The sequence below is a fragment of the Lathyrus oleraceus genome, chromosome 1, assembly GCF_024323335.1.
Source record: "Lathyrus oleraceus cultivar Zhongwan6 chromosome 1, CAAS_Psat_ZW6_1.0, whole genome shotgun sequence".
Taxonomy (NCBI): domain Eukaryota; kingdom Viridiplantae; phylum Streptophyta; class Magnoliopsida; order Fabales; family Fabaceae; genus Lathyrus; species Lathyrus oleraceus.
The window spans coordinates 250,002,383-250,074,471 of NC_066579.1; the positions used below are offsets into that span (position 1 = coordinate 250,002,383).

General features: G+C 38.3%; 1 protein-coding gene across 1 annotated transcript; it reads left to right on the forward strand.

Annotated features, from left to right (window-relative positions):
• The first annotated feature begins 26,416 nt into the window (after positions 1 to 26,416).
• Positions 26,417 to 59,084, forward strand: LOC127101892 (uncharacterized). The gene is made up of 5 exons (XM_051039324.1): positions 26,417 to 26,838; positions 57,238 to 57,399; positions 57,492 to 58,449; positions 58,698 to 58,793; positions 58,932 to 59,084. Exons 1-5 carry the CDS (start codon positions 26,417 to 26,419, stop codon positions 59,082 to 59,084), a joined length of 1,791 nt encoding a protein of 596 aa, XP_050895281.1.
• Positions 59,085 to 72,089: the final 13,005 nt, after the last annotated feature.

The window sequence follows — 72,089 nt, forward strand, 5'->3', positions numbered from 1 at the left end:
AACGTAAAGAAGTTAAAATCAATAGAACGAAAGTTTGAGTTTTTAACTGGACAGTGTAAATTGGACATTAATTCTAAATCAGGGCGAAAGCAATTTTTAGAGTTAATTAAATTCTAACCTTTTTCAAAAAATATTTTTAAAGGTTAAATGTGAGGACGAGAGTTAAGCATTTAAGTTTAATTATATAATCTAAGTCAATAGAGCGAGAGTTTGAGACGAGGGTGTTTAAACGGTTAGTGTTTTCTTAAAAAAGGTTTCTATAGATTCTGTTGTTTTCAAAAAGTGATTTTGGACTTAACTAATAAGTGACAACTATGTTAATATAAAGTCATGGTCTATTCAACAGAACGAGAGTTTGAGAAAAGGCTTTTAATCAAAAGTGTCTACTGAAAAGATTTATTTTAAAACCAAGAAACCAACGAAGATTTGATTCCCTAATTACGACGAACTACATACCGATATCCGCTTAATTGATATTTAATTTAGATCTAATTTTAGTTTTACTTTTCCCCCAAACAATCAAAGTATCATCCGCCTTAGCTTTACGAAGTAACCTTAGAAAACGGTACATTGATTCATAAGTCCCTGTGGGATCGATATCTTTTAAAACTACGCGATAGAACTGTGCACTTGCAGTTAGTACCCCAAATCGACTCATAAAGTCACGATCATGGGGCACTCCCGGAAGAATCTGTTAAGAAGGGGTTGATTGAGTTGCTACGAGAATACGTCGACGTCTTTGCCTGGTCATATGAAGACATGCCTGGTTTAGATACTGATATCGTGCAACATTTCCTGCCTTTGAAGCCTGAGTGCGTTCTTGTGAAGCAGAAGCTCAGAAGAACTCATCCTGATATGGCAGTAAAGATTAAAGAAGAAGTTCAGAAGCAAATTGGTGCGGGGTTTCTGGTGACTTCTAAATATCCTCAATGAGTGGCCAATATTGTGCCCGTGCCTAAGAAAGATGGAAAAGTCTGAATATGTGTGGACTATAGAGACTTGAATAAAGCTAGTCCGAAGGATGACTTTCCTCTACCACATATTGACATGTTGGTAGATAATACAGCTAAATTCAATGTCTTCTCGTTTATGGACGGATTTTCCAGATATAACCAGATTAAGATGGCACCCGAGGATATGGAGAAGACAACATTCATCACACCTTGGGGAACATTTTGTTATCGAGTGATGCCCTTCGGTTTGAAGAACGCCGGAGCCACGTATCAACGAGCTATGACTACCTTGTTTCACGATATGATGCACAATGAGATCGAGGTGTATGTTGATGATATGATTGCAAAGTCGAGAAGGGAAGTTGAACATGTTGAGCACTTGTTGAAGCTTTTTCAGTGTTTGAGGAAGTATAAGCTTCGTCTGAATCCTAACAAGTGTACATTTGGGGTCCGTTCCGGCAAGTTATTGGGCTTTATTGTCAGCGAGAGAGATATTGAGGTTGATCCTGCCAAGGTCAAAGCAATACAAGAGATGCCTGCGCCCAAAACTGAGAAGCAAGTCCGAGGTTTTCTTGGCCGCTTGAATTATATCTTCAGATTTATATCCCACATGACTGTCATATGTGCGCCGATATTCAAGCTCCTCCGGAAAGATCAGCGTCATGATTGGACCGAGGATTGCCAAAAAGCCTTTGATAGTATTAAAGAGTATCTGTCGGAGCCTCCGATTCTGTCTCCACCTGTGGAAGGGAGACCCTTGATTATGTATCTGACAGTTCTTGAAGACTCAATGGGTTGTGTCCTTGGTCAGCAAGACGAATCAGGGAAGAAAGAATATGCCATATACTACCTGAGTAAGAAGTTCATCGATTGTGAGTCTCGATACTCGATGCTTGAGAAGACATGTTGTGCTTTAGCTTGGGCTGCTAAGCGCTTACGCCAGTATATGTTGAATCATACCACTTCGTTGATATCCAAAATGGATCCAATCAAGTATATCTTTGAGAAGCCTGCTTTAACTGGGAGGATTGCCCGATGGCAGATGCTGTTGTCTGAGTATGATATTGAGTATCGAGCTCCGAACGCTATTAAAGGTAATATCTTGGCTGACCACTTGGCACATCAACCAATTGAGGATTATCAGTCAGTTCAGTATGACTTCCCGGATGAGGAGATTCTATATTTGAAAATGAAAGATTGCGGTGAGCCTACACTCGATGAAGGGCCAGAGCCTGGTTCCTGATGGAGCATGGTGTTTAATGGTGCTGTAAATCAATATGGAAATGGTATTGGGGCAGTGATTATTACTCCTCAGGGCACACATTTTCCTTTTACAGCAAGGCTAACTTTCAAATGCACGAATAATATGGCGGAATATGAGGCTTGTATCATGGGATTGGAAGAGTGTATTGATCTTAGGATCAAGCATCTTGATGTTTATGGCGATTCGGCCCTTGTTGTTAATCAGATCAAGGGTGAATAGGAGACGAATCAGCCTGGCCTCATCCCATATAGAGATTATGCGAGGATGATTTCAACATTCTTTACTGAGGTTGACTTCCATCATATTCCTCGAGATGAGAATCGGATGGCAGATACGCTTGCTACACTTGCTTCGATGATCGCGGTGAGACTCTGGAATGAGGTTCCCAATATCACTGTGATGCGCTTGGATAGACCAGCTCATGTATTTGCAGTTGAAGAAGTGAAGGATGATAAGCCATGGTATTATGATATCAAGTGTTTTCTTCAGAGTCAGATTAACCCGTCTGGGGCATCTGTGAAAGATAGAAAGACTTTGAGGAGATTATCAGACAGTTTCTACCTCAATGGCAATGTGCATTATAAAAGGAATTTTGACATGGTTTTGCTCAGATGCGTGGATAGACACGAAGCAGGCCTATTAATGACTGAGGTCCATGAGGGTTCATTTGGTACTCATTCCAATGGACATGCCATGGCTAGGAAGATGTTGAGAGCGGGCTACTATTGGCTGACAATGGAGTCTGATTGCTGTAAATATGTGAAGAAATGCCACAAGTGTCAGATTTATGCGGATAAGATTCATATTCCCCCGACACTTCTGAATGTGATTTCATCACCATGGCCTTTCTCCATGTGGGGAATTGACATGATTGGCATGATAGAGCCGAAAGCGTCCAACGGTCACAGGTTTATTCTCGTAGCAATTGATTATTTCACCAAGTGGGTTGAAGTGGCATCATATGTAAACGTGACCAGGCAGGTGGTGGTGAAGTTTATCAAGAATTAACTCATATGTAGATATGGTGTGTCAGACAAGATCATTACTGATAATGGATCTAACTTAAACAACAAGATGATGAAAGAGATGTGTAGCGAGTTCAAGATAGCACGTCATAATTCTTCTCCTTATAGACCCAAGATGAATGGGGTTGTTGAAGCTGCTAATAAGAATATCAAGAAGATTATCCAGAAGATGGTTGTTACGTACAAAGATTAGCATGAAATGCTGCCATTTGCTTTGCATGGTTATCGTACATCTGTCCGCACTTCAACAGGGGCAACCCCTTTCTCCCTTGTGTATGGCATGGAGGTTGTGCTCCCAGTAGAGGTGGAGATCCCATCAATGAGAGTCTTGATGGAAGCCAAGTTGACTGATGCCGAATGGGTTCAGAGTCGTTACGACCAGCTGAATTTGATTGAAGAGAAGAGATTGACTTCCATGTGCCATGGCCAGTTATATCAGCAGAGGATGAAGAAAGCCTTTGATAAGAAGGTCAAGCCTCGTGTGTTCCGAGAAGGCGACCTCGTGCTCAAGAAAGTCTTGTCTTTCGCGCCCGATTCCGGGGGCAAGTGGACTTCAAACTATGAAGGTCCATATGTTGTTAAGAGAGCCTTTTCAGGCGGTGCTTTGATACTTACAACTATGGATGGGGAGGATTTCACTCGTCCTGTGAATTCAGATGCAGTCAAGAAATACTTCGCCTAAAACAAAAACAGAATAGCTCGCTAAGTTGAAAACCCGACAAGGTGGCTTAGGCAAAAATGAGTGTCTCGGTGGATTGAAAACCTGAAAGGGCAATCCAGGCAAAAGTTATAGACATAAATAATGAATATATATCCCGCTAGATTGAGTACCTCACCCTGGGGCAATTTAGGCAAAAATTAGGGATTTGGCAAGTAACTGCATCCCGACAAGACTTTGTTCTACAACTGTCATCTATCAAAGATTCTCGCTCAGTCATCATCATTTGAAGCTTCAAATACATTGGATTCAGAGTTGGTGGAGAAATGGTCATTGTGTTCAATGTAGCACTTTTCCAATATATATCACCAATTTCAAATTTGTAAAGATCCATGGAGTCTTGCCATTTGCAGATTACCATTCCATCGAATAAATTTGAGCCTTTATCCAATTATTTGCACTCTTATTTGTTTCTGTTCAACAAATGTTTTGCATGTCTTAATTGAAAAATATCATTGTTTTAAATAAATAAAATTTTCATAAATTGTTTTTAAACAAAGTGAACATTCACAATGACAAAAAGGATACTTGGGACGTCTTCAGTGCTCTCCCAAGGATGGTATGATCTCCAAAAGGGTAAGACATTTGTTCATATTCCCAGCATACTTGTATCCTCTTCATTATCTTTCAGGTTATCTCCTCCGCGAGTGCAGAAGAAGATTATGCATCACCAAATCCCTAGAGAGTTTGGGAGTCTGGTCTTAATCTTCTAGCTCCCCAGTGAGGCTGAATTTGGCATTTGTGTTATCAATTATATGGTTATCATCCCTTGCATGGATTGACCTAAAATCCCTTATAGATTGATAAATTGAATATGCTTAATCTTTTCGAAGAAGTTGGTTTTCCCTCACTTCAAGTTAGCAATCTCTCCGCCAGGGTGAACAGGAAATCCCCAGCATAAGCGGAATTATCATCAAGTTTAGTTTTTAGTTTTTCCCCTTTGCGGACTTGTCTACTTTGATCTCCAGCAGATTTGCTCCTCGACCATCCTCGGTAGGGTTGATCCCACTTTTACTCCCCAGTATGGTCACCGGCAGGTAATCCCCGGTTCAGTCATCAGCAGTGTTTCCCTAGTGGGATTGTCTGATTAGAGCCCGTTTGTTGTTTCTTCTCGAGCAGAGTGGTTGATGGAGATGTTTATCTTTCCAGCGGAGTAGTGTTCCCTTCTCCTCAGCAAATATGATTTCTCTAGCAATGCAAGGAATTCGTAGGTTTTGGAACTTTTGATTGGTGGTTATTCCCCACAGAGTTTCATTTCTCTCTTTGATAATTTCCCCAATAGAGTTGCTTCTACGGCGGATTTTATCCGTGTTTAGATTCCAAAGACAAGACTTTGCCTGATTGCAGTTAGGCGTTGGAACTTCTGAGGAAGATGTGTTGATTCCTTCCCACTGGAGTAACTGTTTCTCCTTTCCCTGTAAAGATCTTTGTTCCCGGTATTTGTTGCCCCCATTAGATCGGATATTCTCTAGTGGGCCTGGCTTTCTCTTTTGAGATGTAGTACCGACGTTTGTACATCGATTCTTGGACCTGGTTGTGTTAGATATGTCTGTTTGTTAGCATTCATCATACATAAACCACGCATATACGTGCATAATTTTGACATTCAGATATTCATGTTGCATTTTTTGCCATAGATATCTTTGATTGTTGTCTCCTGCTATTTGGTGATACATATTTCCCCAAGCAGATGTTTGTGTCTGATCTCTCCATATAGAAGTCAGCCCCATAGGCAGAAAGTGTCTATCCTTTCTTCCATGTTCCCCACTGAGTTGTGACCTCGTGGATGACTGTTATTTCAGTTTCCTCCCAAAATATGTATTGGGATGGAATTACTCCCCTAAGTTATATCCTCATTGGGTTGAGTCTTGTTTCTTTGTGTCTCTCTAGCTTATTCCTAGATTGACTCCTTTTATTTGTCCCCTGCACTTCCCCGCAGTTTAGATGAATGATTGCTCAGTAACCAGTAATTGTCCATCTTTTCCCCGGCGGAGTTTATGGCCTCCTACCCGGTAACTGGTATTTGTAAGTCCTATTTCTATGGTTTTCTACCCTCACACCGGTAGTTATAAACCCCTTTTTATCCCCTTGCAGAGTTAACCTTATTTTGTTCATCCTAACCGATGGCGATTACTCTTCTGTGGTTTTCTACCTAGTATCTGGTAGATGTAATCCCCCCATTGTTGATTATCTTTATCCAATATTCGGCATTGATATTCCTTCACTTTTTAAGTATATATCCCAGTAACCGTTGATATATCTCTTGGATAATTGCTCGGATCAAGTAATTTATCCCCATCGAGTTATCTTTCATTTACCCTTGTTTGGTAATGATTGTTTCCCCCTGTGATTGGTCATCATTTTATACCCAGTAGCTAGTATCCCGATGTCCTTTCTTTTCGGTCGATTTATCCTTTATTAACCCAGTAACCGGTTGTGGATAATCTTCCATGCGAGTATGTTATCTACGTTCTGACGGTAATAGATAATATATCTCATGTGCTCTTCAGTCGAAGTCTTTTCTTCCCCAATCGAGTAAGATTCGTATTTCCTTATGGAATCGAATATCCATCCTGTAATCGAGTTTGCTTTTTCAGCCCTCCTTTCGGATGATGAGTGTCTTGGAAATATTCCCCAATTCACGTTTGGTTGGTCACCTATTATAGGCCCAGTACCCGGTATCCTTGGTGTTCCTTCCTTCTGCTCCCTATTATGACTTTTTATCCCCTGTGGAGTCAGATTTCCTGAGTCGAAATATACCTTCTTAGGTCTTCCTCAGATGATTTTGGATGTTTGATATCTCTCACCCTTATACCGGTCTTAGATTTCATTTTCCCCGAGCGCGTTGTTCTCTCACCCTCATAACAGTGTTTTGATCACATGTCTCCTTGAGCTTATTACCCAGTAATCGGTAATACCTCATTCTGTTGTTTCCTCAGAGGAGTCCCTTTCGACATTCCCTAGTGAAGTCCCGTAGTGGATCTTCACCATCTGAGTCCGGATTTTTATCTGAGTATCCTTTATGGATAGTTTTGCATGTATTGGCATATTCCCCAATACATGCATCTCTGAGTCAACTCGAGTCTTTCCATTGATTTATTTTCATGGAAATCCTTTCGTGCCCCAGCAAGTTCTAAGTCGTGACCTACTCACACATTTTATTCCCATTTTTACTCCCTAGTGAGTTCCCAGAGTCTCTGTCCCATTGAGTGTATTACTCATATGGATTGTCAATTTCTCCTGATTTCTTTTTCTTTGTGGACACATATCTCCACAGAGTATTACCTTTTGCATACATACATTTGCATCATGAGGTCTCTTAGGGACCAAAATTCGTCTCTTTGTTATTATTTAAGCCCATTCTACCTCATCGAGACGAAGATTTTAACCTTTATATCTCCGGCTAGAATGACCTTAAATAGGGGCATCTGTAAGACCCCAATTTTGACCCTAAGATCCCTCATGGCATCATATTATTTCACATTGCATCTTGCCTCAAGGATCATAGCATCTTGGCTCCTTACCTTTGGGAGGGATCTGTTGAGAGTTGGTTTGATATCACCAAGCATGCTTGAATTGTATATTATTGCTTTTCTTATTTTGTTTACTAACCAAAAGCACAAAAATATGTCACTAACATCTTTTATTTGTAGCTTGAGCAGTCACAAGACCCAAGGTTCATAGAAGCTTCTATGCTCATTGATGTGGCTAGGTGAAGATGAAAGCAAGCATGGAAATGGTTCCCAAAGCTCTCATCCATCAAATATGCTTCCCTAGCATTTGAATTCATCATTTTGATCAAAACAAGTCAAAGGGTTTGAGGTTTGTTCCCCAAAGAAACCCTAATTCATCTGTGCACCATAATGCCTTGCTCTTGAAGCAACCTCAGCCCATGATCAAATACAATCAAGGGAAGTTATTTAACTCATAATTTCATGCATATTTGAACTTATTTGAGTGTCCTCAATCATCAATTCATCAAGATATGAGATTTGGACTTGAGAAGTTGATCAATCAATTCATCTGACTATTTTGAGGTACACTGAGACCTAACTTTTAATGTGTTTGTCAAATGAAGATAACCCAAAGAGAAAAAATGTTCTTAAGAACCATATGAACAACTTTCATGTTCATCAAAAATTTATTTGAAGCTTGTAAGGTCATCATCCATTTCAAAACATTATAGGTTATTTTGACTGAAACCCTAATTTTGGGTCAACTTCCCAAGGACATAACTAATTCATTTTTCATGATTTTGAGGTGGGACAAAATCCATTTGAAATTTTAAGATGTCTACTTCAATTTTTATGTTTAACAAATTTTCAAAATCCTAAAATAAATACATGTGATAATGCAAAACATTATAGGTCACTTTGGACCAAAGGCATTGAAATGTGAAAAAGTCCAACTTCAAGTGCCCATAACTTCTTCGTCAAAAATCCAATTGATGCAAAATTTAAGTCCAAATTGATTCTATTGGAAATATATACAACTTTTATGTTGAAGATTGTGTCATTTAGAGCTTGCATCATTGAAACAGAAGGGCTTGAAGTTTGGCCATTTTTGAAATTTTCACATGTACATGTTTTGCACCTTAAACTTCATGATCAATTTTCACCAATTTCCAAATGTCAAATGAAGTTTTGGTAAACATAACAAATGATCCTCATGCAAAAAGCTTTCCAACCATTACCCATAAGGCTATGCTTCACTTTTGGAAATACCATTTTTGAAGGGATGAACAATTTGGTACAATTTTGGAAACTCATTAAAATTGCATTGCATGAGTTGATTACACACCATCTGCACGTCCAAATTATATCTGTTGATGTTAAGCTTGCAAATCCAAGTGGAATTGGGCCCTCCATGCGCCTGTACAGGCCCATGCATGGAGGCCATTTCCATCCATGCAATGCTTTGTTCATGCATATCAGCCATCAGTTGCTATAAATAAAGGGCCAATGCTTCTCATTTAAACAACCTAAGGGCACCTGTTATGCTGCACGAATCACACCTTAACCATATTCAAAGGAACTCACCATTTATTTCAAAAAAATTCAGATCTAAACTTCAATTTCCTTGATTGATTTTTAGATCTACATTTCTGAAGCCTTGCTCACCTTGATCCATAGAACACACTGCAAGCATAAGCATCAAGAGATCATGCTCTCAAGCTCTCCATTTCAGAGGTTTACTTCAGAATTTGTTTTCTTCGAATCTACTTGTATATTGCATATTTCTTGTTGTTGCTGGGTTGTCTGAAGTCCTCTTCATAGAGGCAATCATTTTGTACTTTGAATTGTTGAAATCCAACAAGTTTCAGTTGAACACCATAAAATTCAAGCCCTGATTCCTCTTTCTATGGAAGCCTAGAGTGAATTTGGTTGGTACAGGGGTGACGTACATCACCCCAGCTTTCATTTGGTACCTGAACCGTGTCATTTGGTAGAGTTTGGATCTCTGCAACTTTTGGCCGGCGCCGGAGGACTGGCCGGAGAAGACGGTGGTGTACACCACCGTCTGGTTTCCAGATTGAATAATAGCCACACGGTTTGTTTTCCATATTTAATCATGGCCACTCAATGTTATGACTCAATTAAAGGGTGTGTGTGATTCATTGACTCACGTGTTTGGTAGGCGCGCGCTCAGGAACCATGTGATGTGCCAGCTCAATTAATGAGCTCCATCCAACGCTCCACGTTTTTTTGCCATTTTTATTTCTGATTTCATTTTCTTTTTATTTATTTAATTCTATTTCATTTCAAAAAATCATATCTCCCTCATTATTGGTCCAAAAAATGTGAGACCAATTGCATTCTTCTTCTTTTAATTTCTGGTTTCTGAAAATGATTTTTAATATTTTTTATTTTATCATTTGATATTTTTTATGAATTTTCTCTTTTCTGGTTATTTTTAATTCATTTTAAATAGTTTTTGATATTCAAAAAATACAAAAATATTTTCCCAACCTCTTTGAATGATGATGGATCTATGAAAAATATTCTCATCAATTTATTAATTGATTTGAGATTTATTTGAGATTTTAATTCAATTAGGTTATTTTTATGCATTTTTAATTGATTAAAAATAGTTTCTGACTTCTAAAAATGCTGAAATTTTTTGTCAAACTTTGTTTGACCTTGTTGAACTTGGGATAATTCACTTGGACTTTTCAAAGTTGATTTGAAGTGAATTTGAAGTTTGACCTTTCTTTATTATTTTAATTCAAGTATTATTTTACTTTTGAAAAATACCAAAAATATTTTATTTGTTTCTTGACTTCTAATCTTCATCTTGTTTCTGTTTACTATTGTTTGACCTTGACTTCATATATCTTTGGTCAATGCTTGTTGATTACTTCATTCCATTTCCATTAATGCACTTTGTTCTTCTTCTTCTTCTTCTTCTTCTTCTTCTTCTTTTTTGATCAATGAGTTAAAGATTGGTGGTTAGCCTTGATACATGGGAGGTTTAACCTTCCTTGATTCAAATCTAATTCATCTTGATCATAGATCAAGTGAATGGCTCTGCATTAAGGATAGGTTGCTTCCTAATCAAGCAAAGAACCTTAATCAATACAAGATCATTTCTCATCTTATTTTTGGCATGGCAAGTTATAGGAGCTTGATTCACTAATCAAGATCTCTAACTTGTGTTGTTGCCTACATTATTATTGACCGGCCTCAAATAGTTGTGACTTCTACATAAGTCCAATTACGATTGCTTAACATAGCGCTAAATTGCCTTATGGCACACTAATACTAACCATTAACATTTAATTCTTGCATTTTACATTTATGCAATTTATAATTCTTGTACATACTATTCATTTGTTTTTGCCCTTTGCTCATTTGAGCACATGTTTATGTTAATGCAATTTTCCTTTTGCTCACTTGAGCACATAATTGTGTATATATTATTGTGCTTATGCTTTTGTTTTGATTGTTGTGGACCAAATGCAAAAATGGACAAAAAGGACTTAAACTCTAGGACATTCCCTATGCAAAAATAGAGTAAAAAGGCCTTAATGTTGAAGATGGATTAGAAGGACCAAATCTCTAAACTCACTCTTGTCCATTCTTGATTTGCTTCATGGAACCTTTTTGATGTGTGTGCTTTTGTGCTAGGGATTCCATTTGAGCCAAATTGAAGAACCATTGTCATGTTCATCTAAAGTGAGAGATCCAAGAGCCATTGGAAGATTCCTAAGAGCTTTGCTTGCTTGATTGATTGCTTGAGTATACACTTATTTGCTTGTCTATTCCAAAGGATGGAAGCTACTTGGATCATCAATATGATCTCAAGAAAGGAACTCCATTTGTGGTCTTGTTTCTTATCCTTCATCTCTTGTATGATTAGGACTTTAGCCATTCTTCTTATTCCCTCCACTCTAACCCAAGCCAAAACTTTTGTGCAAACATTAACACTTGTTTTCAAATATTAGAAACCTAAGCATTATGCTTTTGATTTTTAAACTTTCTTTTCATAACACTTATTTTAAATTGAATCTTTAAGTCAACTTTGACCATATTTTGTAAATACTTTTCATTAGTAAATATGACTCATTCAAATGTTTTTGTGGTTTCCAGGGCCACTTCTTATTAAAACCTTTTCATAACCTTTAGCTATTAGGTTTGAGTTATCCTTGAGGTAGATATAATACTCACCTATATCCTTAGTGATGGACAATGAGTCTTCCATGCTTATTATAGGGTTAACCCCACACTAGCATGTTGAAGCTATCCTCACATGGTGGATTTGTGGTTTTAGGTTGAGTTTTCTCCCTTGGATAACAAAAGACCTTGAGGCTTTTGGACCAAATCAATTCACCAACTTGTTTTGAGATTTTTACCCCAAACTACGAGGTTTTGATCCTAATCTTTTTTAAGATGGTACGTAGGCAATGGGTTTATCCATTCAAACATAAAATTGTAAATAACTTGTACATTCTTCTCTCATCTCCCCAATCATGTTTGCACAAACAAATTTTCACAAAAATACCAACCTTACAACAAGTGTGAAAAGGGTTCCCTAGGAGTACCCAGGATTTTTTGGGTGCTTAAAACCTTCCCATTCCATAACCAACCCCCTTACCCCGATCTCTGACATTTTTATTAGTTTTTGATTCGATAAAACTTCACGGTTTTTGTTCGCTTTCTAACCTTTCCTTTGGATAAATAGAAGTGCGGTGGCGACTCGACTTGTATGGTTTACTTTTGATTTAGTCAATAAATCTAAAGGTAACGAATACCCCGCTACAGTAGGCACAAGCTGATAATCGGGAAAAGTGAAGCGATGGTAGAGAGGATCATAAAACTGAACTAACACACTCAAGATCCCTTCCACCACAACAGAATAAAAACCTGCAGATCATGTTCTAAAAAGTTCCCAGAGTCTTAATTCCATCATCGGATATTACAGGTTAGGACGACTAACTCATCAACCCATAATATTCTCAAGAGAAACTCGTCTGAGTGTAGTATCGCGTAACAACTGTTATAAAGTCTACACCTGAACAGTCTCCGCACTACGTCCTAAATAGGCCAAGATGGGTTAAATGTTCTACGGTTCTCAGCTTCTCGGACCCCAAATCAGAGAAAGTAATGCCTAACCACAAATAACTTGTGTGACATTCATCTCTCCAAAAGGGTCTCCACTGAGTAGATGGGTCTCAAGCCAACTTGTTAAGGACTACTCCACACAAGTCGAACATGACTATACCATCCTCCTATCTTAATTGTGAAGCTATCGGAAATATACCCGAACGTATCGCACGCTCGAACATACAACAGAGTCGCCATCGAACTTTATTTATCCCCAAAGGGAAGGGAAACATCGATAAAACTTGGGGGAAAGAGATATACTGGGTAAGGAAGTAGGTTATGCAAGGGGAAGGTATAAGCACCCCAAACATCCATGGTACTCCATGGGAACCGTTTAGATTGTTCTCGCTCAAATAGGTGTTAACTGAAGATTACTCGCAAAAGAATGGGAAATGAAGGGAAATTAATAAAGTGCTCGGTGAGGATTAGGGCCCTCATGCCTACGTATCCTCATAGTGCAATAAGGAATTCAGAGCTCCGTAGTTCAGAGAACTAATGGTGGGAGATGAAAAGAAGTGTGATAGGAATGTGGTCTGAACCAAAGGATAATGTGATTTGAACTCCAACAAGGGGTGAAAATGTGAACCCAAGAGTAAAACTGGTATGAACCAACACGTGAGGGCCTACAACATCGTATTGGAATAACCGAAAAGAAAGGGTTGCCTAAATGCGGCTGCAAAATACGTAGGTAGATGTTTGTCTAAGCTACAAGGTCTGACAAGACAAACAAATCGGCTCTTGGTTCACAAAAAGGATACAAGATGGAGCACAAAGGTATAATGTATTTGGCTCAAAGAATAGGTATATCATATTAAGTGAAAGAAGGTAGAGTATGGAGGTATCATGGAAATGAATGGAGTGAAATGACCGAAGCCACATAACAGAGTATATGGGTAACAAGTGACTAGAGAAGTATTGTTTGAAATCGAAAGGTGAGAGTGTATTGGAATCCATAAGAGAAGTGGGATTTCTACCATAGAGTGAAACAACGTTAACCAATACGTGGACTAGCGGACCGCGCACTGTAGGGATTTAGCTAAAAAGAAGGAATTAAATGTTTGGGATGAGAGCCAAACAACTCTAGGCATGAAATGCGGACTATATCAGGTGTCCTAAAAGGATATGTATGGAATTCCAAAGAAGGTGTATGTCGATGTCAAAGAGACAGATATGTCACTAGGTGAACGATTTATGATCGAAGGTGAGTAATGAATTGTGAAAGATATGGATGGTTCCCTAAGGCGAAGGAGGAATAATTAGGAGTATGCTCGCCAAGGATTCGCATACTCGTGCCTACGTATTCTCATTCTGCAATGAGAAAATCAGAGCAATCGTAGTTCGGAACTACGAAAAGTGAGAAAGGGAGATATACAATGATGAAGATTATAACTTGCACCAGCAGAATGGTATCGAGGGAGCTCACGAAGATAACTGGCTTCGAACTCAAAAGTGAAACTGGTATGAACCAACACGTGAGGGCCTACAACATTGTATTGGAATAACCGAAAAAAAGAATGAATTAAGTGTTCGATTGCATAGTACGGACAACTCTTGGCTCACAAGGTGAACTATTCATTAAGCGTCCTAAAAGGATGAGTATGAGACCTACAAGAAAGTATTGTCAGGTGCAAGGGAGAATGTATCACTTGCTGGGGAACAAACAATTTGAGATCAAAGAGAAGAATTATCTTAAATCCATGAAGGAATAAACTCTGAACCGAAGAGTAAAGGTAAACCAACAAGTGAGGGGCCCAAGGCATGGTATCATTGTATTGGAATAACCAAAACAAAGGAATTAAGTGTTTGTTATATAGTACAAACAACTCTTGATTCACAAGGCGGATTGTTCATTAGGCGTCCTAAAAGGATGAGAATGGAATCCAAGGAACAATGATATTTGATCTCAAAAAGATGGTATTGATTGATGAATGAAGAAGAGTTAATTAATAAATAGGGTAGCTCGCGAAGAAATTGGGTTCTCCTGCCTACGTACCCTCATTGTGCAATGAGAAAATCAGAGCTTTCGTAGTTCAGCCCACCAGGGCTGAAAAGAAATGAAGGAGGAAAGAGGAAATGGATGATTGAGGTTGAAATGATTAGAATGGAATGATTGAGAATTGAGTGGAATGAAGAATGGATAGACTCGATAGTTACTGGAAAAGAATCATACTAAATTCTATGGGTAAAGGTGGATACGATAAGCAACGAGTCAAACGTCTCGCACCCAAAGATATCCAGAATGAGTGTAGGAAAGCTCCAGTCTCATTACTTCTTTACCACTTAAGGCTCGTGGCATATAATTCTCGTCTTAACTTCAAGTGGTAAGAGAAGAATCTTTACAGTTGTTTCTTGCATGGAAGATGAAGACTTTATCAATCGTTCGATTCGAATTGCACTAAAGTCTATGAACGGAGGTGAATATGATGAGCGCTGGGTCATACGTCCCATACCCAAAGATACTCAGAATGGGGGTAGGAATACTCTAGTCCCACTCCTTCTCCATTACTTAAGGCGCGTATCGTACAACTTGATTCATGATTGATAAGTTGTTGACGTCGTTCTTGCTTTTGTTGTTTTTGCTTTGTGAAGATAGACTTGTCAATTGTATGATTAGAATTGTGCTAAAGTCTATGAATAGAGGTGAATACGATGAACGTTGGGTCATACGTCCCATATCCAAAGATACTCAGAATGGGGGTAAGAATACTCCAGTCCCACTCCTTCTCTATTGCTTAAGGCTCGTGTCACACTCTTCTAACTTTGATTTAACAAGTGTTGAAGACGCTACCTTTGATGTGCTTGAAAGTTGAAGACGCTACCTTTGATGTGCTTGAAAGTTGAAGACGCCACCTTAGATGTGTTTGAATAAGTTGAAGATGCCACCTTTGATGTGCTTGAGTAATCCGCTGCTTGATATGACTGATGATGCCTTGATTGAAGATCTTGTCTTGAGGCCTTGAGCTCCACAACATGAAAGAAAAGTCCTACTAAGTGACCAAGGGTCTTTTGGTCACTCAATTAGACTGGGGGATTATACAAGTTCAAAGGATTTAATTAATCAAAATTTCTTTTGATCAATTTAATCGGGGGTTTGGTTTTAGTTTTATGGGAAATTAAGTTTTGGATCTAATTGAAGTTAGTAATTGTTAGAACTAACCTAAGGGATCATGCATTAGAAATTGGTTGAATATTCTAAGTTAGATTAGAAATCCTAAGGGAGCATGTCAAAGTATTGATTAAAATCATGATTAAAATTCTATGTTAAGTCCTACAATGATTGAATTCTAATCCTAAGGGGACACATGCAATTTTCAACACAAAATACCAAAAATAAGTCCATAAGGGCAAATTGGTCATTTACATATAGGTCAAAATATCACAAATCAAATTCTAACCATGGCCCAAAATTGATTAAATCCTAAAGATTGATCTTAACCTATTGTGTGGAAATTGCACTATATTCAAGAAACTCATTATCCTAATTTTAATCTAATTAGAACTATATCAAAAAATGTACAAAGTTTCGATTAATCCCTAAGATCTAATTACATCTAATTAAACCTAAATCCTAACTTTCTAATTAAAACTAAGATTTAATCCTAATCACTATTAATGACTAATTGCACCTAATTAAAGTCTAATTCTAAAATCTTAAAAGAAATTCCAAAATTATAATTAAAATGATTCTATAATTCTAAATCATTCTAATTAGTATATAATCCTAATTAATACCTAAGTCTAATCAACCTTAAAAACCTAATTAATAACAAGAAAAGATCAAATAAAGAAGGGGTGCAAACCTGGAAGAGAAAGTGTGGATAACAGTGGATTAACCAATGGGCTTTAGGCCCTAAACCCTATTCACAAACAAAATCTGAAAGTTAAGTGAGTGGACTCTGTGGGCGTTGTGCAAATGAGAAAATCTGTGGGCCTTTAGCCCAAAGAGTCAGGTGGGGTATAGTGAGTCATGGTGGGTGTACTGTGAAGATCGCTTGGGGAGGTATGGTGAATGGTTTTTTTTTGGGCCTTTGTCTCAAGTCTCACCGGAAAATCCAAGAAACGGGCCTTACATGACACTCTTAGAACAAATCACACACGAGAAACTCAAATTCGCCCTAAACGCTCACGAACCAAGTGCTCTGACGCCGCCACCTGACCGCGCAACTTCATCGAAACTCGAAGCAGGCCATGACGTAACCAAATCAAGCTTCGAAATTGGATCTGATTTGAAGCTCGAATACTTTCGTCCTCGTGCAAATGATCGCAAACATCAACGAACAAATCCCGAGCTTAACCTCGTCCTCTCATGAAGAGTCGAGCACGACGAATGAATCCGCGTTCAAACACAATACCAAAGTCGAATTCTTCACCAATTGCACATGGATGTAAGAAAATGAAGGAAAAAGAAATTCACCGGTTTCGACGTTCTGATGCGTTGTTCTAGGTGACAAATTCCTTCCTCTTCTCTGGTTTCAATTTGGATTTCTTCTTCTCATTCTTCTGTACTCAAACTCTGGTTTCTGTAGAATCAAGGAAGGCTTTAACAGACGGTCCCTTTACCCTGTGATGACTCGCGTGGTGCGGTGTGACGGATGTCGCAATTGGAATTGTGCATCGAATTCACAAGTTTCCTTTACTCCCTCTTCGCGCGCCTACGCTTTCTGTTTTCAACTCCAAAGCTGGTTTTGCAGGTGGCGAGAATGAACCCAAGATCGAAAGAATTTCTTTCGTTCTCCATTTGAGGCAGGTATTGAATTCTTCTTCTCTTCACCTTTACGCTTCTTCTTCTCTTCTTTACTTGTTGTGAGCTTGTGGTTGTTAAGCGATTTCGATTGTGACTCGTCGCTTCTGTTACAGGGTGGTCCTTTACCGATGCCGGATGAAGAAGTGAAGGCGCCCCTCGAAGTGAAGAAGAATTTCAGAGTTGTAGAATTCGATTTGCAGGATGAAATTCGGTTCGTCGTCGCTGGAACTTAGTTGCAGAACCAGGAGAGATTGAGAGAATCGGTATGGAGTTTTCAAGGGAGAATGAAGAAAGGAAATTGTTGCAGAATGAGGAAGAAGAAATTGAAGGAGTGATTGAGGATGAATAAGATTACAATAAAAAATCATGAACCCCCTGAATGGTGAGTGCAGTAGCCTTTTTATAGAGTTTTGAGTTCAATTTAGTTATGAAAGTCTCCTTGAAATGCACATGAAATCAACTAATTAGTTACAAATTCCAATTGAGTTGGTTAGAAGTTAGTTTTAGTTGTGAGAGTTAGTTATTCTGTTATAAGCGCTAGCTGGCTTTGTTGGGTTAGTTATAGGTTAATGAAATCGGTTAGTCAGTTATTTGGAAATTCTGTTATGATTGTTTGGTTAGTTGCAAAACGGTTTGGAGGTTAGAACTTGTTATCTCTTGAGTTAAGTTTCAGTTGGTATTTTGCAGTTTGTGTTCAAATTGTTTTTGTTTCCTGTAAGTTGTTAGTTCTAAATCAGTTGAAAATTATTTGGAGTTAATTAGTGTATGATTTAAGACCTATTAGTAATCAGTGTTAATAGAATGTTAGACTGTTAGAAGAAATTATGATATGAATACTGTTATGACAGTTGGCAAAAATGGTTAGAGCCCGCCTGTGAGCTCATGTTTTTGATGTTATACCGTTGTATTAGAAGTATTGTTAACTTTCGTTACTTCATTAAAAACCTGTTACGAACGTCACGAATTTATACATGTCAATAAAGAACGGAATGGACCGAAAGGTATGTGGACCTTGGCATGATGATTGATTGTGCTTGCAATTGATATCAATGTGATTTTGTGCAGGGTTTGCCATTTCTACAGGTTGGTTGTTGTAGTTTTAAGGTCTTTTTCGACTGAGCTGCTCTCACCTGTAAGAATAGCTTGATCAACACGTACTTCATTACTTAGCAATTCAATCATCTTCATATCAGCAGGAATTTTGCACCCCACAGAAACTTCCACAATATCTCCAGGAACAAGTTCAGTTGCAGGAAGTATGGAAAAACAACCACTTCGCAAGACAGTTGCCACATCAGCTTGATAAGCAGGTAATTCCTCAAGAGCTTTTTTGGCATTTGTTTCTGTGATCACTCCCACAGCTGCATTTGCAGCCAATATCATCAGAGTAACAGAAGGTTCCAGAAACGCCATCAAGCCCGTTTCACCATTAATTAATGCCAGAATAAATTATATAAGAGCAGATGCAATTAGTATCTTCACAAGCAAATCATCAAACTGCTTCAAAACCAATTTCCAAAATGGAGCTCTGTGATCTTCATGCAGCACGTTTGTACCATAAAGTCTGCCATGTTGTACAACCTGAGTGTCGGCTAAACCCTTTGTTGGGTCCACTCGAAAGAAGTCAAGGACCTCGGGAATAGATTTAGCAAAGGCGTTGTCCATGTATGAATTATAGTAATATCAAAATGAACTATGTACTCATGAAAATGTATGGAAGATGAATCAGAATTCGAAATGTTATTAGCATGTATATGGCAATTGAATCAATGTGTTAATAGTAGAATTGGAATTGGCTCATAAATTATTTAAAATGGCACTTGGATTAAAGATGGCAACATGGTTTGAAAAGTGACTAATGGGGAATCAAGGATGGATTATGGATAAACAGAAATAGAAATTAGGGAAGAATGGTCGATTGACTTTGGTAAATTGGTTGATCGAAAAGTCAACAATTGGTCAAAAGTCAACTCAAGTAAAAATGTGCATTCTTTTACGGACAAATGACAATCCAATAGATATGTGAGTTGGGACGATGTGAACTGATTGTCCAAATGGACCATGCACAAACCAAGGCCTTAACCAAGATGAATACACATCATGACTGAATGAATAACCTAATGTTTTTAAACCAGATGAAATACGTCATGCTTATGAATCAAACCAGATGAACATTTGTGATGCCATTGCCGCAGTTGAATCAATGACCAACAAATCAAGAACATGTGAAGCTTTGGATGGACCCCCAATCTTGAATGCACACGCAAATGGATGATAATACCACAACCATCATCTAGGGGTTTCCACTCCCTCCAAGTAAATCGCATGATTCATGACCTTCCGAAATCCATGCCTAGGGCTTTGATGAATCTCGAATCCCAAGTCAACCAAGCAAGGCGTTAGAACACCAGTTGTCCCTGCTTAGGGTGTCAAACCAAACACCACAGGCTAGATGAAAAACAAAAATGGGGGCAAATTTTGGGGTACTACAAATTGCATTCAAGTTCGGGTTAGAACTTATCTCACCACTCAGAGATCACCAAGCACAACAAGCAGATTATATCACACATACAAATATACAAACATCAAATATACAATTATACACATAAAAAGTAGGCTAAACCCACTGAGGACTACTCCCCAGCAGAGTCGCCACTTAATTTCTGTAGCGGTAAATTCATGACCATTAAGCTATGGATAAACTTAACGTCAATAAAACCAGAGTCGCCACCACGCTTTATTATTTCCAAAGGAAAAGGGAAAAGTACGAACAAAACCCAAAGATAAGAAGTTTTCAAATCAAAACTAATAAAATGGCAGAGATTACAGGTAAGGGGGTTGGTTACACAAAGGGAAGGTGTTAGCACCCAAAGTGTCCTAGGTACTCCTAGGGAGCCCTTTTTTATGTGTGTATGTGTTTTGGTATAAAATGATGTTTGCAACAAATATAGTGTGGGGATAAGAAAAAGAATTCATTAATTATATTTTTGTGTTTGACAAGACCTTCGGACTTGTGCCTACGTAACAACATAAAAATGAGGGATCAAAACCTCGTAGTTCGTGGTAATAATTTCAAAGTGAGTGAATTGCCTTTAACAAAAATTTAAGTTTAAAGGAGGCACAAAAGGTCTAAAAGAGTTTGAATGAGTGTTAGTTCTTTTTGTCATTTGAAACTTTAAGTCAATATGATTAGATTTATTCACAAGTTTGATTTAAGAAAGAGTTAAAAAATGCAATGGCATAAGGCCAAAGTTTCTAATTTGCAATAAAGTCTAAGTTTAGAAATCACAAGCAAAGAAGGTTTTTGAAAAGATTGAGAGATTTGAAATTTAAGAAGTGGGAGGAGATGAAGAGACTAATCCTAAGCAAAAATTTAAAAGTTAAAAGTTGAAAAGATCTGACTAATGGGATGCAATCCAATAGACAAGAATGTCATATAGAAACCCATTTTTCCCTTGGACTTTAGGATCAAGCAATATCAATACACAAATAGCAAGATGAAGAGCAAGACATCAAATAAAGATAGCCACATCCAAGCTAGCAACTTCATAATCTTCTTCATAATCTTCCCAATGTATCAGATGACATACTCCTTGAATGACTCAGAATAAGGCATTAGACACAGGTCCAAAGTAACATTTGCATCAAGACCATGTAGCAGATGAACTCATGTGGATCCCAATATTTGTATCAGATGAAAGCTCAACATCACAAAATCCTGGTTTAAAAAATGTTGCCATTGGCCAAGTCCTTTTGCATAGGAAATGTTGCCTAATTCTAAGTCCAAAGCTCATATCAGAATCCAACAGTCCACACAAACATTTTTTAGGGTTTTTTGTTGTTTATTATGTACTTTAAGGTTCTAGGACCACAAACACAAACAAAATACACAAACAAGTATATACAATCACAATATATGGCTCAAGTGAGCAAAGTAAAAATGAAGTAAACATAAACAAGTCATATGATATATATAATGGCAAATGATAAGAGGCTTGAATTTAAAGTGCATAAAAGTAAATGTCTTGAAATTAAAAGTTAGTCAAATGTTAGTCGATTAGATGTTAGTGAAGTTTTGCTTTTCAACTTTTTAAGTCATTCTTTGGAGAACACTTAACCCTCTATTCACAAGCATGGATCCTTGAACCAAGACATCTTCCAAAGGAAGGAAAAAAGGACAAGTTTCCATACAATACCATGAAAGGGGGGAGACTTACAATCTCACTTACTAGAATGATATGCCTTTTGTGTCAAAATTAAGCGCTTTGTTAAGCAATCGTAATTGGACTTATGTATAAGTCATAACTATTTTACGTCGGGCAATAAATTTTTTGGTGTTAATGCATGTTAGAGATATGATATAATGAACCATACTCCTAAAATATACCACACACAAAAAGAAAATGATTAAAGGGTGGGCCTAATCTCATCCGTACTTGTATTGGTTCATGAACCAATTAGCCTTAGGATATTGAGATGTCATTGGCCAATGAGAGGAGTGGGATAGAAAGGGATTGAAGATGAAGAGGGAGGGGAAAGGAGACAAACACAAATTGGTCATGGGAAAAATTTCATCAAATTAAAATCATTCATTCATTTTGGGAGATGAAATGTACATTTCATCAATCCCCTAAATCCAATGATTTTAATCCAACAAAAGTCAAATCAACCTTGACCAAGGCCCAAACACAATAGTCAAACTCCACAAGTCAATAAAAATGGCTCAACACAAATTATTTCAATTAAAAAAATTAAAAATCAATTAAAAATACATTAAATTAAATTATATTTTATCAAAAACCTAAAACCTCTTCAAAAAATCAAATAAATGGCCAAGAGATTTATCATAGGTCAAACAAGGTCAAAAGACCTTGGAGAATTTTTTTTCACTATTTTTAAAAAGTAAGAAGTATTTTTAAACAATTTAAAATATGCACAAAAATAATTAAATCATGAAAAATATCAATATTGATCCAAAAAATAATTTTAATTCATAAAATGAAAGAGGAAAATATTTGAAAATATTTGGTGAAAGTTCCATATTTTTGGATCAATAATGAAATTAATATGAATTAATGAAAATAAAGCAATTAAAATGAAAGTTCAGAAATTCAAAAATACGTGGACCATCTAATCTCCCTCATTAATTGAGGTGGCATATCAGATGGTTCAAAGCGCACAATCCATATGGTCCTGATTCAAATGAGATGCACGCATGGTAATCACAATCAACGCCCAAGATTAAAACAATTCAAATGGATCCTGTGGTTGAGAAGCTTGGCAACACATCACCGGGGCCAGAGCTCCGGTCTTCTTCTCCGGTGAACCTCACCAGACTGGTCCACCTTCAACCATCACCAAAATGAAAAAGCAAGACATGGATTTAAAGAAAAAATGCTTAGGAGCTCGAACCTAGCAACAATTTTGTCTAACTCCAAGTATATGAGAAGATACAGAGAGTTGAATTTTGAGGATCATGAACTGAGTTGCTTCGATTTGACCTCAAAGCAACTCAATCTTGTTGCCTATATTGGTAGGACTTCAGACAGCCAAAAATCAACAGGAATAGTGGAGAAATAAGAGAGAATCGAAGAGTGGGAGTTTCTGAAAATTCACCTTCGAGTTGATCCAACTTGACTTGATCTTGATTTGGATTTGATTGCTTTCTCCCCCTCTTGCTTGCAGAAACCAAATGAACTGAAAATGGAAGTGAATTTATGGAGTTTGAACTTCCAAATAGAAGGTGAAGTTCAAGCTCGATTTCAAGATAAATATCAGAAAATTCTATGGAAGTGAGGGTTTGTAGAGGTCTAGCAAAGCTTGGGCAAGGCGTTGATGATGAATCTGAAGTCTTAAGCTTGTTTAAATAGGGAATGTGTTTGATATTTGCACCAATTGTAAATTGGACAAAAATAGTAATTCACTTGCATGGGTGCATGGGCAATCATTTGGGCCTCAAGAGTGATGCAATTCACTTCCAAATCATGTACAAGGTCTGCTGAAATCATTGTGTGCAAGCATGCAAATGGAAATGATCATGTGAAGTTCAATCTTGCCAAAACACTTCTCATAATGAAACCATGCGCAAGTCTTTCAATTTTGGTCCAAATTAGATGATCTTGGATGTTTTGGAAAGGTGAGATCAAGGGTCACAACTTTCATCTTGAACACTTTTTCATTTGAAGCTTGGATAATGATGAATTTTGAGGTGGAAGTTTGGGAAATCAAACATATTTGAAAATTTTCTAAGTCCCAAGTCAAATGTTCACTTCTTCCACCTTGAATAACTTTTTCTATGGACTTCAAATGAGAAATGTTCCTTCATAAAAGTTATAGATCTTTCAAACTGCTTTAATTTGATCACCAATTTGACCTTATTTGGATTTGTCATGAAGGAGTTGTGCATCTTAGAAGTTGAGGAAAATCACTTGTTCAATGGTAATGGCCCAAAACGACCTATAATGTTTTCTCTTGGAACATGCATTTGAAAGTTGAATTTTAACTTCCTCTAAACATGAAAGTTGAATTAGTCATCTTGAAATTGATCATGAAATTTTAATGGCTTTAATCTCACAAAAATTGAGCTAGTTATGGTCTTGGGAAGTTGACCTCCAAACTAGGGTTTAGACAAAATGACCTATAATCGTTCACCATAAAGAATGACTTTCCAAGAAACATTATCTCTTGACCTAAACATGAAAGTTGTTTGTAATGTCATTTATAGTAACTTTTCTCTTGGAATCATTTTCATATGACAAATATTGTAGGAGATAGGGTCAAGGGAATCCCGGTTTTGACCAGTTGACTTTCTCTGATCAACCACCATGAACCAACTTGCTAGCTTGACATTCTCTTGACTTTTGGAAAGTAAGGAGGATCATATATGCATAAGATGATGTAAGTTGAAGTATCCCTTGAAATATTTGATAAATTTTTGGATAAACTTGTTGAAGAAGTCACACAAGATACCCAGATGAATTACGGTTTTCAAGGCAAACCAACTCCAAACTCTTGATGATCTCTTGATCAAAATAACATGTGAAGATCATGGGGATCCATATATGATACTTAGAGCCAATGTAGACCAATTATTGATTGAGCTCCTTGAATTGAGGGTCTTAAACCCTAGATATGAGCTTGATAGAGCATAGGTGAGCACACATACTACCTACAAAAGAGTTAAACTAACAATGACATATTTTTGGTATTTTGGTTAGTAAACAAATAAAAAAGAAGTATGATACAATCAAAAGTGCTTGGTGATCTCTTCTAATGCAAACCCAATGAATGAGGGGTAAGGAGAATGCCAATGTGTGATCCAATGCTAATGCATATGATGAGAATAACATGAGGGATCTTAGAGTCAAAATTGGGGTCTTACACCATGTAAGGTGGTAAACCTTGGCACTTCTTATTTGCCTTGTGAGGTGGTAAACCTTGGTAGTTTAATTATTTGCCTTGCGAGGTGGTAAACCTTGGTACTTGTTCTTTTCCTTATGAGGTTGTAAACCTTGTCCGTTCAACTCTTTGCCTTGTGAGGTGGTAAACCTTGGCACTTGTTCTTTGCCTTGTGAGGTGGTAAACCTTGGAAATTCAATTCCTTGCCTTGAGAGGTGATAAACCTTGGCAATTCAATTCCTTGCCTTGAGAGGTGGTAAACCTTGGCAGTTCAGTTCTCTTTGCCTAGAGAGGTGGTGAACCTTGGCAGTTTAGTTCCTTGCCTTCAGAATTATAAATTCTGGTAGTGATACCTTGCCTAAAAGGTTGTGAACCTTGGCACTCCCTTTTTAGCCTTGAAGGGTTGTGTACCCTGGAAAATCAATTTATAACTTCATTTGTTTCAACTATAGTAGGCTAAACTATGATTGCTCTTATTTTCTCATTGCACTATGAGAATACGTAGGCACGAGGGTTCGAATCCTCCGCGAGCATACTTATTTATTCCTCCTTCCGCCTTAGGGCACCACCCATATCTTTCATAATCCATATCATCTACCTTAAATCATTGAATCGTTCACCCTAGTGACATACTGTTTCTTTGAAACCGAAATACAATTTTCCTTGGAATTCCATATATACCCTTTTAAGACACTTAGTAAAAAGTCTGCATTTTTACTTAGAGTTGTTTGGCTTGTACCCAGACATTTTATTCCTTCTTTTTCGGCCAATAAGCTTGTTTCCCTCTATGGTACAAATTTTATTTCTCTACTGGATTCCAATGTATACCGTGACCTTTGGTTCCAAATTATACCTTTTCAGTCACTTATTACCAAATCCTTCACTTTTGTGACTTTGGTTATTCCTTCCATTAATCTCCATGATACATTCATATTCTACCTTCATTCACTTCACATGATATACATGTTATCTTTGAGCCAAATACACTATTTCTTTGAGCTCCATCTTGTATCTCCTTGTGAACCAAGAATTGTTTGTGCTGTAAAACCAAACACTTAATTCCTTTGTTTTCGGTTGTTCCAATATAGTGATACCATGCTGTAAGCCCCTCACTTGTTGACTCATACCCGTTTTACTCTTGGGTTCATATTTTCACCCCTTGTTGGAATTCAAATAAGATTATTCTTTGGTTCAGATCATACCTGTATCATAATTCTTTCACCTCCCACCATTAGTTCTATAAACTACGGAGCTATGAATTCCTCATTGCACTATAATGATACGTAGGTATGAGGGCCACAATCCTCACCGAGCACTTTATCTATTTTTTTTTTCTTTTTACCTTATTCTTTCGCAAGTAATATTTAGATATAACACATATTCGAGCAAGAACAATCAAAACGGTTCCCATGGAGTACCATATATATTAGGGGTGCTAATACCTTCCCCTTACATAACCGACTTCCTTACCCAACATATCTCTTTCCCCCGGGTTTTATCGATATTTTCCCTTTCCTTCAGGAATAACTAAAGTTCGATGGCGACTCTGTTGTATGTTTGAGCGTGCGATGCATTCGGGTATATTTCCGCTAGCTTCACAACCGTGGTGTTTGTGTTAAAAATTTGGAGGCATTATCTGTTTAGTTTCAAATTTGAAGTGTTCAGTGACCATAAGGGTTTGACATACTTGTTCGATCAGAAATAGTTGAATATGAGGCAGAGGAGATGGATTAAACTTCTGAAGGATTATGATTTTGGTTTGAGTTACCATCATGTTAAAGCCAATGTCGTAGTTGGTGATTTGAGTAGAAAGTTATTTTGCATGTCAATGCTTATGGTTCGAGAATTGGAGTTAATCGAGCAATTCAGAGACTTGAGTCTGTTTTGTGAAAGGACTCAAAATAGTGTGAAGTTGGGTATGTTAAAGCTGACCGGTGGTATTCTCGAAGAAATCAAAGAGGGTCAGAAATCATATTTTGGATTGATTCAAAAATCATATTTCATAATAGATGAGAATGGTGTTATGAGTTTCAGTGGCAGAGTTTGTGTACTTGATATGCCAGAACTTAAGAAGAGTATTCTTGAAGAAGGTCACAGAAGTAGTTTGAGTATTCATCTTGGTACTGCAAAAATGTATCAAGACTTGAAGAAAATGTTTTGGTGGCCAGGAATGAAGAAGGATATAGCCGAGTTCGTTTATGCGTGTTTGACTTGCCAAAAGTTGAAGATTGAACATCATAAATTGTTGGGTTTGACGGAACCATTGGATATTCCTAAATAGAAGTGGGATGGTATTTCCATGAATTTTGTGAAGAGTTTGCATAAGACTTCTTCCGCAAATGGAAAATATAGAGTCGCCACCATATTTTATTCATTCCTAAGGAAAAATTAAATGATGATAAATTTATAATTAAAGGGAGATATTAGGGTTCGGCAGTCGGTTAAGCAAGGGGAGGTGTTAGGCACCAATCGCTTCCATTGTACTCAATGAGATCATCCTTTAATCCTAGGGTTAGTGTGTGTTTTTAAGGGAATGTTTACCTATATTTTTTATCTATTTATTTATTAAGAAAACGCTATTATTTAGAAGAAAATAGTTTAATTTACACTAGAGGACACATAAAAAGGTTTTTTGATTATCGTACTCACTAGAGTGCTAAGACTATATGCCTACGTACCTCCATATTAGGTGAAAGATCAGAGCACCGTAGTTCTTCTAGAAAATGATTGTGTGTTTTGTGTTTTTTAGATTGTGAAAATTCTCAACGCATTGGGGGCGGAGAAATAATTGATTTTGAAAATGCCTCAATGCACAAGGGTATATGACTTAAACTTTGAATGTGTGGCATTGATTAGTTTGCAAAAATATTATAATTAATTGATTTGAAAAATAGATTATTGTGCTATATAATTGTTACTTTGAATAATAATACTGATAAAATGTAATAACAAATAAAAGATTATCAATTATATTATTTTTTTATTTTTTATTTATTAATTGTGAACCCTAATTATCCTAACTAAAGAGTTACTCTCTAATTATCCTAATAATTCTTACATTATCCTATAAAATATTAATTATTTATTTGTATTTTGGGATTTTACTATATTAACACAAAAGAGAATATTTTTATTTTTATAATATTTGATTATTAAATTCTTTTAATGATTCTAATTAACTAATCTTTAATTATTCTAATTAATCTTAATTGAAAATAAAAACCTAATATAAAATAGGGGGTGCATTCTAATTGGAAACATATGCTTTATATTTATAATTTTTGGTTGTGATTAGCTTTACAACCGGCTATTATTAGGATTAATTTTAAAAAGAAAAGTTGAATGTTTTGTTAAAACTTCAACTCATATTATTTGTTTGTTAAATTTTTTATTAGTTTACGATATTAGTTTAGAAAATTGATTTATGATTTTGGTTATATTAATAATTATTATATTTGATTATAAAACCTTTGTTTTTTTTAAAAGAAAACTTAATTAAAAATATTTATATACAAGAAAAAACCTCATAATTAAAATTAATTACTTCAAAAACTTAATTTGAGTTTTAATTATATACAAGCACCCAATTGATGAATTATATACAGAAATTGAAATCAAATACATATATACAAAATTTTAGTTAATTATTTATGTACAAAATTTTGAAATAACACACAAAAACAAATCCTTAAAGCAATATCAGACCAGACAAACACAAACGGATATGCATAAATTATACATGCAAAATATCAGATCACATATTCGAGATTCGGGTTTACCACCTGAAGTGTTGTGTCCGCAGTAAGTTACTTCCCCTTCTTTTCTTTGCATTCTTTGCGTTTTTCTTTTCCTCATTCGATCTTTCTTGATCAGGTGATGATGGAGGATTTTAGGTTTTTAGTGTTTTTGTTCTTTGATGTGAAGAGCAACAACTTTTAGGGAGTGAATTTGTGAATTGTGGATGTGAAAGAAGGGTAAAAACTTGTGATATTTATAGATAAAAATTAGGTCAAAAAATTGAATGAAATTTGTCTATTTTTGGAAATATTTCATTTAACCTGATTTTATCTATTTCTTAAAGGCTAAGCCAATAAAAAACGAAAATAATAAATGAAAAATAAAAAGTGTAATTTTAAATTATAAAATAATGTAAAAGAAGGTAAAAACATAAAAAAGAGATAAAACTCTAAAAGTGTGGGGAAAGTGGGATTCAAACTCAAGACACAATCCCCTTTTATAACTCCTTACACATGCATTTCTATCAGTTATGCTATTTCATTTATTTGAATAAAGTGACACTAAAAAGCATAATAATGGTGGGAAAATTTTGGGGTTTGACAACTGTCCCTATTTAATCTACTTAAACTTGGAGGAGGATGAAAATTAGTCTTTATCCTCTTGGGATGAGGTGATTAAATATAGAGATGGTCCTTAATTTTGACCCTGTAGTTAGTAGATCCTGGGAATGAACAAGGATTGAACAATCGTTGATGCTCCGTCGGTATCCAAACCAACTTATGATGGAACCCTGGTGAGATCTTGTTGATTTAATTTTAGCCCATCTGGGTGAAACTGGCATATAATTTCTATGATCATCCGATCATTGCTTGATAGAACCCTAGTAGAACCCCTTTGATTAGTTTCCGCCCATCCGGGTGAAACTTGTATACGATTCCTATGATCATTCGATCATGTTACGGAAATTGGGTAGGACTCTGATGATCCTCCAGTCGTTGTTTGATAAAACCCTTTTGATAAATTTTAGCCCATCCGGATGAAACTTGCGTTCGATTCCTTTGATCATCCAATCATGTTACAGAAATTGGGCAGAATTCAGAAGATCCTCCATTTGTTATGATTCTTATGATCAATTGATCATTTAGAATCTTAGTAGGACTCTAATGATCCTCTGGTTGTTGTTCGATAAAACCCTGTGTAATTGATGGAACTTATCCCATGTGTGGGATAGGTTACTAAGTTGGAGATGTGAGAGATGAACACCTGCTCACTAGTTGATAACGACCATGCGAGATGACCGATTTACTGAATGTGTTAAACTTGCTGTAGAGGTCCTTTGTTAAAAAGGCTCCATTTAGCGGGTCATTTATTGGGGAAGCCCAATAAGTATTTTTGACTTGAGGTATTGTATTGGTATAGTTAGGGATTGGACTTCCAGGAGCGGTCACAAATCCTATGTTATGTTATGCATGTTCATGTGGATGCATGTTTTGAATTGATATATATGCTTATGCGTGATTCTTTATTTGGGTTATCGCCTCTTTTATGATGTGTATGATGAATATGTGAAATTGTGAGAACTGAGGTTTCTGTAACATTCAGACTCTCCAACCCCTTGAGACTTTGATATGTTCATAGATTGGGCCATGATTCTCTTGATGCTTAAGAACGTGTTAAAATGAAGAAACTTTTGTGCTGATTAGATTGTGACTGCTGATTCAGGGACCCCGCGTTTTAAGATGTAATGTTAGAAAGCTTATGATCCTTTTTGACGTTTCAAAATCGAAGTAAAAGATGTTTTCAGAAAGCTTTTTATCATGCATGATGTTTTAATGTATTATTCACAAATAATTTATATTTTGTAATCAAACAGAAAAAATTTAAAAATAAGGCTTGAAACACAATGTTATTTATTTGATAAATTTGACCCTTAAATGGGGTGATAGTACATGAGAAAATAATTCCCATAAGGGGAGATTACTAAAAAGTTGAAAGATGTAAAAATGGAAATGAAAACAGATTACTTTATGTTACAACAGAATTCAACACATGCTAGTATCCCTGTGTCTTCGAGGTCACGACACTTTGCTTATGACGACGATGATTGAATTGATTGATCCCATCTGAATTCCTGTGTAGCATGGCTCAAACATTACAGTCATATGCCTTTTGGACATCCCTAACTTTTGCCTGGACTGCTCTTTTGAGTCTTGGTCCACCGGGATGATATACCATTTTTTTCCTAAGCCGCCCTTTTGGGGTTTTCAACTTAGCGGGTTTTATTTTTATACAAGTCCCTAATTTTTGCCTGGATTTCTCTTTCAAGTTTTTAATCTGTAACACCCTTCTAAAATACCACAAATATTTAATTAAAATAATAACATATAAATCAGAGTAATCATGCAATTAAGGGTGTCACACATTTTTTTCGCACCATTCGTCATACTATTTAGTCATGCTCATTATTTAACTCAAAACATAAAGTATTGCACAATACGCAGCGGATAGAGATCAAATCGATCATTCAAAACATGTAACATACTACATGTAAACTGGTAAACATCAACAACACAATTAAAATGTTCCCTCCCGATGTTACATCTATCAGAGCATGACCCACTAAGGAGACTACACTAGACTCCAAGCATTAGCTTCTACTCAATCACTGCCGCTACCTGAAAAATAGTTGTAAGGGTGAGTTCCTCAATCGACATAATAAGCATTATAGAATATAATGTCATGTTAAGTAATTTAACACGTTAATCACCCTAATCGTATCACACATTCAGTAACGGCACATCAACTCAAATATCATACTCAATATCAACACAATTCATACTCATGCTCAATGCCAACACAACACACGTATAACATTGGAATACATCCATTCATATTATACACTACACATATATTATGCAATGAGACTCCATGCATGCGGTACCGACTATTCGTGAACATATAGTTCAACTTCACCGACCAAATCCAGGTACGGCTACCAAGCTCACTAGTCCCACTCATTTGAGACCTAGTGACTCACATCACTAATTCCTCACCATGGGAATTAGCTACCACCCCAAGGGCCATGCTATGCACGCTAATTCACCTGGCATGCAAACATCAAAAACAGTCCAAATGACTAACATCACTAATTCCTCACCATGGGAATTAGCTACCACCATAAAGGCCACATTATGCACGCTAATCACCTAGCAATGCAACATCACAACAATAATCCACAATGGACCGATGCTCACTCTCTAAGCCATAAAACAGTCCATTCACAACATATGCATAACATACACATTCACAACATTATGCATACCATCATACATTATCAACATATGTATCAACACATCATATCATGTCAAATAATTAAACACAGTATTAGCACACTCTACTAATACCTATACTGCTCAAAACAGCGGGAAATAATCCCTACTATATCACACACCGATATAGGCCACCATCAATTAGGCACACAACATTTTAATTAACAATTTTTCCACTCTGCAACAGTGTTAACCGGTTAACGCCCTGGGTTAACCGGTTAACGCAGCACAAACACACTTTCTGGCCAAACGCAACAGTGTTAACCGGTTAACGCCCTGGGTTAACCGGTTAACGCAGACAAAACAGCAGTTTTTCACAATTTATAACAGTGTTAACCGGTTAACGCCCTGGGTTAACCGGTTAACGCAAGACAGAAAGCTGTTCCTGCGCTAACAAAAGGCAGAATGCAGAGTTCTCCGCATTTTCCGCCGTTGGAGGACTTCCGGACCTCCGATTCTAATTCCGTAAAAAGCTACACGTCCAGAAATTTACGACACACACCATTATCGATTCAATTATAGTTTTCACACAACTTATTCATCACAATTTCTCAGCATTCCAAATCCCAATTAGGGTCAATTCAACGGTTAATCACTACCCATTACATGCTAACCCATAATACCCATTAAACGACGATAAACCCCCCTTACCTGAGTTAATCCGGCAATCTCTAAGCTCCAAGCTTTTCTCTTCTCCAACCTTTGCCCTTGCTCTTCCTCTTTGCCCTTTCTCCACTTTCCACTTTTCAGCCGCTTCTCTGTTTCACGTAAAACTCTTTTTACCAAATGGGATTCTTTTTCCTTACTTCACACTTATATATTTTCCAATAATTATTATTCCAAAATAATAATAATAATAATCCAATAATTCCAATTATTTAACTAAATTAATAAATATAATATTAATTTAAATCAAATAATTATCTTATTTTTATTGGGGTGTTACATAATCCACCGGGACGCCTTAATTATTTCCTAAGTCGCCCTCTCGGGTTTTTGACTTAGCGGGCTTTTATCCTCTTTTTTCTAGGCTTATTATTTCTTGAATGCGTTAGAGTTCACATGTCGTGGTAGCTGTAAGACCCCAATTTTAACCCTAAGATCCCTCATGCTATCTCATCATATGCATTAGCATTGGGATCACACCTTGGCATCCTCCTTACCCCTCATTAATTGGGTTTCCATTGGGAGATATCACCAAGCACATTTGATTGTGTCATACTTCATTTTTGTTTATTTACTAACCAAAATACCAAAAATAGGTCAATGTATAGTTTGTTGCTTTTGTAGGTAGTGTACATGCTCACCCAGGCTCCATCAAGATCATATCTAGGGTTTGAGACCCTCAATGCAATGAGCTCAATCAATAATTGGTTTACTTTGGCTCTAAGTGTCATATATGAACACCCATGATCTTCACATGTTATTTTGATCAAGAAATCAACAAGAGTTTGAAGCTTGTTTGCCTTGGAAGCCCTAATTCATCTGGATATCCTGGGTGACTTCTTCAACACGTTTCTTCAACATTTGATCAAATATTTAAAGTGATACTTCATATTTCATCATATTATGCATATATGATCCTTAATGAGTCCCAAAGATCAATAGAATGTCCAGCTAGCAAGTTGGTTCATGGTGGTTGACCAGAGGAATTTAACTAGTCAAAACTGGGGTTCCCTAGACCCTATCTCCTACAATTTTTAATCATATGAAACTGATTCCAAGAGAAAATTTACTCTAAATGGCATTCCAAACAACTTTCATGTTGAGGTCAAGAGCTAGTTTTGCTTGGAAAGTCATTTTTTATGGTGAAAGATTATAGGTCATTTTGTCTAAACCCTAATTTGGAGGTCAACTTCCCAAGATCATAACTTGCTCATTTTTATGAGATGAAAGCCATTAAAACTACATGATCAATTTCTAGGTGTATAATTCAACTTTGATGTTGGGAGGAAGTGCAAATTCAACTTGAAAATCTATGTGCCAAGAGGAAACATTATAAGTCATTTTGGGCCAATACCGTTGAACAAGTGATTTTCCTCAACTTCTAAAATGAATAACTCCTTCATCCCAAATCCAAATGAGGTCAAATATGTGACAAAATTTAAGGTATTTGAAATAGCTACAACTTTTATGAAGGAACGTTTCTCATTTGAAGCCCATATAAAAAGTTATTCAAGGTGGAAGAAGTGAACATATGGCTTGGTACTTAGATTTTTTTTGATATGTTTGATTTTCCAAATTCCCACCTCAAAATTCATAATGATCCAAACTTCAAATGAAAAAGTGTTCAACACTAAAGTTGTTCCTCTTGATATAAACTTTCCAAAAAGTCCAAAATAATCCCATTTGGACAAAGTATGAGGCACTTGCGCATGGCGTAAAGTTGAAGGACCATTTGGAAAATTTCAAGTTCCACTTTTCATACACGAGTGCATGGCTTCACAACATGATTTCAGCATGGCTTACACTCATTTTTGGACCTAAGTGCATCACTTGATGGGCCTATCACACTCATTTTTGGATCAATATTAATATTTTTCATGATTTAATTGTTTTTGTGCTTATTTTTAATTGTTTAAAAATACTTTTGCATTTCCAAAAATAATGAAATTTTTTCTCCAAGGTCCTTTGACCTTTTTTGACCTATGATAAATCTCTTGGCCATTTATTTGGTGTTTTGAAGAGGTTTTAGGTTTTTGACCAAACATAATTTAATTTAATGCATTTTTAATTGATTTTTAATTGTTTAATTGTGAATAAATTTTGTTGAGCTGTTTTTATTGACTTGTGAAGTTTGACTATTGTGTTTGGGCCTTGGTTAAGGTCGATTTGACTTTGTTAGATTAAAATCATTGGATTTAGGGGATTGATGAAATGTATATTTCATCTCCCAAAATGAATGAATGATTTTAATTTGATAAAATCCTTCCCTTGGCCACTTAGAATTAGACAACATTCCCTATGCAAAAGGATTTGGGCAATGCCAACTTTTTCTAAAGCCAAGCCATTGTGAATTGAACTTTCATCTAATTCAAGTATTGGGATCCACTTGATTTCATCTGCTACATGGTCTTGATGCAAATGTTACTTTAAACCTGTGTCTAATGCCTATTTCTGAGCCATTCAAGGAGTATGTCATCTGATACATGGGGAAGATTATGAAGAAGACTATGAAGTTGCTAGCTTGGATGTGGCTATCTTTATTTGATTCCTTGTTCTTCATCTTGCTTGCTTATTGATATTGCTTTATTTTAAAGTCCAAAGGAAAAGTGGGTTTCTATATGACATCGTGTCTATTGGATTGCATCCCATTGGTAAAATCTTTTCAACTCTTAACTTTTAAATTCTTGTTTAGGATTAGTCTCTTCATCTCCTCCCACTTCTTAAATTTCAAATCTCTCCCCTCTTTCAAAACCTTCTTTGCTTGTTGTAACACCCTTCTTAATACCCCAAATATTTAATTAAAATAATAAAAATATCAATCAGAGTAATTATGCCCCGAAGGGTGTCACACAATCATTTCATAACAATCATCAAAATATCCTGTCATGCTCATTTATTTAATCAAATAAAACATTTGCATAATTCGCAGCGGAATAAAATCCAACATCAATACAAAACATGTAAGCTTATTCAACAATCATCAATGAAAACAAGTCAAACATCCCGTCCCGATGTTACATCTATCAGAGCATGACCCACTAAGGAACTACTCTAGACTCCAAGTACTAGCTCCTACCCAATCACTGCTCGTTACCTGAAAAACAGTTGTAAGGGTGAGTTCCTCAATCAATATAATAAGCATTATAAAACATTATGTAATGCTAAGTAATTTTAACACATTTCATCACCCTAATCCAAACATATATTCAGTAACAGCACATCAACTCAACATAATACTCAACACCAACACAAACACACGTATAATATTGGAATACATCCATTCATATTATACGCCATACATAATTTATGCAATGAGACTCCACACATGCGGTACCGACTATTCTTGTACATATAGTTCAAGCTCACCGATCAATCCAGATACGGCTACTAAGCTCACTAGTCCCACTCATTTGAGATCTAATGACTCACTCACTAATTCCTCACCATGGGAATTAGCTACAGCCCCGAAGGCTATGCTATGCACACTAATCATCTAGCATGCAGACATCATCAACAAATCCATAATGATTCACTCACTAATTCCTCACCATGGGAATTAGCTACAGCCCCACAGGCTATGCTATGCACGCTAATCATCTAGCAATGCAACATCAACAACAATCCACAATGGACACATGCTCACACTCTAAGCCATACAACAGTCCATTCACAAATACATGCATAATATATACATTCACAACATTATACATTTCATCACACATCATCAACACATGTATCAACATATCATATCATGTCAATTAATTAAACACAGTATTAGCACACTCTACTAATACCTATACTGCTCAAAACAACGGGAAATGATCCCTACTACGTCATACATCAGCTAAGTTACATCACTCAGCCTAAACAACCAAAAACTGCACAACGACAGTTCCGGAAAACCACAAGTCTGCCCATACGCGTATCGCCTATGCCCATACGCGTATTGCCCATTCCTGACCAAGTCCATACGCGTATTGCCCAAGCCCATACGCGTATGCTACGCGTACCACATTCTCCTACGCGTACCAACAGAGACAATTTCACGTTCAAAACATCATCTTTCTCACTCATACGCGTAAGGCCTCATCCATACGCGTACCAGCCATATCATACGCGTATTGCCTAGTGCCATACGCGTATGACCAGAAACCAGAATTTCCAGATCTGCAATGGCTTTTCCTGCTACGAGATCTATCCAATTCAACCTTCTACAGTCCAAATTTTACACACAATTCATTCATCTCATCTAACACGAATCATACACTTTCGATTTCACAAATTGCTAACCTTTCTACCTCTAATTCCTACGAATTTCTTCAATTTTAATCCCAATTTCGTTCCTCCCCAAAAGTTCACAAATTCATCATACATCATTCAATCAGAGGCAAATCAATGGTTTCTCACTACCCATCACATATTATCCCATAATACCCATTAATCGATGATAAACCCCCCTTACCTGAGTTAATCCGGCAGCTTTGAGCTTCAAGCTTTTCCTTCCTTCAACCTTCGTTCTCTGGCTCTTTGCCCTTTTTCCCTTTCTGCCTCTTTTCCCTTTTCACGTAAAAATAACTTTTTACCAAAAAATGGGATTTTCTAAATTCCAACTTATATATTTTCCAATAATTATTATCCCAATAATAATAATAATAATAATTCCAAAATAATAATAATAATAATCCAATTATCCAATTAAATTAATAAATATATTATTAACTTAATTTAAATAATTATCATATTATTATCGGGGTGTTACAACTCTCCCCCACTAAAGAGTTTTCGTCCTCGAAAACATACCTCAAGCGAATAACTCTGGGTAAGACTCCTTCATCTTACTCTCCAGTTCCCAAGTCACATTGCCACCTGCTGGTCCTCCCCAAGCTACCTTCACCAAGGCAATCTCTTTACCCCGCAACTGCTTCAACTCCCGATCCTCGATCCTCATAGGTGATGTTTCAACAGTCAGGTTATCTCTCACCTGTACATCATCTACTTAGACTACATGCGACGGATCATGAATGTACCTTCTCAACTGAGACACATGAAAAACCTCATGTAAATTCGCAAGCGACGGCGGTAAAGCGACACGATAGGCTACTTCCCCTATCCGCTCCAAAATCTGATAAGGACCAATAAATCGAGGTGTCAACTTTTTCGACTTCAAAGCTCGACCAACACCAGTTATCGGAGTAACGCGAAGAAACACATGATCTCCCTCTTGGAACTCAAGTGACTTCCTCCTCTTATCATGATAACTCTTCTGACGACTCTGAGCAATTCTCATCTTCTCCTGAATCATCTTAATCTTTTCTGTAGTCTGTTGAACAATCTCCGGTCCAACCACAGCACTCTCACCGGACTCATACCAACATAAAGGCGTCCGACATCTCCTACCATACAAAGCTTCAAACGGTGCCATACAATGCTCGAATGAAAACTATTGTTGTAGGTAAACTCAATCAAAGGCAAATAACAATCCCAAGCGCCTCCCTTTTCCAAAACACAAGCTCTCAAAAGATCCTCTAATGACTGAATGGTCCTCTCAGTCTGACCATCAGTCTGCGGATGATATGCAGAACTCAATCTCAGCTTAGTTCCCAAAGCCTTCTGCAAACCTTCCCAAAACTTCGATGTAAATCTAGGATCTCTGTCCGAAACGATACTCGACGGAATACCATGCAAACTTACAATCTTCTCAATATACAACTCAGCTAATCTCTCTAACGGATAATCCATTCTGATCGGAATGAAATGAGCCGACTTTGTCAATCTGTCAACAATCACCTAAATGGCTTCAAAATTCTTACTTGTCCTCGGTAAACCAGAAACAAAATCCATACTGATACTATCCCACTTCCACTCTGGAATAGCCAACGGTTGCATTAGCCCAGACGGCTTCTGATGCTCAATCTTTGACTTCTGACAAGTCAAACAGGAATAAACAAAACTTGCAATTTCTTTCTTCATTCCCGGCCACCAAAATAACTTTTTCAAATCATGATACATCTTCGTAGCTCCAGGATGAATACTCAAGCCACTACGATGTCCTTCTTCAAGAATACTCTTCTTAAGTTCGGTAACATCCGGAATACACACCCGATTACCAAATTTCGAAACACCATTCTCATCAACTCTGAATTCACCACCTTGACCTTGATTCACTAAAGTCAACTTATCAACCAAAAGCACATCGGATTTCTGACCCTCTCGAATCTCATCCAAAATACCACTCGTTAACTTCAATATTCCCAATTTAACACTATTGTGAGTACTCTCACACACCAAACTCAAGTCTCTAAACTGCTCAATTAAATCCAATTCCTTAACCATTAACATAGACATATGCAATGATTTCCGACTCAACGCATCAGCCACTACATTTGCTTTACCCGGATGGTAATTCAAACCAAAGTCATAATCCTTCAGAAATTCTAACCATCTCCTCTGTCTCATATTCAGTTCTTTCTGATCAAACAAATACTTTAAACTTTTATGATCACTGAAAACCTCAAATCTTGACCCGTACAAATAGTGTCTCCATAACTTCAGAACAAATACCACAGCTGCCAACTCTAAATCGTGTGTCGGATAGTTCCTCTCATGAACCCTCAGTTGTCTCGAAGCATAAGCTATAACCTGCTTATTCTGCATCAACACACCACCCAAACCCAACAATGAAGCATCACAGTAAACTTCAAATGGTTCCGACGAACTCGGTAATATCAGAATAGGAGCAGTAGTCAACCTTCTCTTTAACTCTTGGAAACCTTCTTCACATTTTGAATCCCAAACAAACGCTTGCCCCTTTCTAGTCAACCTCGTCAACGGTAACGCCAACTTAGAGAATCCCTCAATGAATTTCCTATAATAACCTGCAAGTCCAAGAAAACTCCTTATCTCAGAAACTGACTTCGGAGCTTCCCACTTAGATACCGCTTCTATCTTAGAAGGATCAACAGCAACACCACCTCTTGAAATCACATGACCAAGAAAACTCACCTCTTCTAACCAAAATTCACATTTAGAGAGTTTAGCAAATAACTTCTTTTCTCGGAGAACTTCTAAAACCACTCTCAAATGCTCAGCATGCTCTTCTTCAGATTTCGAATACACCAAAATGTCATCAATAAACACCACAACAAACTGATCTAGATACGGATGGAAAATCCTATTCATATACTCCATAAATACTCCAGGCGCATTAGTCACACCAAAAGGCATTACAGAATACTCATAATGTCCATACCTTGTTCTGAAAGCAGTCTTCTGAATATCCTCAGTTTTCACACGTATCTGATGATACCCAGATCTCAAATCTATCTTGCTGAACACACTCGCACCAACCAATTGATCCATCAAATCATCAATCCTCGGCAAAGGATACCGATTCTTGATCGTCACTTTATTCAGTTGTCTGTAGTCCACACACAACCTCATAGTACCTTCTTTCTTCTTAACCAACAACACTGGCGCACCCCACGGTGACACACTCGGACGAATAAATTTCTTATCCAACAGATCTTCCAACTGACTCTTCAATTCAGCTAACTCAACAGCAGACATACGGTACGGAGTCATCGATATCGGTCTAGTACCAGGTACCAAATCAATCGAGAACTCAACTTCACGTTCTGGCGGCAGTTCATTCACTTCTTCCGGAAACACATCAGGAAAATCACACACCACAGCCAGATCACAAATCACCAGTTTATCTTTAACCTCCAAAGTCGCTAACAGCATAAACAACTCTGCCCCATCTGCCACTGCCTCATTCACCTGCCTGGCTGATAGAAACAAACTCTTTCCTTCCTCCATCTCAGGAAATATCACAGCCTTATCAAAACAGTTGATATAAACTCGGTTAAACACCAACCAGTTCATACCCAGAATAACATCAATCTGCACTAGTGGAAGACACACAAGGTCTATCCCAAAGTCTCTACTAAAAATACTCAAAGGACAACTCAAGCAAACTGAAGTAGTAGTCACTGAACCCTTTGTAGGAGTATCAATCACCATACTTCCAAGCATCTCAGATATCTCTAACTTAAGTTTCACAGCACAATCCAAAGATATAAAGGAATGAGTAGCACCGGTGTCAATAATAGCTACAAGAGGAAAGCCATTAATATAACACGTACCTCGGATCAAACGATCATCTGCAGAAGTCTCAGAACCCGATAAAGCAAAGACCTTGCCTCCTGACTGATTCTCCTTCTTCGGCTTAAGACACTGTGGACTGATATGACCCAACTCTCCACAGTTGAAACAAGTTACAGTCTTCAACCGACACTCTGCAGCCAAATGACCACCTTTTCCACACTTGAAACACTTCATCTCAGCACTGGTACACTCATGGACACGATGTCCAGCCCGACCACATCTATAACACTTAACAGGAGCACTAGAGTCTCCCCCACTAGGCCTCTTCATCACACCCTGCTTCTGAAAACCTTTGCCAACTGCATACGGTTTTCCACGATCATTCTGATTCTTGCCTTTCCTATCAACCCTTTGCTGATAACTCTCCGCTCTGGCCTTGGTATCCTGTTCAAAAATCCTGCAACAGTCAACCAAATCAGAAAACACTCTGATCCGCTGATATCCAATAGCCTGCTTGATCTCGGGACGTAACCCGTTCTCAAACTTCACACATTTCGAAAATTCTCCAGCAGCCTCACTATAGGGAGTATAATACTTTGACAGCTCTGTGAACTTAGCAGCATACTCAGTAACAGACTTGTTACCCTGCTTCAATTCTAAGAACTCTATCTCTTTCTTTCCTCTGACATCCTCTGGAAAGTACTTCCTCAGAAATCTCTCTCTGAACACAGCCCAAGTGATCTCAGCATTTCCAGCAGATTCCAACTCAGTGCGGGTAGCAACCCACCAATCATCAGCTTCCTCTGACAGCATATGCGTACCGAACCTGACCTTCTGGTTATCGGCACACTCAGTTACCCGGAAGATCCTCTCGATCTCCTTCAACCACTTCTGAGCGCCATCTGGATCGTATGCTCCCTTGAACATTGGAGGATTGTTCTTCTGGAACTCACTCAGTTGACGAGCAGCTCCCATTCCCACAACATTCGGGTTCCCTCCAAGTACTCCAGCTAGCATACCCAGAGCCTCAGCAATCGCAGCATCATCTCTACCTTTTCCAGCCATCTCTATTCTGAAAACCCAAACAACTAAAACAATGAGTACTGATAGGGTTACACAACACCTATCTCGTACAGGGAAACAAAATAATTACGACTCGACTCGACCGACTATGCTCTGATACCACTAATGTAACACCCTTCTTAATACCCCAAATATTTAATTAAAATAATAAAAATATCAATCAGAGTAATTATGCCCCGAAGGGTGTCACACAATCATTTCATAACAATCATCAAAATATCCTGTCATGCTCATTTATTTAATCAAATAAAACATTTGCATAATTCGCAGCGGAATAAAATCCAACATCAATACAAAACATGTAAGCTTATTCAACAATCATCAATGAAAACAAGTCAAACATCCCGTCCCGATGTTACATCTATCAGAGCATGACCCACTAAGGAACTACTCTAGACTCCAAGTACTAGCTCCTACTCAATCACTGCTCGTTACTTGAAAAACAGTTGTAAGGGTGAGTTCCTCAATCAATATAATAAGCATTATAAAACATTATGTAATGCTAAGTAATTTTAACACATTTCATCACCCTAATCCAAACATATATTCAGTAACAGCACATCAACTCAACATAATACTCAACACCAACACAAACACACGTATAATATTGGAATACATCCATTCATATTATACGCCATACATAATTTATGCAATGAGACTCCACACATGCGGTACCGACTATTCTTGAACATATAGTTCAAGCTCACCGATCAATCCAGATACGGCTACTAAGCTCACTAGTCCCACTCATTTGAGATCTAATGACTCACTCACTAATTCCTCACCATGGGAATTAGCTACAGCCCCGAAGGCTATGCTATGCACACTAATCATCTAGCATGCAGACATCATCAACAAATCCATAATGATTCACTCACTAATTCCTCACCATGGGAATTAGCTACATCCCCACAGGCTATGCTATGCACGCTAATCATCTAGCAATGCAACATCGACAACAATCCACAATGGACACATGCTCACACTCTAAGCCATACAACAGTCCATTCACAAATACATGCATAATATATACATTCACAGCATTATACATTTCATCACACATCATCAACACATGTATCAACATATCATATCATGTCAATTAATTAAACACAGTATTAGCACACTCTACTAATACCTATACTGCTCAAAACAACGGGAAATGATCCCTACTACGTCATACATCAGCTAAGTTACATCACTCAGCCTAAACAACCAAAAACTGCACAACGACAGTTCCGGAAAACCACAAGTCTGCCCATACGCGTATCGCCTATGCCCATACGCGTATTGCCCATTCCTGACCAAGTCCATACGCGTATTGCCCAAGCCCATACGCGTATGCTACGCGTACCACATTCTCCTACGCGTACCAACAGAGACAATTTCACGTTCAAAACATCATCTTTCTCACTCATACGCGTAAGGCCTCATCCATACGCGTACCAGCCATATCATACGCGTATTGCCTAGTGCCATACGCGTATGACCAGAAACCAGAATTTCCAGATCTGCAATGGCTTTTCCTGCTACGAGATCTATCCAATTCAACCTTCTACAGTCCAAATTTTACACACAATTCATTCATCTCATCTAACACGAATCATACACTTTCGATTTCACAAATTGCTAACCTTTCTACCTCTAATTCCTACAAATTTCTTCAATTTTAATCCCAATTTCGTTCCTCCCCAAAAGTTCACAAATTCATCATACATCATTCAATCAGAGGCAAATCAATGGTTTCTCACTACCCATCACATATTATCCCATAATACCCATTAATCGATGATAAACCCCCCTTACCTGAGTTAATCCGGCAGCTTTGAGCTTCAAGCTTTTCCTTCCTTCAACCTTCGTTCTCTGGCTCTTTGCCCTTTTTCCCTTTCTGCCTCTTTTCCCTTTTCACGTAAAAATAACTTTTTACCAAAAAATGGGATTTTCTAAATTCCAACTTATATATTTTCCAATAATTATTATCCCAATAATAATAATAATAATTCCAAAATAATAATAATAATAATCCAATTATCCAATTAAATTAATAAATATATTATTAACTTAATTTAAATAATTATCATATTATTATCGGGGTGTTACACTTGTGATTTCTAAGATTTGACTTTATTGCAAATTAGAAACTTTGGCCTTATGCCATTGCATTTTTAAATTCCTTTTTCTTAATCAAACTTATAAATGAACTTAACCATACTTGACTTAAATTTTCAAAAAGAAAAAAAGAACTAACACTCATTCAAACTCTTTTAGGCTCTTTTGTGCCTCTTTCAAACTTAAACTTTTATTAAAAGCAACTCACTCACTTTGAAATTGTTACCACGAACTACGAGGTTTTGATCCCTCATTTTTATATTGGTACGTAGGCACAAGTTCGAAGGTCTTGTCAAACACAAAAATATAATTAATGAATTCTTTTCTCATCCCCACACTCTATTTATTGCAAACATCTTTTATACCATAAAACACATACACACATAAAAAAGGGCTCCCTAGGAGTACCTAGGACACTTTGGGTGCTAACACCTCCCCTCTGTGTAACCAACCCCATTACCTGTAATCTTCGGCATTTGATTAGTTTTGATTTGAAAACTTCTTATCTTTGTGTTTTGTTCGTACTTTTCTCTTTTCCTTTGGAAACAATAAAAGCATGGTGGCAACTCTGGTTTTATTGACGTTAAGTTTATCCATAGCTTAATGGTCATGAATTTACCGCTACAGAAATTAAGTGGCGACTCTACTGGGGAGTAGTCCTCAGTGGGTTTAGCCTACTTTTTTATGTGTATATATTTGCGTATTTGATGTTTTTTATATTTGTTTGTGTGATATAATATGCTTGTTGTGCTTGGTGATCTCTGAGTGGTGAGATAAGTTCTAACCCGAACTTGAGTGCAATCAAGATAGGAGGATGGTATAGTCATGTTCGACTTGTGTGGAGTAGTCCTTAACAAGTTGGCTTAAGATCCATCTACTCAGTGGAGACCCTTTTAGAGCTATTGATGTCACATAAGTTATTTGTGGTTAGGCATTACTTACTCTGATTTGGGGTCTGAGAAGCTGATGATCGTAGAACATTTAACCCAACTTGGCCTATTTAGGACGTAGTCCGGAGACTGTTCAGGTGTAGACTTGATAACAGTTGTTACGCGATACTACACTCAGGCGAGTTTCTCTTGAGAATATTATGGGTTGATGAGTCAGTCATTCTAACCTGTAATATCCGATAGGTGGAATTAATCCCCTGGGAACTTTTTAGAACATGATCCATAGGTTTTATTCTTAGTACAGTCCTTTGGGATGGTTCTTAACCTGACTTCATGCTCGTGACTCACAACAAACCCTTGATTCTTGGTTGATCCAATCAAGTCTTGTCAATATCAATGGAACTTAGGTGTTGATAAGGTGAAAACCATAATCTACCAAAATGGATGATTGATCTTGACAATGACTTGATTCATCCCTTGACCTTTGTTTGTTTGCCTTGTGTGTGATCCCTTATTTGTGATTGTTGCATTCATGCATTCATGCACATCATGACATTCATCACACGAAAAATAGCTTCAAGGAACTGAGGTTTTGTTTGCAAATATTTTCAGACCATGGATTGTGGATGAAGGAACACTAAGAAGTACAGTTTCAGATGTCCTGATTTGAAAGAGCTAAGGAAGCTATCATCTTTTAAATTAGATCCCTTGGATTTTAAGCAACGTAATCGGAAGCCTCTATCTGTGTTATCTGCTGATGTGGTCGAAGGACTCTTGAGTGTGTTGGTTCAGTTTTATGATCCCCTCTACCGTTGCTTCACTTTTCCCAATTATCAGCTTATGCCTACATTGGAGGAGTATGCCCATCTCTTGGGGATACCTATTTCTGATAAGGTGCCTTTTAGTGGATTGGAAGAGATTCCCAGATCTCATATTATAGTTGAAGCTCTTCATCTGAAGAAGTCTGAGATTGAGGCTCATTGGGTGAAGAAAGGAGGAATGTTTGGGTTGACTTTTGAGTTCCTTATTGGGAAAGATATTGCCTTTGCTCAAGCCGGTAGTGTGGATGCTTTTGAAGCTATCTTTGTGTTGCTCATCTATGGTTTGGCTTTGTTCCCTAACATTGACAGTTTTGATGATGTTAACGCCATTAGAATCTTCTTGATTGGGAATCCTGTGCCTACTTTATTGGGTGATATGTACTTTTCTGTGCATTTGAGAAATTCTAAAGGTGGTAGAACTATTGTGTGTTGTGTTCCTCTTCTGTACAAGTGGTTTATTTCGCACTTACCTCAGACGCCTGCTTTTATGGAGAACAAACAATGTCTACGATGGTCTCAGAGACTTATGTCTCTCACTAATGATGATATAGTTTGGTATGACTCCGTATTGAGTATCTTGGATATTATTGATAGTTGTGGTGAACTCTCTAATGTGTCTCTCATTGGTACACAAGGAGGAATTAACTACAACCCTGCTTTGGCTCGTCGTCAACTTGGGTTGCCCTTGGGAGACAAACCTAATAACACTTAGTTAGAAGGTCTTTTCTATCAAGAGGGTAAAGATCCCCAACTTTTGAAGTATAAGATTGTGCATGCTTGGCATAATATGCATAGGAAAGGAAGATCCGAGCTTGGTCCACGCAATTGTGTAGCTTTGGAAGCTTACACTCTTTGGGAAAAGAAGAGAGCTTTGGAATTGAAAATGCCTTATGTTTGTGCTAGACCTATGTCTATGGTTGTGGTTGAGCCGTCAACTCTCCCTAACCAAGATGTAAAGGAGTTGGAAGACTCACTCTCCAAGATGAAGCAAGAGAAGGATATGTGGGAATAACGGTTCCATGCTTTAAGAAGAAAGCATGAGGAGTTACAGCTTGAGTCTAAAGACAAGGATGCACTTATTGAACTTCTTAAAGACCGAGTAGTGAAAAGACAGAGAGAGCCAGAGGTTCCATCTTCCTCTAGTATGCCTCAACCTTCCGGTGCTTGGAAGAAGATTGTTGATCAGCTTGTCCTCGAGAAGGCTCAGATGAAGACTTCTTTTGAGTCCGAGATCCAACGCATCCGAAGGAAGTACATACCTGCAGCTAGGTCATCTGACACAGTTGCTAAGGGATCCTTAGGATGATTAGTCTCATTTTCTCTTGTATTTGTACATTTTGGTTTCTGAAATTGTACTCAGTGTAATCCTTCTAAATTATATAAATAAAAGAGATGTTTTATGGTCAATCAAATTGTTACAAATTGTTATTATTATATATTTGCAAATAAAATAGTATGTTCCTTGATAATAAAAACAATCAAAGCATTGCATTTCATGCATCATTTGCATAAACAGGTTTTTCTTCCGCCAAATGTCTTATTGGTTATTCTTCTGTGCTTCAGCTAAGCTGACTCATCGATACAATACTCACGCCAATCATCCGAGAATCATGGAACACTTGGAAAAAGAGAACCGAGAGTTGAAGGACGAGATTGCCCGTTTGATTACCATGATGGAGTCTGTTCTAGCTGCTCAGAGTCAATCTTCTCCAGCGCCTGCAACTCTTCCTCCTCAGAGGACTGTCATTTCAGAGGTTGTTACTTCAACCGTGCCTGCCACTCAGTTTGCTCCAGCCATGCCTGCCGGATTCCCGTGGGGAATGCCGCCAAACATTGTGCCCGAAGGGTTCACGCCTACTTTTTTTTCCATGCTGGCATCTAGCCCGGTCATGTCTGTGCCGCCTCCAGTTGTTCACACTCTGCCTCATGTTGAAGACACCATCTATCATTCCGAGCCGTCTGAGGGTCCGGATGTTTATGAGAAGATGGATGAGATGAAAGACCAATTCCTTGAGATGTGAAAGGAGTTGAAGACCTTGAGGGGAAAATATTTGTTTGGTAAGAGTGCTGCTGAACTTTGCTTAGTGCCAAATGTCAAGATCCTGATGAAGTTCAAAGTCCCCGACTTTGAAAAGTATAAGGGAAATACCTGTCCACTTAGCCATCTCGTCATGTACGCCAGGAAAATGTCGAAGCAAACTGATAATGATCAGTTATTGATTCACTAATTTCAAGACAGTCTGACTGGTGCCGCTTTGAGGTGGTACATGGGATTGGATAGTGCAAGTGTTCGCACATTTAATGATTTGGGTGAAGCTTTTGTGAAACAGTACAAGTACAATGTGGATGTGGCTCCTGATAGAGACCAGCTGAGGTCGATGTCTCAGAAGGACAAAGAGATATTCAAAGAGTACGCCCAGAGATGGAGAAAGCTAGCTGCTCAGATCAACCCTCCGTTAGAAGAAAAAGAGATGACCAAGATCTTCCTCAAGACCCTGAGTTCGTTTTATTACGAACGCATGATCGCTAGTGCCCCCAGTGATTTTATCGAAATGGTAAACATGGGGATGAGATTAGAAGAGGGTGTCCATGAGGGACGTTTGTCTAAGGAAGAGGTATCTTCAAGCAAGAAGTATGGTAACAGTTTCGCCAGGAAGAAGGAAGGTGAAACCAATGCAGTGTCAATAGGGAGGCAGAGGAGGCCTCATGTCAGAAGAAGTCCGCAACCAAGTCAACATCATCATCAGGTTTCATCCGTTATTCCAGTATTTTCTAACAATCAATCAGTGTCAATTCAACAACAACGTCAACAACAGTCGCAACAAAGAACAAACAACTACAACAACAACACCAATAATCAACAACAACAACAACAAAACTTTGAGAGGAAGAAGGTCTCTTTTGACCTTATTCCTATGTCATATGCTGATTTATATTCGTCTTTGGTTCTCAAGAACCTTCTCCAACCAAGAAATCCACCGCAAATTCCAGAACCACTTCCATGGTGGTACAAGCCAGAACTCCATTGTGCCTTTCATCAAGGGGATCCTAGCTATGATATAGAGAATTGCTACCTGTTGAAATACGAGGTCCAGAAGCTAGTAAAGAGTGGGATGGTGTCCTTCGAGGACCGTGCTCCGAATGTGAAAGCAAACCCATTTCCTGCTCATGGTAATCCCTTTGTTAATATGGTAGGTGGCTGTCTAGGAAGTTTCTGAGTATTTGATACGAGACGTATCCGAAGATCCTTGGTGGAAATGCACAAGACCCTGTGTACGATTAGTGATTGTGAACACGACCATAACAGTTGTGCAATTTGCAGTGTGAACCCCCGTGGGTGTGCGGTTGTCAAAAGAGATATCCAGAAGTTGATGGATGAGAATGTAATCCAGATTCAACAGTCAAGGGATATAAATGATGTCAACGTGATAGTGCCAGTCTTTAAGACCCCTGAGCGGGTGGTAATTCAATTCGATAGCAGCAGCAGTAACAGCGTCAATAGATCGGTATCGCCGTTAGTGATATGGTTAGCGGACCTAGTCCCGTATGCATCCGATAGAGCTGTTCCATACCAGTACAATACAACAATGTTGGAGAATGTCAAGAGGTTCCGTTGCCTACGACTAATTAAGTTGTGAATATTGCCGATATAGCGAAGGTAACTCGTAACGGTCGTGTTTTTGGTCCCGTTTTCCCGAAGGATATAGAGGATGTTGGTAAGAAGGTTGAAGTGCCTGTAGCAAATCCGGTTAGTGCTCCAAAGTGTCAGTCTGGTGAATCCAGCAGTTTGAAGCCTAATGATGATGATGAGGTGCTTCGTTTGATTAAAAAAAATGAATTCAATATGGTGGAGCAGCTGCTCCAAACTCCTTCCAAGATTTTAGTGTTGTCTCTGCTCATGAACTCTGAAGCGCACAGAGAAGCATTGCAAAAGGTATTGGAGCAAGCTTATGTAGAGCATGATGTGACAGTGGATAAATTTGACCACATTGTGGATAACATCACTTCCTACAATAACTTGAGATTTTGTGATGAAGAACTCCCCGAGGAGCGTAGGAATCACAACCTGGCACTACACATATCAATGAATTGCAAGGAGGATGCATTGTCAAATGTGTTGGTTGATACCGACTCTTCTTTGAACGTATTCCCTAAATCAACTCTGTCAAGATTATCGTACCAAGGAGCTCCGATGAGATAAAGTGGTGTGATCGTCAAAGCTTTTGATGGTTCTCGCAAGACGGTTATTGGAGAAGTGGACCTTCCAGTAAAGATAGGTCCGAGTGATTTCCAAATTACTTTCCAGGTAATGGATATCCACCCAGCCCATTGCTGCTTGTTAGGAAGGCCATGGATACATGAGGCAGGAGCTGTGACGTCCACTCTGCATCAGAAATTGAAATTTGTGAAGAATGGCAAGCTTGTCATTGTGGGCAGGGAGAAAGCGCTATTAGTGAGTTGTCTGTCGTCTTTCTTGCATGTTGAAGTTGAGGATGAGATTGGAACTCCGTTCCAAGCTCTATCTATTGCTGAAGAAAAGAGAGTTGGGGCACCTATGTCCTCTTTTAAAGACGGTCAATGTAAGACCCCAATTTTGTCCCTAAGATCCCTCATGGCATCATATCATATCATCACATTGCCTCAAGGATCATTGTGCACCTTGCCTCCTTCCCTATGGGTGGGTTATCTTTTTGAGAGTGATTCTTGATCACCAAGCATGTTTTGCATTTGTATATCATTGCTTTCCTTTTATCACTAACCAAAAAGTACAAAAATATGTCATCTAACCCTTGTCTTGCAGATGAAGCAATCAACAGTCAAAGCAGTCGAAGGTAGTCATTGAGCAATAGATGGTGGCCATTCTTGAGAATTTGGACTCCACAATCATTATCAAGAGTTCATATGAACCATGATGTTATTTTGAATCAAAATCCCAAGTGGTAGAGGCTTGAATCTCATCAGAACAATTGCCAGGTCAACTGAAGACCTAGAAAGTCAACTGCCAAGTCAACTGTAGATTTGAAGGTGGGAAGTGATTAGAAATACTTCATTCATGTTCAAACAAGTCTCATTTTACATTTCAAACATCAACATTGAAGAAAATAAAGTCAGGTCAAAACTTTCCAAAAATAGAAAGTGACCTATAATTCAAATTTGCCAAAAATGGAAAGGTTTTAACCTAACTTCAACTTCAAGTTACATTATCAAGAAAGCTTCAAATGAAATTTTGTTGAACATGAAAGTTGTAGATCTTTCTCTCCCATTTCCAAAAAGTCCAAGATCATCAATTTCTCACGTGTGGTTAAGGAGATATGATCAAAACATGGCAAAGTGTACTTAAAGATTCAAATGGACATAACTTCTCAACCAAAGCTCCAATTCAAGTGGTTCTTTTTGCTAAATTCTCATTTTGACCTCTAGTTTCCAAAACATACATTGCATTGTATAATTTGTCATCACATAATCATTTGCATTTCACTTGATTTTTGGAGGGAAAATTAAAGTTTAAAATTGGTGCACTATTTGAACATTCTATCATTGCCAATAGCTCCAAAACAGATTTTTGAGTGAAATTAAGTGGAAATTCGTGCACTATTCACATGCATTTTTCATGCATAAGGTGAAAATCACATTTTGGTACATACACCTCTTTTTGCTAATTCCAATTACCATTTGGCTAAACATGATTAGAAGGGTAATTAGTACAGCATATATAACAGAAACCCTAACTGTTTTTCACTAACAACAATCACAATTTTCAGATCTAGAAATTTTTCACACTTTTTCTCTCAAAATTTTCTCTCAAATTCTTCAATCAAGATCCATTTCCTTTGCTTGATTCATCTTGCTGAAGCATCATTGAGAGGAATTGAACTCAGAACCATATCAAATCGTGCATGATTGAAGCATAAGTGAAGCTTGAACTCAACAATGGTGATTTGAAATTCTGGAGGATTCGTGCACAATTGGACCTAAATCTTTCATCTAATCAACCATACAAGCATTGTAGAAGAACCTTGGAGCATTGCAAGGCCTTGAACCATACGATTCCCAAAGCTGCACTTCAAGAGGTTCCAAATCGATCTCTCTTTTTCTCAAAATTATTATGCTAATGTTGTAGATCTATGTGTGCTGATTAAACTGAGCTTTGAACCATGAATTTCCATGCATTATTGAGTTAGATATGGTAGATTCAAGTTTCATGAATGATTTTTATTTTGCTCGATTCCATTAATATATGATGATCCATGCCATTTCCATGTTAGATTCGTGATCTATGATGAATGTGCAATGTGTTGATGTGTTTATTTTTAAAATCTGGAGAATTTGTTCTTGGAGTGTATGAACACGAGTACTGTTCCTCTGTTTCACGATGAAGAAGATGATACAGAACTTTTGGCCACGGTTTTGATCGGTTTTGCCAACATGAAAGCGTTGCCTATTGTTTTTCTTAGGGTTAGCGTGTGATTGGCTGATACAATTTCCATGCAGCGTTTCTATTGGTTCGCTCGTGTTGACCATGCATTGACCAAGCCAGCTTTAATAAAACGCAGCGTTTCGCTGCTTGGCGCCTCTTTCATTTCAAATATTGCCTTGCTTCGATTCCGGCTTGTGGCATAATTTCAAAATGCTTCATATTATTTTTCTTTTCCCTCCATGTATCCATATGCTTACTTCATACATTTTTTTATTTTTTCATCATCTTACAAAATTCATGTCTAATTGAAAAATCATCCAAAAATTATGAGGTTTTTTGCATTGCATTCCTTATCTCGTCTATTATTTTTTGATCATTTTTTCACAAATTGTGCTTGGCTGGTTTTTGTTTTGTGCTAGGGAATGTGAACATGTATCCATTTTGTACCTTGCCTTGCTATATCATTTGTGAAATGCTGGTTTTTAATCCAATGAATCTGAAAATTTGCATGATAAAACTAGACACTTTGCTTGACATTTTGGTGTTGATTTGGTATTTTTACCATTTATCATTTCTGTTTTATGATCATGTTAAGTTGGTGTGACAATTTGTGTCACACCTTTGCTTGTTCAACTTATGTGATGTGTTTGCCTTGCCAAATGAACTCCAACTATCCTGATTTTTTGTGTGATGCATGTTATGAATGTTGTTATTGCTCATGAATTTTCTTGGATTTATTTGAATCATTTCTGATTTAATTGAGATTTTTCATTCTGGTTGGTCACATATGAGTTTTAAAATTGCCTTGAACTTCAATTGATCATGAAATACTTTTGGTATATGATATTAATGTGAGACCTTTTGGATTGTTTCAAGATGTGTTTGAAGTTGATTCATGTTTATTTTCAGCTTCTGTTTTGAATTTTTTCTCCATCTTTGACCCTAGGCTTTGACCTAGTGGTTTGCCTCTCATGTTTGAGCTTTGATTTCAGGTTGAACATCCAAGTTACATGGTTAATGATGCTCCATCATTTGAGCATTGATGTTTGCCTTTGATTACTAATCTTTGTGTGTTTTGTAGGTTGATGTTGACTCATTTGAGTTTGACTTTTGGCTTGCATATTGTGAACTTTGTCTGTTTGTCTGATATTAACTGTTGGTTGTTTGCCTGTATAGTTGTACTGATTTGTTTGATGTTTTCACAGGTACATAAGTTGCTTTAAGTTCACTTTGAACTTGCTTTTGCTTGGTTTCTTAACCACTTAGGTATAACCTCTCTTCTTCATGTAGTCTGGAAGACCTGTCCTGTTATGTGGGCAGGCACCTGTCTGAAGTCCTCCTTAAGATGCAATGCTTGTGATTGTTTACTTTTTGTGCCAAGCAGGAAAAGTCCTCTTATGAGGCAATTGGTAGATAAAAGAGATGTGTAGTCCATCTCCTACTATTCAGTGTGTCATCCACTTTGCTCACACAATGTGTTGATGCATTGTGGATATTAACCCAAGATCTTATAGAGTCAAATCACTTGTGGAGAAGAGTTCCAACTTTCTGAACTCCCACACATTCTATTATTCAAAAGCTCTCCCAGGCCAGGGATAAGAGCTATGAGGCACACCCCTCATCTCCATTTCATCTGCTTCACCCTAACTCTCAATGTTAGGGTTAAGAGCACAAAATACCCCATTCCAGTTGACTGAAAAGTCTAACCTTGTTTGAGCCTAATTGATTGTATATAGTGTGTGCTAACTGACTTGATTGTCTGCTTACTTGATTCATCTGTGCATATTTGCTTGAGTGTGCCTTTGTGCATTTATCATCATCATGTGTATATCATTTCATAAACTTTACTTTATAGCATTTTTGCTTTGTCCATGGAGGAGACAAGCATAAGTCCATTACTTGGCAGTTGTTCCTATGATATGGTGGGAGACTAGTATAAGTCCATTGATTAGCATCTGGTATCCTTGTTATTTTGTTTTGTGAGACTAGTATAAGTCCATTGATTGGCATCTGGTATCATTGTTTTGTTTTAGGAGATTGGTGTAAATCCATTGATTGGTATCCGGTATCCATGTTTGTTTGTGAGATTAGTGTAAGTCCATTGATTGGCATCTGGTATCATTGTTTTGTTTTAGGAGATTGGTGTAAATCCATTGATTGGTATCCGATATCCATTTTTGTTTTAGGAGATTGGATAAGTCCATTGATTGGCATCCGGTATCCATTTTTCATTTGCTTATTTGCATTGTTGCCCTATTCCAAGGGAATCACTTGAATAATCTACATATGATTTCAAGAGGTGAACATCTAAGAAGTTTTACTTCCTCACCCTCCCATTTTTGTTTCTTTAAATCTCCATTTGTATGTTAATCCAAAAACCTGAAAAATATTGTGCAAACATTTTCATTTCTTTTCAAATTAGAAACCTAGGCTTTAGGCCTTTGATTTTTTCAAACTCCATTTCATAATACTTCTTTGAATTGAATTCTAATCATACTTTGATCATCTTTTGTGAATAAATCCTAATTGGTTAATTTCACTCATTCAATTGTTTTGTGGCTGTGTCCATTCTTGATAAGTTTTCACACATTAGCCATAGGTTTTATTTATCCTAGTTGGTTGATGTTAATCTCACCTTCTGTCCTTAGTGATTGAATAGTAAGACTTCCTTGCTTATTATAGGGTTAACCCCTCACTAGCAAGTTGAAGCTTTTCTCACATGGTGGACTTGTTGTTTGTATAAGGTTGAGTTTTCTCCCGTGGATAACGAAAGACCTTAGGGCTTTTGTTTAAAATGAATCCACTCATATTTTTTGGAAATCTTTTAGCCGAACTACGGCGTTTTGATCCTTACCTTCCATGGAAAGGTACGTAGGCAACGGGTTCATCCGTTCAAACACAAAAATAATAAATTGTAAATTCTTTTCTCACCTCTTCAATCCATGTTTGCACAATAAATATTTCATAAACAAATAACATTTCGTACAACAAGTGTGAAAAGGGCTCCCTAGGAGTACCTAGGACGTTTTGGGTGCCTAACACCTTCCCATTGCGTAATTAACCCCTTACCCAGATCTCTGATCTTTTCATTAGTTTTCTATGTGTAAAGCTTCTTAGGCTTTTGTTCGCTTTTTAGCCATTCCTTTGGATAAATAAAAGTGCGGTGGCGACTCGATTCTTTGTATACTTTGCTTTTGATTTAGCCAATAAATCATAAAGTGACGAATACACCGCTACAGAAAAGTGGCGACTCTGCTGGGGAAAGATTCTCCTTGGTGGTTTTGCCTACTTTTCACCCTTGTTGTATGATATTTGTTTATTTGTTATTGACATATTTTTGTACAATTTGGGATAACTGTATTGATTGTGATGATTGAATTGCTTGATATACAATTGCTTGTTTGCTTGGTGATCTCTGTGAGATGAGTTCTATACCCGAACTCGAGTGCACCTTAGGGTAGGAGAATGGCATAGTCTTGTCGACTTGTGTGGAGTATTCCTTAACAAGTTGACTTGCGAGTCCATTCACTTAGTGGAGGTCATGTTGGATTAATAATGTCACACAAGTTATTTGTGGTTAGGCATTATTCTTTCAATCACGTGCCTTAGAAGCCAAAGACCTTAGTTTACCAAGCCCATCTTGGCCTATTTTAGGACGTAGTGCAGAGGTCGTTCAGATGTCAGATCTGATGCGATTGTTACGCGATGCTACACTCATAAGAGTCTCTCTTGAGAATATTTTTGGAATACGAGTATTCGTTCCTCCGATAATATTCGAAAGATGGGATGATGACTATGGGAACCTCTGGTAGAACATGCTCGGCAGGTTTAAACCCTAGTACACTCCCTTTGGGTGGTTCTTAACCAAGACTCCATGCTCGTGACTCTCAACAAACCCGTGATTCATGGTTGAGTCGTTCAGACATCCTTAATATCAATGGAACTTGGGTGTCGATAAGGTGAAAACCATAATCCACCAAAATGGATGATTGATATTAAGGATGATTGAGCCGGTTCATGTATTGTTAATATCAATGGAACTTGGGTATTGATAAGGTGAAAACCACAATCCACCAAAATGGATGATTGATATTAAGGATACTATGAGCTTTCCCATGACCTTTGTCTGGTGTGCTTTGTTTGATCCTTGAGTGTGATTGTTGCATTCATGCATTCATGCATTCATCTGCATTCATGTCATCAGAAAAATCAGAAAATTTTCAAGGAACTTAAAGGGTTTATTTGCAAAATTTTCAGACATGGAAAGACCAAAAAGGCATACAAAGAAGTACAACTTTAGACAACCCGATGTGAAAGAGTTAAGGAGTCTGACATCCTATTGTAACACCTCAAAATTTGCCCTCCTCTCTTGGGACTAGCTTAGCATTTGCATTTCATTTTTTAGGACATTAGGCATGGCATTTTTGCATATCATGTGGCAACATTGAGCAAGTCACCCTCCTAGGTCTTATTCAGAAGATGAAGAGGTCAAAAGATGCAAGCCTGAGGGTTTCATGAACTGATCACTAATCATCTGAGGGTTGGTGCTTCAAATTAGGGTTTCATGGTTCCTCAAGGAGATTGATCATTATCTTGGTTGAAATGGTACATCATCATCATCATGGTCTTGTCATCACCAAGAGGTTCATTATAATTGATCAGATGCCTTGGGATTAGGGTTTTGACCTCTGGTCAACCCTAATCATCTGCATTGTGCCAATCAGGGCTTGTTAAGGAGATGAGGTCTTCATGGAGATGGGGATCATTCTATGGTTTTAATGAGCTTATGGGAGCTAAGGTTTCATGTCCAAACAAGTTTCATTTGACATTTCAAACATCAATAATGAAGAAAATAAAGTCAGATGAAAACTTTCCAAAAATAGAAAGTGACTTGTAATTCAAAATTGCACTACGCCAAAAATGACTTTTAACAGCGCATCTTAGACAGCGCTTTTAAAAGAAAGCGCTGTCTAAGGTTAAAATTAAAATAAAACACGGAAAATGTTCCAAAAAAATAATGAAAGCGCTGTCTAAGGGGGGGTCTTAGACAGCGCTTTCTAAAAGCGCTGTCTAAGACCCCCCCTTAGACAGCGCTTTTAGAAAGCGCTTTTAAATATAGACCTTAGTCAGCGCTTTTGATAAAGCGCTGTCTAAAGTCTTTAAATTAAAAAAAAAATTAAAACCAAAAGCGCTGTCTAAAGTCTTTAAATTAAAAAAAAAAATTAAAACCAAAAGGTTGAGACGAGGTGAGTGAGAGATGAATCCAAAATCACAGTCAACTTAACGTTTACTCAACCTAACTTGTTACTACTATCGATGCTCTCTCATTTTTCTCTTTCTTCATTCTGATGACGATGACGATGATGGGGTTCAAGAGTGTTGAACTTGATCTATTATGCACTCTTTCTTACCATTCTTGTAAACGTCAATGCTTCAATTCATCACTACAACAACGAACCCTTCACTCACCGTTCCAACGCTTTCTTCTTCCACGCCGGAACAGAAGCTATCTTCTCCTCTTCTTCGTCTTTCATCAGGTATTACCAATCTCACACTCTTTTCTTTTCACTCACTATTACGGTTAGATTAGGGTTAGGGTTTAGGTTTCATTCTTTTCAATTCAATTCAGGTTCGAAACAGTGTCGTTCAACAGACCCAGAGAATCTGCTATCTCCTATGGCCAAATGCAAACCCATACTGGTCTTGTTGAAGCAATTATTCTTGAAGTTAAAGACAGAAACAGAATCGGTGGGTTCTATTTTAATCCCAAGTCTGATTTAATTTGTTGTACCCCTGATCTTGCTAAAGAATATAACTGTAATGTTGGTGAAGTTATCATTCATAATAATCCTGATAATCCTGACTTTCCCAAACGGATCAAAACCTTCTTCCGAGGAATCAGTGAAGTTGCTCATATGGATCTTCAAACTGTTGAAATCAATGCTACTGGGATGTATTATCTTTACTTCATGTTTTGTGATCCTAACCTGAAAGGGACTACTGTTACAGGAAAAACTGTATGGAGAAATCCTAATGGTTATCTTCCTGGTAAAATGGCACCTCTTATGACCCTTTACGGTTTCATGTCTTTGGCTTATCTGTTACTTGGTCTTCTATGGTTTTTGAGGTTTCTTCAGTTTTGGAAAGAGAAGGATATTATTCATGTTCACCTTCACTACCACATTACTGCTGTTATTGCTCTTGGAATGTGTGAGATGGCTTTATGGTATTTTGAGTATGCCAATTTCAATGTTACTGGTAGTAGGCCTATGGGAATTACCATATGGGCGGTTACTTTCACCTCTGTTAAGAAGACACTTTCGAGGCTGCTTCTGCTTGTTGTATCTATGGGATATGGTGTTGTTCGTGCTACACTTGGCGCGCAAGGGGTTGCCCATAGAGTTGTGCTTCTTGAGGTGATGTACTTTGTTGCATGTGAAACGTTTGAGCTTGTTGAGCATTTGGGGAACATCAATGACTTCTCTGGGAAATCTAAGTTGCTGTTGGTACTCCCTGTTGTTTGCCTTGACTCATGCTTCATTCTATGGATCTTCTCTTCCTTGTCTAAAACCTTGGAGAAACTGCAGGCAATTACCAATTTCACTTCCTTTCCATATTCTTCAGTGCTGTTTTATGATTGTAATAATAACCAATTAACCACTGCCACTAATCTCTGTTTGGGTTGTGTTTCTTTTTTGGGAAAGAAATAGTTGTTTACCAAGGTTTAAGGTGTATATAATGTGGAATAGGGGCATTTTATGGACCCTTTTGAAAATACGTAAGTTAGGCATACTATTTCTACTTATTCTCATTTTCTATTTATTCTTGGGTGTAGACAAGGAGAAACTTAGCTAAGCTGGAGATCTACAGAAAATTTACAAATACCCTGGCAGTGTCTGTGCTACTGTCCATTGCATGGATTGGCTTTGAGGTAGTTTTTGTAAAAGATATCTGATGCATTGGAATAAACAATTTTAGACATGCAATTGATTATCATTTAAGCATTTTTTAAAATTAAATAAATTAGAGATAATATTGCTAATGATCATTTGTTACTGTGGTTAACCAGCTGTACTTCAATGCAACTGATCCTCTAAGTGAGCTGTGGCAAATTGCTTGGATTATTCCCGCCTTTTGGTCCCTGCTTTCATATACTCTCTTGCTGGTGATATGTGTACTTTGGGCTCCTTCTCGTAACCCTACTAGGTACGTCCTTTCATGAATGGTGTTATTAAGAGAGTTACATGGTTGTTTTATGCTAATATTATATACCGGGTTAATATCCCAGAGACATTATAATTATTTTCATTCTTGCGGTATGTTAATACCGGGTTAGCATTTCATTCTAAATTCATCTATTATAATTATTTTCCAAGTTACCATCTAACATTTGCCTAATCATTACAGTGGACATTGGTTGTTGCTCGCAATCAATCCTATCCGAGAAATTGTGTATTATCTTGACTCGTTAGGAAATGATTGGACAACATACCCGGATATGAAGGTCCTAATTGACACGTAAGTGAGAATGTTCAAAATTTTTCTTAGTTTATGTGAATTGTTCTAATTGCTTCATTTTTATTTTATTAGCGTCTTACAAGCTTTTCGGGCCCAACGAGATATCCAAACCTCAAGGAGGGGCGCCAACTCCATTACATGGATTAAAGTGGCAGTATATTTTTAATTACCACATTTTTTATTATATTAGTGATGACACTTGATAAAACTTAGGATTTATAATCCATATTTTTTTTTTCATATGTAGTGTCCTCAACAACGTAATCAAATAGATTGCGGGTATTTCATGTTGAGGTTTATGCGAGATACTCTTGCTTTGGGCCGATTAAAGATTCCCACCGATGTATGTATTTCTAACTTATGAGTTATTTTTATATTTACACATATCTCATATAATTAAATAGTTGGAATTAATTCAAAATATGTTATATTATTATGTAGTACTTTGAGGAATTCAAGTGTGCATTTTATACAAAGGATCAAGTGGACGAAATCAAAGAGGAGTGGTGTCAATTCATGATAGAGCTCAATGTTTGTTCATAAATTTGTGTAATTAATGTGTACATTTGTAGTATATGTAATGACTTGTAAATGTGTACATAAATTTGTATATATTTTGATACATTTAAGGCAAAATTGGTTTGAATTGGTATATATATATATATTTGTTAGCCAAAAATTGGTAGAAAAAAGGCCAAAATGGCATATATAAAATGTGATAATTGTCTGTCAAAATCTGGTTGAAAACAGGTAGAAATTCTGGTTTATAAACCTGGAAAAAATGTGGTTTAAAACAAAAGCTTCAAAAATTTTCGTATACCTTAGACAGCGCTTTTGTAAAAAGCGCTGTCTAAGGGGGGGATTAGAAAGCGCTTTAGGCAAAAGCGCTGTCTAAGGGGGGGCTTAGACAGCGCTTTTTGAAAAGCGCTGTCTAAGGTATACCTAAAAAAATTAAAATAGGAGGGTCTTAGAAAGCGCTTTTGGCCAAAGCGCTGTCTAAGGGGGTGGGGCTTAGACAGCGCTTTTCAGAAGCGCTGTCTAAGGTATACCTAAAAAATTTAAAATAAGAGGGTCTTATAAAGCGCTTTTGGCCAAAGCGCTGTCTAAGGGGGGGGGGGGGGGCTTAGACAGCGCTTTTAAGATTTAAAAAAGCGCTGTCTAAACCTTTAGCAGCGGAGGTTTAGACAGCGCTTTAAAGCGCTGTCTAAGGCTAAAAAAAGCGCTGTCTAAGGTCTTGTTTGTTGTAGTGTTGCCAAAAATGGAAAGGTTTTCTCCTTAAAATTACATGTCCAAAAATGCTTCAAATGAAATTTTGTCCAACATGAAAGTTGTAGATCTTGATCTCACCTTTCCAAAAAGTCCAAGAACATGAATTTCTCATTTGTGGTTGGCAAGTTATGATCAAATGATTGTCAAGAAAAGTTGAATTTCAAAGTTGGATAACTTTCACACCAAATGGCCAAATGAAGTGGGACTTTTTGGAGCAAATTTCTTTTGATCTCCTCTATTCAATTCATGCATCACATTTCATTAAAACTCATCACACAAAAAGTGCATTTTTCATGTGAACTTAATTTGAAAAATGGAGGGAAAAAGTGAATTTGAGAAATATGCATTGTTTTCATGTTTTTTCAATTGCCTTGTCTTAGGAACATCATTTGCAATTGGTCCAAACCAGAAAATTTCACTGTTACATTGATTTTCACAAGGAAGGGTGAATTGGCCAATTTGCAATTTAGCATAAAACTTGATTTCCATTAATCACTTGCATTAACACTAAACATGATTAGCAACATGTTTAACATCACATATATAAACTAAATCACAACTGTTTCATTGTTAATCATAACAGAATTTGGAAATTGAGATCTAGATCCAAAACTTTTCATCTTTTCTCTCTCACTTTTTCTGTAATTTTCTTCACAAACCTTGCTAAGATCTTCATCAATCCTTCATCCATGAGCATAATGGAAGCTCATTGAAGCAAGATCTCATCATTTTCGTGCCAATTCAAGGACTGTCAAAGTGAGCTTCATCAATGGCAAATGGAGATTTGAGCTAAATCGTGTACAATCAACATCAAAGCCTCGCTTCATTCACTCGTATAAGCATCAAAGAACTTCTGTTTTGGCATTACAAGGCTTGATTCACACGATTTCACATCTGTCATCCAATTAAGGTCATATTTCGACTTTAACGATTCATGAAATTAAAGCATGCTTTTGGTAGATCTTTCTTAGTAGAGCAAACTGCAATTTGTTTCATCGATTTTCATCAAGAAATGAGAGAGTTATAGCGAATTTAAGATTGATGCACAAATATGTTTCCCTTCGAATCTCTTGATTTAGGAAGAGTTAGGTTAAAATGATTTGAGATTGTTAATGTACATTGAGAGAGGATTCTAGTGATATGCGTTTTGTTGATTTTGGTGATGGTTTGTTCTTGAGCTATGAACTTGTGATGAACACGTGATGAACCCTAAGAAAATTTTCCAGAAACCTTGTTTGATCCATATTTTCGCTTGCCTGCATGTGTTTGATGTTATTGGCCGTGCAATTGGACCACGTGTCCACTCACCTAAGCCAAGCGCACGCTCAGTTTTGAAAGCGCTCTCCCTTCGATCCTTGGCGTGGACAATTCTATTTTGGCTTTGCATTTTTATGCTTCCATGTTCATACATCTTACCATGCCTTGTCCATTGTTTTTTATTTTTTCATGCCATTCCAAAATTCATAACTCCTAAACCAATAATCCAATTCACATGAAATTTTTTGTGCCATGATCCTTGCCATGTCTACTATTTTTTGATGATTTTTGCAAAAATTGTGCACTGTTGGATTTTTATTTTTCTTAGGGGTTGTGTATGTGTATGTTTTCATGACCTATCTTGCCATATCCTTCATAAAATGATGATGCTTAATCCAAAATTCTTGAAATTTTGTATGTGTAAAATAGACATCTAAATGAACATTTTGGTATAGAGTTTGTGATTTTTGCTTTCCTGGTTGATGAGATATGAGCTGTTGAATCTAGGTGTGACAATTTGTGTCACACCATTTCTTGTCCAATTTGTGGAATTTCTTTACCTCTCCATATGAACTCAAAATGACCTGAATTTTTCATGTTGATACTTCTGGATGTTAGGTTCACTTGTGAATTTTTGTAGAAATTTTTAGTGCATTTCCAATTTGTTTGAGAATTTCTCTTCTGTTTGACCAATTGTGGACCTTTTGTGAGTCATGATCTTAAATGATTTGTGAAATTCTTGATATGTATCACATGAACTTGAAATTTTGTGGAGTGATTCTAGACATCTTGAAGTTTGCCATGGCTTTGGTTTGGTGCATTTATCATGTTCCAATTCTGTTTTGTGCTTGCTTGAAGTTGATGTATGATTTGGTGCCTTGTATGAGCTTGTATATGCATACCTTGACTTATGGATTTTAATTGACTTGCCTTCACTTGTCCAAATGGCCTGAAATTTGGTGTGATGATCCTTTAATGAGTTCTGTTTAGCCATGATTTTTCCTGGGATTTATTGAATTATGTTTGATTGGATTTGGATTGATTCATTCTGTTTGGTCCAATGAGCTTTGAAATTGCATGCTTTGCCCTAAATGCTTCATGAAATGAAATTGATGGATGATATGAATGTGAGACCACTTGGACATTGTTCTAATTTGATTGAACTTGATTTGTGCCAATTTTCATGTTCTGTTTTGAATTATTTTCCCCCCTTTGACCCTAGGCTTTGTCCTAGGGGTTTGCTTATGTTTGAGTTGTGTTTTCAGGACAAAGAAGCATATGGCATTGAGGGAATTGATTCATGCTTATTTGATTGATGTTGATTAAAATTAAGTTAGTTTTGTAGGTGGCTTCTAAGTCATTTGTGTTGAGCATTGGCTTATGCTTTGCTTGATGCATTGCTTGTGTACAATTAACTGTTGACTTTTAGTTTGTCTATTTGACTATTTGAGCTGTGTACTGATTATGTTAGATTGATTTCAGGTACATTAGTTGCTATAGTTCATTGTGAACTTGCTTGTGCTGTTGCTTGGTTGCTTAACCAATTGAGGTAGAATTCCTTTTCTCCATGTAGTCTGGAAGACCTGGTCTGTTACTTGGCCAGGCATCTGTCTGAAGTCCTCCTTAAGAGGCAATGCTTGTGCTTGTTTATCTTTGTCCCCAAGCAGGAAAAGACCTTTGTTAAGGCAATTGGCAGACACAAGAGATGTGCAATCCATCTCCTGCTATTCTGTTGAGTCATCCCTTGGCTCACATTACATGTTGATGCCTTGAGGATAGTAACCCAAGATCCTTGTACAGTTGAGTCAGTCATAAGTGTAGAAGGGTTCCCACTTTCTGAACCCACACTTCCTTTGTCTGAAGCTCTCCCTGGCCAGGGATAAGAGCTGTGAGGCACACCCCTCACTTCCATTTCATCTGCTTCACCCTAACTCTCAATGTTAGGGTTAAGAGCTAACATCACCTGATACAGTTGGCTTGCTTTTGCAGCCTAACCCTTGTGTGAGCCCACTTTGTCTGTATATAGTGTGTGCTATTTGTGATTGTTTGCTTTGATTGCTTTGCCTGTCTAGGATTAGCTTGCTGCCTGTGCAAGTTAGGATAGAAACCTTAACATAGGGCTATGATGCATGATAACTATTAGGCTCGAGTCCAGCTCCCTAGTAGTTTGTGTTTCCCAGTCTCTGGTTAGGCTAGAATTTCTTTCCCGTTCAGGGGAACTACGTTGCCCTGATCCTCATACCAGATGAGGTACGTAGGCAGGAGGTCGCACGAGATCTCTCCGGGCACCCTTTTTTCTTTTTGTGTGTGTTTGCTTAACAGTTGCTAGGCTCGAGTTCCCGACTCCTTAGTAACTTGTTGTTTGTTTCTTCTTGTTGTGTGCTTGGAGTCCGGTATAAGTCCATCAAGTGGCATCTGGTTTCTAGTGTGGGTTTGTTTGGTTCGGAAGCTGATGTAAGTCCAGCGATTGGCGTTCGGGTTCCCTGTTTGCCTTTTTGTGTTTTGTTTTTTTTCGGCGTGCGTGAGCCGAACTACGATAGCTCTGATTCTCATTCCAGATGAGATACGTAGGCATAGGATGCAATATCCTAGCGAGCCCTCTCCCATCTTCTCCCACCTGTGTTGTTTCAGTGTGTGTGTGTGATGTTTGTTTTAGCAACCTTTTCTCTCTTTTTGAGCGTGGATCCCGTCGAGTACGACGGATGCGTAGGGGTGCTAATACCTTCCCTTCGCATAACCGACTCCCGATCCCATTTCTCTTTGGTCGCGAGACCATGCTTTTCCCAGGTTTACTTCGAGCGTTTCCTTTCCCTTTTTTGGGATAAATAACGCACGGTGGCGGCTCTGTGTTGTTTTGTTTTTAGCCCACCGGTTGTTTTTCACGGATGCGACACCTATGTATTAGATCCCTTGGGTTTCAAAGCTCGTTATGGGAAGCTTCTGCCTCTGTTGACCACTCAGGTTGATGAAGGGTTGATGAGTACTTTGGCTCAGTTCTATGATCCTCTGTATCATTGCTTCTCTTTTCCGGACTTCCAGTTGTTGCCTACGCTCGAGGAGTATGCTCATCTTGTGGGTATTCCTATTCTGGATCAGGTGTCGTTCAGTGGTTTAGAGAGTATTCCAACTTCTCGAGAGATCGCAGACTTGTTGCACATAGATGAATCCCTGATTGAAGCGCATATGACCACCAAAGGTGGAATTTAGGGTCTTCCTTCTGATTTCCTCGTCGCTCAAGCTACCGTTTATGGGAAGGCCATGAGTGAGGATGCCTTTGAGGCTTTATTTGTGTTGCTCATCTATGGTTTGGTTTTGTTCCCCAACATCGACAAATTTATGGATGTGAACGCCATTAGGATCTTTTCAGTTCTTAATCCCGTTCCGACTCTGTTGGGTGATGCCTATTTCTCTTTGCATCTGAGGAATGCAAAGGGTGGAGGAGTTATTGTGTGCTGTTTGCCTCTGTTGTATAAGTGGTTTATTTCTCACTTACCGCAGACGGTTGCTTTCAAGGAGAACAAGGGATGTCTACGGTGGTCTACGAGACTTATGTCTTTCACTAATGACGATATCTCTTGGTATGATCGCGTGTATGATACAGTTCAGATTATTGACTATTGTGGTGAATTCCCTAATGTGCCTCTTCTTGGTACATGTGGTTGGATCAGCTACAATCCTATCTTAGCACGTCGTCAGCTTGGGTTCCCCCTAAAGGATAAACCTCATAACATTCTGTTAGAAGGTGTATTCTTTCAGGAGGGTAAAGATCCCCAAGGCCTGAAAGCCAGGATGGTCCGCGCTTGGCGCAAGATTCATAAGAAGGGTAGAAATGAGTTAGGTCCGAAGAACTGCATTGCTTTGGAGCCGTATACTTCTTGGGTCAGGCAGAGAGCATCAGAGTATCTTATGCCATACGATTATCCGAAACCTACACCGTTGGTTGTGGCTGGGCCTTCAACCCTCCCTAACCAAGGCGTAGAGGAGTTGAGAGAAGAAGACCTTTCACGTGCCTGGATCCGTGAAAGAGAAGAATTGCTTCAGCAAATCAAAGAGAAGGACGCTCTGATCGAATTCCTCGAGCATCAGGTGATAGATGATCCGAATGATACTTGGACTTCTCTGCTTCCTCAGTCTTCCAAGTTCTGGAAGAGGAAGTATGATCGACTTGCTAAGGAGAAAGCGGATATGGAAGCAGCCTATGAGAGAGAGATCAAGAAGCTGTGTGCATCTCGTCTTCCAGCATCTCGAGCTTCTAGGGATCCATAGGATGTTTATTTTCCTTTTCCCTTGTAATATAATAAAAAATGATGTACTTCTTTGTCTCGAATATATATTTGATGAGATATTTTTCCATATGAGATTAAATGCTTTAAAATTTCAAAAATTGCAAATAGAACCCTAAAAGTTCCTTGAAATAAAAACAAAGCATATGCACGAGCATTGCATGCATCATTTTGCATAAGCAGGTTGTTCTGGTCTTCTTGTCTGTGGCCTAACTCTGTGCTCTTCATTTATTTTGAAGACAAGCTGACTCACCGGTACTATACCAGAGCCAATTCTGCTAGAGTGATGGATCAACTTGAACAAGAGAACAGAGAACTGAAAGAAGAGGTCGCCAGATTGGGTGCTCTGATGGAGCAATTGTTGGCTGCTCAGCATCAACCTTCTCCACCTCCTGCAACTCCTCTCCAGAGGACCGTTATATCAGAGGTTGCTTCTTCAACTGTGCCAGCCGCTAGTGCTCATTTTGTGCCGCATGCCATGCCAACCGGGTTTCCGTGGGGTATGCCTCCTGGTTTCATGCCAGATATTCCAGCTCCTACCTTTGCTTCCATGCCGGCATCTAGCCCGGTCCTTGCTATGCCTCCTCCTGTCGTGCATACCATTCTCAGGGTAGACGACACCATATATCATTTTGAGCCGTCTGAGGGCCCAGATGTTAATGAGAAGATGGATGCTATGAATGATCAATTCCTCGAGCTCCGTAAGGAATTGAAGACCCTCCGAGGGAAAGATCTGTTCGGCAAGTCTGCTGCCGAGTTATGCCTAGTTCTCGGTGTGAAGATTCCGGTCAAGTTCAAAGTCCCTGACTTTGAGAAGTATAAGGGGAACACCTGCCCTCTCGCTCACCTGGTCATGTACGCCAGGAAAATGTCTACTCAGACTGATACTGATCAGCTTATGATTCATTACTTTCAGGATAGTTTGTCCGGTGTGGCTCTTCGTTGGTATATGAGCCTTGATAGTGCAAACATCCGATCCTTCAACGATCTTGGCGAAGCCTTCGTCAAGCAGTACAAGTATAATGTTGATATGGCTCCTGACCGTGATCGACTCAGGGCCATGTCTCAGAAGGATAAAGAGACATTTAAGGAGTACGCCCAAAGGTGGCGAGAGTTAGCAGCTCAGATTACTCCTCCGCTGGAAGAGAAGGAGATGACTAAGATCTTTCTGAAGACTCTTAGTTCATTTTATTATGATCGGATGGTTGCGAGTGCTCCCTCTGATTTCACCGAAATGGTGAACATGGGGATGCGTTTGGAGGAAGGTGTCCGAGAAGGACGGTTGTCTAAAGATGAGAGCTCTTCTAAACGATATGGGGCATTTAAGAAGAAAGATGGGGAGGCACATGCTGTGCAATCTCATGCCAATCCTAGAAGACCCTCTGCTAAGAGGAAGCCTGTGCGTCATGCCAGCAGCCAGCATTAGGTGGCTCATATAGCACCTGTTTTTAGAGATGATTCTCAGCAATATCAGCAGCCTAATCAGCATCATCATCAGCAACAACCTCAGTATCAACAACAACATCGTCCACAGCAACAGGCTTACCAGCCTCGTGGCAGCACCAGTAATCAGGCCAATCTGAATTATGATAGGAAGAAGATCAGTTTTGATCCCATTCCTATGTCATATGCTGAGCTATATCCTTCTTTATTGGAGAGGAAACTGGTTACTCCCAGAGAGCCTCCGGCTGTGCCTGCTAACCCGCAGTGGTGGTACAAGCCCGATCAATATTGTGTTTATCATTCCGGCGCTCCGGGTCACAATATTGAAAACTGCTATCCGTTGAAAACCAAGGTTCAAGACCTTATGCGATGCGGCATCCTGAGCTTTGAGGACTCAGGCCCGAATGTTACGAAGAACCCATTGCCCGAGCATGGGAAATCAGTGAACATGGTCCAGGGTTGCCCTGGCAAGTATAAAGTCAAGTATGTGAGACATATTCGACAGTCATTGGTCGAGTTGCATCGTCTGCTGTGTCAATACAGTCATATGGAGCATGACCATGACAGATGCCGTATCTGTTCTGTTAATAGATTGGGTTGTCGCCAAGTGCGAAGAGAGCTTCAAGAGCTGTTGGATGAGGGTACCATTGAGATTCTGCAGAATCGAAATGTTGATGAAGATGAACCAGAAGTGAATGTGATTTCTCCTGTGTTCAAATTGCCCGAGCCTATTGTCATCCGTTATGATGGTAGCAAGCCGAAGGTTTCTCCTTCTCTGGTAATCAAGCCTGCAGGCCCTGTGCCTTATTCTTCGGATAAAGCTATTCCTTTCCGCTATAATCCCGTTGCTGTGGAAGATGGGAAAGAAGTGCCGTTGCCTTCGACTTCCGTTGTTAATATTGCTGATGTGAGCGGATTGACCCGTAGTGGTCGTGTGTTTTCAGCGCCTAAGCCTCAGGCTAGAGCTGTTGCTTCTGATGCTGCTGAGCGTCCGGTTGGGACTGCGGTGAATGTCCCGAATCCGGCACTTGCTGTTGCCAAACCCTCCTCTGTACAAAAGACTCCTGTTTCTTCTGTTGGCCCGAGTGGCATTGTGAATGAAGAATGTGATGAGATGCTGAGGCTCATCAAGAAGAGTGAATACAACGTTGTAGACTAGCTTCTACAAACGCCGTCCAAGATCTCCGTGCTATCGTTACTTCTGAATTCAGAACCCCATAGGGAGGCTCTGCAGAAAGTATTGGACCTGGCTTATGTTGATCATGACGTCACGGTTGAACAGTTTGACAGTATTGTTGCAAACATCACTGCTTGCAACACTTTGAGTTTCTGTGACGCTGATCTCCCTGAGGAAGGAAGAGACCACAACATGGCTTTACATATTTCCATGAATTGCAAGACTGATGCCATGTCCAACGTGCTGGTGGACACTGGGTCATCTCTAAATGTATTTCCGAAGACCACTCTTTCGAGACTGTCTTATCAGGGGCCTCCCATGAGGTAGAGTGGTGTTGTTGTGAAAGCTTTTGATGGGTCGCGTAAGACCATGATAGGGGAAGTTGATCTCCCAACCAAGATTGGACCAAGTGATTTCCAAGTTACCTTCCAGGTTATGGGTATCCACCCATCTTATAACTGTCTCCTTGGTAGACCATGGATTCACGAGGCTGGCACCGTGACATCCACCCTACACCAGAAGCTGAAATTCGTTAAAAATAAGAAACTGGTTGTGGTAGGGGGAGAAAAGGCTCTCCTGGTTAGCCACTTGTCTTCTTTCTCATATATTGATGCTGAGGATGAAGTTGGAACGCCTTTCCAAGCTTTATCTATTGCTGAGCCGATTGAGAAGAAGTCTCCTTCATTTGCTTCCTATCGTGATGCGAAACTGGCCATTGAATGTGGTGCAGTTGCTGGTTTAGGGAAGATGATTGAGCTTGAAGACCATAAATCCCGGGCTGGCATTGGCTATTCTTCTGGGGCATTTAACGAGCAAGGGCTGTTCAAGGGTGGAGGTTTCATCCATGCTGATCAAGCCGAGGAAGCTGCTGCTATTCTAGAAGAGGATGCAGAGGACTTGAGCAACTTCATCATCCCTGGTGGGATCTGCCATAATTGGGTCGCTGTGGATGTTCCTACGGTCATTCATAAGTCAGCGTAATATGTTCACTTTGTTCAAAACCCTTCTCCCATGCCAAAAGGAGAAGTGATGACATTGTTGGCAGCATTTATACAATGATATTTCATTCAATTAATGCATTGTTAAACATTTTTTCTTCCATTTGTTTTCACTTTTTGCTTTTTGCATGAAATCAGTGATCACAAAAAAACCATAAAAACAAGAATAAAAGCAATCTTTTTCATCTGCATAATGATTTGTTTGTTTGAATTCTAAAACTTTTTATTATCCAAAATCATTATGCAGGTTGATTCTAAAACCCATTGAATATAATGATCCAACGCCATCTCCCAATTTTGAATTCCCTGTATTTGAGGCAGAGGAAGATGATGTTGAAGGGATTCCTGATGAGATTACCCGTCTCCTTGAGCACGAGAAGAAGATCATTCAGCCGCATCTTGAAGATCTGGAAACAGTCAACTTGGGGTCTGAGGATTGTGTTCGTATGGTGAAGATTGGGGCACTTCTTGAAGAGTCTGTCAAGAAGGGGTTGATCAGTTTGCTACGAGAATATTCTGATATCTTTGCTTGGTCGTATGAAGACATGCCGGGTCTAGATACAAATATTGTGCAACATTTCCCGCCTTTGAAGCCTGAGTGCGTGCCTGTGAAGCAGAAGCTCAGAAGAACTCATCCAGATATGGCAGTAAAGATCAAAGAAGAAGTTCAGAAGCAAATTGATGCGGGGTTTCTGGTGACTTCTACATATCCTCAATGGGTGGCCAATATTGTGTCTGTGCCTAAGAAGGACGGAAAAGTCCGTATGTGTGTTGATTACAGAGATTTGAATAAAGCTAGTCCGAAAGATGATTTTCCTCTACCACACATTGATATGTGGTAGACAATACAACTAAATTCAAAGTCTTTTCCTTTATGGACGGATTTTCCGGATATAATCAAATCAAGATGGCACCCGAAGATATGGAGAAGACAACATTCATCACACCTTGGGGAACATTCTGTTATCGAGTGATGCCCTTCGGTTTGAAGAACGCCGGAGCCACGTATCAACGAGCCATGACTACTTTGTTTCATGATATGATGCACAAGGAGATAGAGGTCTATGTTGATGATATGATTGCTAAGTCCCGAACGGAAGTTGAACATATTGAGCATTTATTGAAGCTTTTTCAGCGTTTGAGGAAGTTTAGACTTCGTCTGAATCCGAACAAATGCACATTTGGAGTCCGTTCTGGCAAGTTGTTGGGTTTTTTTTGTCAGCGAGAGAGGTATTGAGGTTGATCCTGCAAAGGTCAAAGCAATACAAGAGATGCTTGCGCCCAAAACTGAGAAGCAAGTCCGAGGCTTTCTTGGCCGCTTGAACTACATTTCCAGATTTATATCCCACATGACTGCCACATGTGCGCCGATATTCAAGCTCCTCCGGAAAGATCAGTCTCATGATTGGACCAAGGATTGCCAGAAAGCTTTTGACAGTATCAAAGAGTATCTGTCTGAACCTCCGATCTTGTCTCCGCCTGTAGAAGGAAGACCTTTGATCATGTATCTGACTGTGCTTGAAGACTCGATGGGTTGTATACTCGGTCAGCAAGATGAATCAGGGAAGAAAGAATCTGCTATCTACTACCTCAGTAAGAAGTTTACTGATTGTGAGTCTCGATACTCTATGCTTGAGAAGACGTGCTGTGCTTTGGCTTGGGCTGCTAAGCGTTTGCGCCAGTACATGATAAATCATACAACTTGATTGATATCCATAATGGATCCAATCAAGTATATTTTCGAGAAGCCTGCTTTAACTGGGAGGATTGCCCGTTGGCAGATGTTGTTGTCTGAGTATGATATTGAGTATCGAGCTCAGAAAGCTATCAAAGGTAGTATCTTGGCTGACCATTTAGCGCACCAGCCGATTGAAGATCACCAGTCTGTTCAGTATGACTTCCCAGATGAGGAGATTCTGTATTTGAAAATGAAAGATTGTGATGAGCCTACACTTGATGAAGGTCCAGAACCTGGTTCCAGATGGACGATGGTGTTTGATGGCGCTGTGAATCAGTACGGAAATGGAATTGGGGCAGTAATCATTACTCCTCATGGCACACATATTCCGTTTACAGCAAGGCTAACTTTCAAATGCACGAATAATATGGCTGAGTATGAAGCTTGTATTATGGGACTGGAAGAATGTATTGATTTGAGAATCAAGCATCTTGATGTGTATGGTGATTCGGCCTTGGTTGTCAATCAGATCAAAGGTGAATGGGAGACGAATCAGCCTGGTCTCATTCCGTATAGAGATTATGCAAGGAGGATTTCAACGTTC

Bases quoted from the DNA above. Each gene is read 5' to 3' on its own strand.
- LOC127101892 (XM_051039324.1), top strand. From the start codon at position 26,417: ATGAGGCAGAGGAGATGGATTAAACTTCTGAAGGATTATGATTTTGGT. The intron at 57,400-57,491 runs GTATTACCAATC...AATTCAATTCAG, and splicing joins TCTTCTTCGTCTTTCATCAG to GTTCGAAACAGTGTCGTTCA. The intron at 58,794-58,931 runs GTAGTTTTTGTA...GTGGTTAACCAG, and splicing joins TTGCATGGATTGGCTTTGAG to CTGTACTTCAATGCAACTGA.